The sequence below is a fragment of the Salvia splendens genome, chromosome 5 (assembly GCF_004379255.2).
Source record: "Salvia splendens isolate huo1 chromosome 5, SspV2, whole genome shotgun sequence".
Taxonomy (NCBI): domain Eukaryota; kingdom Viridiplantae; phylum Streptophyta; class Magnoliopsida; order Lamiales; family Lamiaceae; genus Salvia; species Salvia splendens.
This window is the reverse complement of record NC_056036.1, coordinates 31,237,793-31,309,881: the sequence shown is the minus strand read 5'-3', so window position 1 is coordinate 31,309,881 and position 72,089 is coordinate 31,237,793. Positions and strand designations below refer to the sequence as shown.

The window sequence follows — 72,089 nt, the reverse complement described above, 5'->3', positions numbered from 1 at the left end:
TATTAATAAAATTTAAAAAGTACATTAATTAAAAAAATTACATAATTAAAAAAAACTAACGGCGGTCAATCCTCCGCGCCCATAACTCTTCAATTAAATCCTTTTGGAGTCGAATATGAGCCGTCGTTTGGCGCATGTCGGCATGTGCTTGTAGGAGGCCGGCTTCATCGTGAGGTACCCCACTCCGTACGTTGGGGGCGGCCACGCCGTGGCTTGGACCGGCTTCATTATCGTCGTTGACCCAATTGGTCAGTTCGCCACCTTCATCTTCGACAATCATGTTGTGCATGATAATACAGGCGTACATTATATCAGCAATGCATTGGACATTCCACAAACGCGTTGGACCCTTAATTGCCACCCATCGAGACTGGAGCACACCAAATGCGCGCTCCACGTCCTTGCGCGCCGACTCCTGCCGTGCCGCAAAGTAGGCCTTCTTCTCATCTCCTGGGCATCGGATCGTCTTCACAAAGACGGGCCACCTAGGGTATATCCCATCCGCCAAATAGTAGCCCATATCATGTTGGTTGCCGTTGGCGACAAAACTGATGGCCGGACCGACGCCCTGGCACTGCTCGTTGAAAAGTGGCGACGAGTTGAGGACGTTGAGGTCGTTGTTCGAACCAGCTATCCCAAAATACGCGTGCCAAATCCAAAGCCGGTAATCAGCTACGGCCTCCAGGATCATTGTGGGATTCTTTCCCTTGTAGCCGGACGTGTAGAACCCCTTCCAGGCACCGGGACAGTTCTTCCACTCCCAATGCATACAATCTATGCTGCGTAACATACCCGGGAACCCATGCTGACTCCCGTGCATCCGCAACAGATCTTGGCAGTCTTCGGGGGTAGGCGTTCGGAGATACTGATCACCGAATACTTCTATCACTCCCAGACAGAAATTCTTCAGACATTGCAGGGCAGTCGTCTCACCGATGTGGAGATACTCGTCCCACATGTCTGCCGCGCCTCCGTAGGCCAACTGCCGGATTGCCGCAGTGCACTTTTGAATAGGTGTGTGGCCGGGTCTGCCAGCCGCATCGTGCCTGAAGCGGAAATACAGATATCGAGACTCCAATGCGTTGACAATACGCATAAACAGGTCCTTGCTCATCCTAAAACGACGCCTGAAAAGGTTGGCGTTGAACCGAGGCTCCTGTGCGAAGTAGTCTTCGTATAGGCGTTGATGTGCAGCTACGTGATCCCGATCAATCACACTGCGGCGGTGGACGACTGGGGGAGGTCGAGGTATCGCCGGCTGCAAGGCCCTTTCCATCCATTGGTTTATCGCGTTGGTCGTATAGGCGTCCAACGCTTCGGCCATTCGACGTTCGTACTCCTCAGCATCCCCTCCGCTACCACCACTACCACCACCAGCGTTACTCATTTCGCGTTGTTGCTCTTGTACATAAATTAAGATAGAGAGAGTACTCGTTAAAACAAGTGGTGCGAATGAAAATGACGAGCAAAGCGCGTATATAGAGTGTTTCGGAGAAAAATACAATTATTATTCTATGAAATTTTCGTCCCCCTCTCTAATTAGTAGAGGAGCTCGAAAATTCTCCAGCTCTCCTCCGTGAGGAATTTTTGTCTTCTTTATTCGAGTCCTAGTATTTTGATAAGATCAGCTCACTCTGATATCGATATACAGTTCGGGAACCGGTCAGAAGATCTGTGGTCTAGTATTGAAGATCATCGTGGAGAAGGCGCGAGCAATCGACGATTCTTTAGAGAATCAAATCGATAACTCTAAAACGTAGAATTCATGTTTTAGGATTTACTTTCTTTGAGCATGATTGATTATTGATGATTGTTATTCATGATTGATGATTGGAATGAGCCGTGGGAATCTTTCATAGATTGATGATTGTTGAATTGGAATGAGAAGAGAAATAGCCCAAAACTGTTCTAAGTCATTGACATCAGTGAAGGATGGAAGCTATTGACAGAAGAAGAGTATATTTTGAATATAGAAGAGTAGAGTTTGAATGGAATTAGACCATCCACAATGCCGCCCAGCCGACCGCCCAGCGCACTGCCCAGCGCCTCGCGACCGCCCAGCGCTGCGCGGTTTCTCTCTCCATTCGCCCGCTGGGCGACTGCAATAGACCGACCAGCGGACCGCCCAGCGCCGGCGCTCGGCTGGGCGGTCAGCTGGGCGGCATTGTGGATGGTCTAATTCCATTCAAACTCTACTCTTCTATATTCAAAATATACTCTTCTTCTTTCAATAGCTTCCATCCTTCACTGATGTCAATGACTTAGAACAGTTTTGGGCTATTTCTCTTCTCATTCCAATTCAACAATCATCAATCTATGAAAGATTCCCACGGCTCATTCCAATCATCAATCATGAATAACAATCATCAATAATCAATCATGCTCAAAGAAAGTAAATCCTAAAACATGAATTCTACGTTTTAGAGTTATCGATTTGATTCTCTAAAGAATCGTCGATTGCTCGCGCCTTCTCCACGATGATCTTCAATACTAGACCACAGATCTTCTGACCGGTTCCCGAACTGTATATCGATATCAGAGTGAGCTGATCTTATCAAAATACTAGGACTCGAATAAAGAAGATAAAAATTCCTCACGGAGGAGAGCTGGAGAATTTTCGAGCTCCTCTACTAATTAGAGAGGGGGACGAAAATTTCATAGAATAATAATTGTATTTTCTGTCTCATTTATTTTCATATTTATATTAAGTTCTTATTGGCCCCAGTCAGGGATCTATGGAAGGTTTTGGATATGGCCTCACCCAATTAGCTTTTTACTAATTAAATTGAACCAACAATTTAATATAAGCTTATATTGGAATATTATGAGCAACCACTACAGAAGTAATATTGCACTGCCCATCCAAATCCAAAATTACAAGTAATCCGGGATTTCGTTATGTTTATTGTTTATTTCTCGCGCTTAAGATATAAATGTCCATTAATTAATTAATGTCTGCTATGGACTTAATTAATTAACATCTTATTAATTCCAAGAGTGGACTTAGCAAGAAACACATATCTATTATTCATAGAATAATTAAATTCCAACTGGCCAGTTTCCAAATAATAAAACCTTGTTCAAGCTCCTCTTGAGGACATTATCAAACGAGACTCACCTCGCGCACGATTCAACATAATAGCAATCCTAGCACTGCTAGATATTAATCACCATTACCCAATATATCAGGATTATTGGGTTGCGAAAAACCCACACCATTTGATAAGTCAAAGTAGTGCATAACCAATACCGTATGCTCAATGCTAACGTATGTAGATTAAGAAATAGTTATTTATCAAGACCTAATCTTTCAGTAGATAGCATAAAGACACGTCTTGCTGTTAGATCCATTCAGTGTTATACCACACCAACGTCATCTTATTTCAGAAAGGCTTAGAAATAATCGGACTGACATTGCAACCTTTCACGATAGGTAGTCTAAGCCTATCTGGGTTGTGAAATTCTTCTTTCTCTTTTGCAAAGCATTGCATAGAACCGACTGTGTTACCTTAAAGTGGACGACGCCCATAACCAGTCTACTAAGCAAAAGACTTAGACTTTGTTTGCTTCTTATACATTTAAATGTTTATAAAACATCTTATAAATGCACAAGCAAACACAATGTAATAATATACTAATCGTATTCGTGCGATACTGCTCGAATAATACTGAATCGGGTTAAAAGTGTATTGTAGAGTTTTTCGTATACAAGCAAGATTCTATTCGCGCGAACTTGCTCGAAACATGCTTTTCAGTATACCAAACCTAACATCCCATCCCTTTGTCACTTTTCCCATTCTTCCCTGCTTATTTTATCCTCCTTCGATCGCGATCAACAGTACTTTCTATCTTTAGGAAGTGTGGGCGGTGACTGTTTTGAATCATACAATTACTACTGCTTTCACTTTGTCGTGTAACTAGATTGTTGATAATTTTTACAAAACCGTTGGTTGTCCCATTTCTTAAAATTTTGTATCATGCTGATGATCAATATATATGCTCTAATTTGAAGGGAAGTGTATAACTATTCCAAAATGCTTAGGGTATGTTTGGTTAGCCATTTACCATTCCACTAGAAAAGAGATGGCCTTAGTTTAGAATTTCCATTTCATGGTTTGTCATAATTGTAACAGTTGTTTGGTTCGGTTCTTCAGTGAACATGTTAACATTTCATATGTTTGGCTTGTGAGTAATGCATCATGAGTATAACAAAATTTTCATTTAGAGCATCCACAATGGCGGCGAGCGGACCGGCTAGCTGATTCCCGGCGCTGGCCGGTCTGCTCGCCGAACCATTGCAGCAGGCGAGCGCCAAATCGGTGAGAAAAACGGCGAGCGCACGCCGATTCCCGGGCGCTGTCCGATGCGCTCGCCGATCGGCTGGCCGCCATTGCAGGCTCCCGATCGGCCAGCCGATTTTTTTTATTATTTAATTTTTGAAACACTATATATACGCGATTTGCACGTTATTTTCATTCGCACTACTTGTTTTAACGAGTTTTCTCTCTATCTTAATTTATGTACAAGATCAACAACGCGAAATGAGTAACGCGGGTGGTAGTAGTGGTGGTAGTGGTGGGGATGCTGAGGAGTACGAACGACGAATGAACGAAGAGTTGGAGGCCTATACGTCCCATGAGATAAACCGGCTGATACAAAGGGCCTTGCAGCCGACGATACCTCGACCTTGACCAGTTGTCCACCGCCGAGCAGTGATTGAGCGGGATCACGTAGCTGCACATCAGCGGCTATATGAAGACTACTTCGCACTGGAGCCGCAGTTTAACGCCAACCTTTTCAGGCGGCGTTTTAGGATGAGCAGGGCCCTGTTTATGCGTATTGTTGACGCTTTGGAGCGTCGATATATGTGTATCCGCTTCAGGCACAATGCAGCTGGCAGACCCGGCCACACACCTATTCAAAAGTGAACTGCGGCAATCAGGCAGTTAGCCTACGGAGGCGCGGCAGACATGTGGGAGGAGTACCTCCACATCGGTGAGACGACTTCCCTTGAATGTATGAAGTATTTCTGTCATGGCGTGGTTGAAATATTCCGTGAACAATACCTTCGAAGCCCTACCCCCGAAGACTGCCAGGAACTGATGCAGATGCACGGGGAGAAGCATGGGTTCCCGGGTATGTTAGGCAGCATAGATTGTATGCATTGGGAGTGGAAAAACTACCCCGCTGCCTGGAAAGGGTTCTACACGACCGGCTACAAGGGAAAGAATCCCACGATGATCCTCGAGGTCGTAGCGGATTACTGACTGTGGATTTGACATGCATATTTTGGGGTAGCCAGGTCGAACAACAACCTCAACGTCCTCAACTTGTCACCCCTTTTCAACGAGCAGTGCCACGACGTCGGTCCGGTCATCAGTTTTATCGCCAACGGGAACCAGCATGATATGGGCTACTACTTGGTGGATGAGATATACCCTAGGTGGCCCGTCTTTGTGAAGACGATCAGATGCGCATCAGATGAGAGGAAGACCTACTTTGCGGAATGGCAGGAGACGTCGCTCAAGGACGTGGAACGCACATTTGGTGTGTTCCAGTCTCGATGGGCGGCAATTAGGGGTCCAACGCGTTTGTGGCACGTCGACTGCATTGCTGATATAATGTACGCCTGTATTATCATGCACAACATGATTGTCGAAGATGAAGGTGTACAACTGACTAGTTGGGCCAACGATGATAATGAAGCTGGTCCAAGCCACGGCGTGGCCGCCCCCAACGTACAAAGTGGGGTACCTCACGATGAAGTCGGCCGCCTCCAAGCACATGCCGACATGCGCCAAGTGGAAGCTCATATTCGACTCCAAAAGGATTTAATTGAAGAGTTGTGGGCGTGGAGGACTGCACAACGTTAGTTTTTTTTAATTATTTAATTTTTTGTAATGTACCTTTTTTTAATTTAAATAAAATTATTGCATTTTCCCGTATCTGTGTCGTAAGCTGAATTCCGTATTTTGTGTGATTGTTATTTTTATAATTTTGTTTATTGTGGCTAGCCTATTGCTTGTCCAGTTGCTTGTCCTGATGATGTGGCAGGAGAAGTTTTTAGTGCTAATGATGTGTCAGGAAGAGTTTGTGGCTAGGCTATGGCTAGCATATTGCCATCGTGGATGCTCTTATACACTTAATAAGTTTTGGTATTTCCAGCTTTGTCCTCACTTAACCCTAACACATATACACCGCCATTCCATTCACAAATTCTCACAACTTTGCACCTCCTACTTCTACTCCCTTCGGATTTAAACGCTTGTGGTCCGATTTCAGAAGGAATGGCAAATGCTCGGTGCCGGTAAGTAGCCTCCAGCTAAATGCTGTTAACATTTCGAGCTGCTTCGCGGTTTATTTTTTCTCATTCTCTCGCTATGTCGCCAATTTAATTACAACAAGAATCTAAGTTGTTTCACATTTTATAGTTCGTATTATCAAGTAGCAATATTGTTTTGCATTAACGTTGTGCTTAAAATTGGTTATGTTATTGATCTATTGAGGTGTTTTTGTATTGGAACGTCGATATTTATTTCCTCTATTCGTGTTTCTGTTTGAAGCCAATGTCAATGAAAACGAAGAGATCCCAATTCAGTTTGGAGGATTCCTGAGAGTCAACATATGTATTCATTTTTGCACTGTTATTTTAGCTTTAATTCGACTTCTCAAATATATATATATATATATAAGGATGTATTATTTCCTTTTTGTATCTTTTGTTCTTTGTTCTTTTTAATCTCAGCCCCACGATTTTGTCATCTGACGGTTAGATTGATGTCACGTGTCATTTAATAATGCAAATTTTCAGTTGAATAATGCACACCGACTAATAATGCACCATTATAGTGTAATAATGCAGATTTTTAATTGAATAATGGTGCACCGACTAATAATGCACCATTATAGTGTAATAATGCAGACCATCTGGACCGTTGATGAATGAGATCTAACGGCCCATATTAAGAAGAATAAAGGATCTAAGGGATGAATAGGAGAATAACGCTCCCATATATATATATATATATATATAGGATTGTATTCGATGTCGAACCAATTTTAATGACCGAACTAGAGAACAAATCATGTCCACCCATTTTTATAATCTGATGGTCATAATTAATTCCCTCAAATATAATTAAATATTGTCTACATGTATTATAATATTATGCAAGTAACGTGTGGGGGCTTATTTTGTAATTGTAACTTTGGCAGTTATTTTGTTTTCCTTGATTTCAGACAAGTTAATATGGCAATGATTTTCACACGATTTTACTACACTCTTCATTTGCAATTCAAGCTAGAAATATATTCAGACACGTTAATATGATAATGATATTCACACGATTCTAATCCACTCTTCATTCTCCATTGAATCTGCTAATTGCACAGTTTAATCTCTCTATATAAACTAATCCCAATTCCATTCATTCGCAATCTTCAACTATCATCTCTCTACTTCTTCGTCTTATTTGGTTGTATGGATTCGTCAAACAGCTTTACGCCTAGAACGGACTTTACTATCATGACTCCAACACGACCTGCAATTACATCTCGACTGACCTCGAGTCGGTTACCGCCCATAACTCGGCTCCCAACACCTCGCCTCGGCCCTCCCTACTCGCGGTTCAACGTTGTTGTTCGGGCACCGTCTCGAGGTCAGTCCCGGGTTGAAATTCACCCGCAACTTGGCCCCAATGTATTGTGCCACCGCCGCCGCTGCTACAATATCGTCGTTCAATCACTTCATCTTATAATTACTGTATTTCATCTTATAATGAAATATCTTCATCCGAGAAATGGAAACATGTCGGTTAAATGAACCAAATTTTAACAGTCCAAAACAAATAACTTCATCTTATGATATAATTTCTTCATCTGTTTACGAAATGACTTCATCTTATACTGTAATTAATTCACGGTATATAGTTAAAATGAACCATCAAATAAATCGAAACTCAAATCTTGAAAATCAACTCACCACAAAATACACTAAAAATGAATCGAAATTAGAAATTAAGGTATGCAATCACTTTATCTTATAATCATATTATTTCATCTTATAATGAAATAACTTCACCTGAGAAATAGAAACATTTCAGTTAAAATGAAACAAATTTCAACAATCCAAAATAAATAACTTCATCTTATTAGAAAATCATCTTATATTATAATCAATTCACCTTATACGGTTAAAATGAATCAGACTTGAACCATCGAAACAAATCAAAACTCATATATTGAAGATCACTAAGAAATCCCGAGTTGAGAATTAGTTCCACAATACTAGCAATTTGATTCACCATAACACCTAAACAATTCAAACCAATTGAAGTTTAGTAGAACCAAATTGATAATCAGTGTGAGCCGAATAAGATTTCAAATACATACAAAAAATCTTATTCGATTCAGTTAATATACAATGAAAATGGATAGTGTGTGCTTGAATTAATCTTCTTGTTTTGATTTTCGCCAACAATGCATCCGTTTTTTCCCTGCATATGCGGCTGTGCGCTTGGCCTTGACATTCCTCTTCGCAACAAGCTTCTTGGCATCACACTTCTGATTTAATACAATTGAAAATACACATATTAATCAAATATTCAAAAATTGAACCACACCAAAAATAATATAATAACTTCATACTCTAATTTAAACCTTCCAAAAAATAACTTCATAACGTAACTATAATTTCATCTTATACTTTTTATTACTTCATCTTATTATTTAATAACTTCATATTTTAATTTTAAATTTCTAAAAATTTAAAAATTCGAACCAAATTTCCACACCTGTTAAATTTTTTGGAGAAATCCTATTGACAAAACTTAATCAAACGGATAAATTAATCCATATTGTCCAGAAATCCCTTCATGTTATACACCAATCAATTCACATTATGAACTCATCAAACAGAAAAAATAATTCAAACTATCTAAGAATCCCTTCATGTTATGCAGGAATCAATTCACGTTACAAACTTAGGATGAAGCATATTTACCAACTCATAGTTTCTAAGCAAAAAAAGTTGCAGAACACTCAGAAAATCAAAAATTGACAACTTACACAGTACAATTTTTTTTAAATGAACACCACCACTGATTTGAATGAAAATATTTCTGTACCTCATAAGTTCCAGAATTCCAGAATGAATCACTGAAAAAATAAACTAAATTAAAATCAGAACTGAACTAATTGGAAGAAAAAAGAGAAATAAAAAACATGAAGCCTACTAGGGATAAGAAAACATAAAGGATGAACTAAATTACCATACGCGCTGAACTTATTTGAAGAACTACGAGAATTTGAAAACACAAAATCTAAACAAAATTAACAAATTTCAAGGTTAGATTGTAAGGTTTTCGTAGATTGTGAAAAATGCTGAAGAAAACACATACCGTTCAGTTTTCCAGATCTTGTCTCCACCATGTTGAAATTCCACAGATAAGTTGTGGTGGAGAATGCCGACACACAGAATTACTCGATGAATGAGTGAAGAGAATGGGAGTAAGACACACCGCGTTGGGGGAGAAGAGAGTGGGAGGAAGATGAAACGTTGAGCGGGAAGACTGAAAGGCGACTGTTGATTTTACCCTAATACAGTCCCCCTTGATTTACGCTAGATTCATTTTTACCCAATTACACTCATTTACAGAATGCCTAAGATGCCCTTTGGCTGAACAATTTAATTCACAGGATGAATTACGAATTTAAGAAGTATGAGCTCTAATCTCAGCCACTAAATTAAAATCCATTGGCTAATATTTAGTCTCTAGTTCTATACTAAGAAGGTGTTATGGGAATAAGGGGACCATATATATATATATATATATATATATATATAGGTTAGTGATCAAAATATAACTAATCTTAAGTGTATAACTAGAGAACAAATCTCAGCCACACAAATAAATGGAACAAATATTATTTATTTTAATAATATAAAATAGGTTAAGGGTATTTTTGGAAATTATATTATGGAAAGTAACATAATTAAGGCGGCAATTGATATCCGAAATGGGCGGATACGAAATCGCCGGGGATTCTGCATCCTGGATTTTCCGGCGCTGATGTTGAGCTCGGTGACGCCGGCCATCAACGAGGAGGACAGGGCGATCGTGGACAAGAAATTCTACTTCCATCCGTCGCCGCGGACCGCGCCGCAGCTGCTGCCGCTGTTTCCGGTGACCTCGCCGTGGGCGTCTACTTCGTGATCGGTCGTCTCTCCTCTTGTGCAATTCATTTTTAATCTTCCGTATTTAGCCATAAATGGATTAATTAACGAAAAATTTGGGGAGAAAGCGAATGATTTTTTAACATTTTTTGTTTCGTTTTGCTTCTTGTTTGGCTTAATATATGATGGCCGGGTGCAGTGGCCAGACTCCCTAGGCCCGAAGCCGCCAAAATACTTCAACGCAGGAATGTTCGTGTTCGAGCTGAGCCTGCCGACGTACCACGATCTGCTGCAGACGCTGAAGGTGACGGAGGCGACGCCCTTCGCAGAGCAGGACTTCCTGAACATGTTCTTCCGCGACATGTACCACCCCATCCCCAACAACTACAACCTGGTGCTGGCGATGCTGTGGCGCCACCCGGAGAACGTGCGGCTAGAGGAGGTCAAGGTGGTGCACCTCACTGTTGAGGTGGAATCCCGAGATAGTGGAATGGGGTGGAGTTGAGGTCACAGACGTATGTATTTGTTTGTGAAGTTGGTATTTGTAGAGGTGTTGGTGGAATTTAGGTCTGGAGTGATGTGATACGTAGTGTTTGTTAACATTGCATCTCCAAAACATATGCAATTATGTCGACTTAGGTGGATTGGAAATTTGGAATAGGCAAGGATGCCCTCCCTGTATTGGTTGATCCTTTTTAAAAGAGCTAAATCCCATCATCATGATTAAAGATGGAATAATCAATTAGGTTTCATGCATAAACTAACTAACAAAATTGATTAAAGGTGAGAGAAAATTTAGAGACATGGAAAAGATGATAAAATAAAACATGTAAGATCCTTTTAATTTATTTCATAGTTTCTACTTTCGAGGTACTTAACCATTTACATGTGGAGCATGATCTTACTTCACTCTTAGCATGATCTTACTTCACTGTTGTTAACAAAACACATCACTCTTAGCATTATCTTACTTCACTATTGTTTACAAAACACATCACTCTTAGCATTATCTTACTTCACTCTTGTTTAGAAAACGCATCACTCTTAGCATGATTTTACTTCACTCTTATTTACAAAACGCATCACTCTTAGCATGATTTTACTTCACTCTTGTTTACAAAACGCATCACTCTTAGCATGATTTTACTTCACTCTTGTTTAGAAAACGCATCACTCTTAGCATGATTTTACTTCACTCTTGTTTAGAAAACATATCACTCTTAGCATGATTTTACTTCACTCTTGTTTAGAAAATGCATCACTCTTAGCATGATTTTACTTCACTCTTGTTTACAAAACGCATCACTCTTAGCATGATTTTACTTCACTCTTATTTACAAAACGCATCACTCTTAGCATGATTTTACTTCACTCTTGTTTACAAAACGCATCACTCTTAGCATGATTTTACTTCACTCTTGTTTAGAAAACATATCACTCTTAGCATGATTTTACTTCACTCTTGTTTAGAAAATGCATCACTCTTAGCATGATTTTACTTCACTCTTGTTTAGAAAACGCATCACTCTTAGCATGATTTTACTTCACTCTTGTTTAGAAAACGCATCACTCTTAGCATGATTTTACTTCACTCTTGTTTAGAAAATGCATCACTCTTAGCATGATTTTACTTCACTCTTGTTTAGAAAACACATCACTCTTAGCATGATTTTACTCCACTCTTGTTTAGAAAACGCATCACTCTTAGCATGATTTTACTTCACTCTTGTTTACAAAACGCATCACTCTTAGCATGATTTTACTTCACTCTTGTTTATAAAACGCATCACTCTTAGCATGATTTTACTTCACTCTTGTTTAGAAAACGCATCACTCTTAGCATGATTTTACTTCACTCTTGTTTAGAAAACACATCACTCTTAGCATGATTTTACTCCACTCTTGTTTAGAAAACACATCACTCTTAGCATGATTTTACTTCACTCTTGTTTACAAAACGCATCACTCTTAGCATGATTTTAAAATATCACTTAGCATACTTGTATTTTTCCACATGTTAAGACGTTTCCTCGAATCTTCCAATATCAAAACATTTAAAATAAAAAACTATTCCATCTGTGATTAATATATTAATAATTATTCCTAATTAATCAAATTAACAAAGTAATAAACCGTATGCTAATCACCCTTCGTTGGTCGTCTCTCTCTCACACACACACAACACGCTATTCGTCTCCATTTTCAGCTCTATTCAATGTGTAGCATTTCCATTTTCAGCAATTCAACATTCGTTTAAGGTATAAGCTTGAAGAGTTTCTGAGATTTTGATTTTTTTTTCTGCGTGTTGACGATTTGGTGCTGCAACACACATATCCCTACCTCCGTCGACTCCATCGCGGAGCCCCCCTCCGCCGCGATGTTGTAGCTATTTGTTCCACAAAGCAGTGGATGTTGCGACTGGATACCGACGGCGACGACGGTGGCGATGGCTTGAATGCGGTTTAATCGGTGATGACAATGGCAAGCAGAGAAGAGGAGAAAAGAGAAGAAGACGTTGTTTTCAAATGAATTTAATTTTTCACACCTAACCTGATTTTGGAGTTAATTCAATTGGCTATGCAATGGCCATAATACCCCTATATTGTTATTATAGAGTAAATTTGTGATTGAGGGAATTAATATCTTATTAAATTCGAAAATTAATACTAGCCCTTGATTTTTTTGATCTTGTGGCTATGATTTGTTCTCTAGTTATTTGGTTAAGTGGCATTTGCCATAGATCACTACTATATATATATATATATATATATATATATATATATAGAGTAGTGATCAAGATATAACTAATTTTAAGTGTATAACTAGAGAACAAATTTCAGCCACACATCTTAATACTCCAAATTAATCTTATGGCTAAGCTATTTTTACATGTTTTAAGTAAAAAATAATTAACAAGGGCATTTTTGGAAACCATATTCAACTCCAACCGTCTCCTTCAAATTTCCAACTCTAATTTTAGAAAAAATGAGGCTTTTGTTCACACTCCTTTTCCTCTCCCCTCTCTTCCTCCTCTCCCCAGCCTTCGCCGCCGAGCTCAACATCACCCACCGCGCCGGCGCCGCCAATTGCAACCTGTTTTAATCCTGTTTTAATCCTGCAATTAAATTAATTGCTTTAGTTGCTGATTTAGTTTTGAGTTCCGATTGATTTGTAATGGTATACTTGTGTGAGAACAACAATCGAAAGGGAAGGGAGTGCAAACAGGGAATTGGCTTCTCTGTTATAAATTCCTTTGAATTTGGTTTATTTTGTATCTTGCAGAAGGATCCCTCCAATTATATTCCAAACAAACATAAGTACCTGCTTTTCTGTTTCAGCTGTGATTATATTATATTGGATGCATTGATTAGAGATAATGATTTATAATTAAAGACGACAAACTTAATTAAGAATGCTTTCGTGTGAGATCGGCCTTCTTCCCAATCATTTTAAATTTTATTTTAAATAATTATTAAATTTGATTCGAAACTTAATAAACTCTAGCTAATTGAGGAAATTATAAATCTAAATTAAAACTTAAAAATTTAATCAAACTTAATTGAGTTTTACAATTGGATTTATTGGGATCAATTTTGTCACTATTAGCATTATTTTACTTCACTCTTGTTTACAAAACACATCACTCTTAGTATGATTTTACTTCACTCTTGTTTACAAAACACATCACTCTTATTATGATTTTACTTCACTGTTGTTAACAAAACACATCACTCTTATTATGATTTTACTTCACTGTTGTTTACAAAACACATCACTCTTATTATGATTTTACTTCACTGTTGTTTACAAAACACATCACTCTTAGCATGATTTTTACTTCACTCTTGTTTACAAAACACATCACTCTTAGCATGATTTTACTTCACACTTGTTTACAAAACACATCACTCTTAGCATGATTTTACTTCACTCTTGTTTACAAAACACATCACTCTTATTATGATTTTACTTCACTCTTGTTTACAAAACGCATCACTCTTATTATGATTTTACTTCACTGTTGTTTACAAAACACATCACTCTTATCATGATTTTACTTCACTCTTGTTTACAAAACACATCACTCTTATCATGATTTTACTTCACTCTTGTTTACAAAACACATCACTCTTATTATGATTTTACTTCACTGTTGTTTACAAAACACATCACTCTTAGCATGATTTTACTTCACTCTTGTTTACAAAACATATCACTATTAGCATGATTTTACTTCACTCTTGTTAACAAAACACATCACTATTAGTATAATTTTACTTCACTGTTGTTAACAAAACACATCACTGTTAGCATGGCTATAGTGATATGAAGTAAAAATATGGTGCTTTAATTACAATGTTTTTAAAATTAAGAGTCTAGTTAATTAAGCCCCACGCCAGCTGCCACATCATCTATGGATGCTTCACATCCATATATTCGCACGCAATTAAAGCTCAATTCTGCGTATAAGCAATATCAGAGGGGTTAGAGCTGCAGAGAGGAGATGCTTTCTGTCGATTTTGCTGCTCTATGACTGCGGGCGAGGAGGCGGAGGAAGACGGACGAGGAGAAGCGGCGCGTTTTATGACCAATCTCTTCCCCTTTGTCTTCAGCAACAACTCGAAGCGCACGCGGTGGGACTGCTCCTTCGCCGTCCGTAGCCGCGGTCGATGGGGCAAATGCGGCTGAATTTGTGAGTTTGAATGCTGATTGAGTTTTATCTATTCAATTGGGGATTTTTGTAGCTGTTGCTGCTGCTGAGAATTCTAATTTGGGGGAAGATTTGAGTGTTTTTTTTTTTCTGGCAATGCAGCCTGATCAACGGAAGAAAGTGAGCTCTTTTTTTAGTAACGTGAAATATGGTTTCCAAAAATACCCTTTTTTAATTACTTTTATTTAAAACATGTAAAAATAGCTAAGCCATAAGATTAATTTGGAGTATTAAGATGTGTGGATGAGATTTGTTCTCTAGTTATTTGGTTAAGGGGTGTTTGCCATAGATCACTACCCTATATATATATATATATATATATATATATATATTTATATATATTATATGCTTCTGTTTTAGCATGAAATTGACCTGCCTGCATATATATATTTGTACTAGCCTTTGCTGTTTTAGCTTCAAGTCGACCCCCCACATATATATTAATATTAGCTACTGCTGTTTAAGCTTCAAATAGACCTTTGTATTAGCTAGGCAATTATTTCATATGAGAATGTGGTTATTGTTATATGATACTACTATTTTTAGTGATCAATGCTCACTTGGGACGGACCCGGAAGAGGAAAGAAGACTGCACGAGGAGAAGGTGGATTGATTGAAAGGAGGAGACACTTGTTATCGTCTTGAAGGACATCATTGCCCGTGGCTGGCAATCCGACAATGGGTTTTGAGGTGGATACCTTGCTTGTATTTTAAGAAATGTAAAGGAAAGTAGATAGAAAAAAGAGAAATTTCGGAATAAGGGGTTAAATTCGCTGACCTTTCGTAATTAGGGATTCAATTCGCTGACATTTTGTAATTTGGGATCGAGGCATGCGTATTCTTCAGAATAAGGGATTTGTGATATTTTATCTTATTTATGTTCTTTTTTAATATTATTTCTCTCTAACCATTTATCAATTGCCTAAATTACCCCCTTCAATTTTTTTTACCTAAATTCTACTTCATAATTAGAGATTCAGCCTTCTCTTTCTAAATAGGATTTGTCCAACTTTTTTTTCTTCTTTTCTATATATTTACGTGAACAATTCCTTAATTACTTTAACTAATAATTGTGTTCAAGAGCATTTAGCAATCACTTTTAACTAACAAGCTATGCTATTAAGTGAAAAAGTGACTAGTTTTTAATCATATGCAATCAAGAAACATTGATTTATTCATGAGTATTTTTTTCTAAGAAATCCAAAAACAAACATGTTCATATAGAAGAGCAACTACCAAAACTCTTCTTTCACAATTTCTTCCAAAAAAGTAATGAAATCAAAAAATCATAGTTTCACAAAATACTTCAAAAAAATCATAGTTTCAGAAAATACTTCCACAAAATTATAGTACTTCCACAAAAGCATAGATCATCCATGAACATGTCCTTCAAAAGCATAATTCCTCAAAAAACATGATCACTAAATTGGCTTCCTTGGAGTGAGCTTCTTCTTCGCACATATTTTTACTGTATTTTCTTCTAGGTTTATGCTTTCCACTACCTCTATGCTGCAATCTACTAGGCTGAGAATTTTTTATACTAATGTCAGTATATAAAAAAAACAGTTGGCCCCATTCTACAAATTATACACAGTTAAATTCTTTGTACCTCATTGGTTCTTCAACTGCCTCCTGCCTTTGGCATGCACTGGCATGCATCCCACCTAAAGGTCGTCCCTTTGCACGACTCTTCCTGCAACTCAAGTAAATAAAACAAAAATAAGATTGAGATAATAAAATAAAGAGTAAGATGCAACTCCAAGTAATTACCTTTTCTTTGTTCCATTAAAAACACAGTTAGCTGATGATTCCATATGACCAAATTCTTTGCATTGCATACATTGGACCTGCCACATTCCTTTTATCCTAGATTTGTTTCCCTTACCTTCCAAGCATCCTGGTATTCTATTTTTCCTCGGTCTCCCCGGAGCTCGTTTATGCAAAGGAGGTAACACCTTGAAGCAAGGTTCATGCTAGGCCATTGAGACTTGTCAGTAAATGGGCTAATTACCCTTGCATATGCTAGCGTAAATAAACTCACTGAAAAATAAGGATGTAGGTAATCTTCCATTTTAGGATTTCTACGTGAAGTTATCACTACTAATGCATGTGGGCATCGACCTACATGAGCAAGTGTGTTGCTCAAGATCCACCACATGTCTAATTACCTTGTGTCTATCTGTGATCTCAGTCACCTCTGCCTCACCCATGCCACCTACTTTAACTTTCAATTGGCCCAACTTTCTACTAAGAACATTGAGATGACGAACAACAATTGGAAGCATAGTGTGGCCTTCCAATCTTTCACCTATATTTCTCCTCCTTGCATAGAGTTCCATGAACTTCGATCTCAGACTGTCAACTAGCTCGGCTATTGGAAGGTCCTTAAGGTCCTTCACCCACCTGTTCCATACTTCTGCAATATTGTTTGTAATATAATCACATTTGATCTCTTCAGAAAATTTGCTCCTCATCCAGAGTAGTCTGTGATATGTCTCTAAGAAGGGTTGCACTCTGTCATGTGCTTCGTACATCTTGCGCATTAGGTGTTCATGATAAATTGGACAAAATGTCCTAGCTGCAGGATACATGTGTCCAAAAATTTGACCTTGAAACCTCTTAGAAAAATTCTTCATCAAGTGGAAAAAACACTCTCTATGCTCTGCCAATGGAAACACTGCCTTCACAGCATTCTCCAACCCCTTGCATGCATCTGAACAAATAGCTAAATGAGGTGGACTTCCAATTGCCCTCTTTAGCTGCTCCATAAACCAAATCCATTCTTCATTGGTCTCGCTTTCAAACAACCCAAAAGCAACTGGAAATATCCAGTTGTGGCCATCTAATGTTGTTGCTGAAGCTAGTTGTCCATTCCATCTACCATTAAGAGCCGTTGCATCTACACTTAAATATGGCCTACACCCATTTAGGAAGCCATTGATACTAGGCTTGAAGCAACAAAAAAATCTTTGAAAGTACACCCCATCTTCGGTCTCTTTCAACCCTATCTCAACCACGCTCCCTGGCATTTTAAGCTCAACCATTGCCTTAAAGTTAAACAAATTTCCAAAACTGTCTTCCCATGTTCCATACAATTTTTCACGTGCAATCTGCATACCAGCATATATAGTTGAATAATTAATTGTGGTTACTTACTTCTCCTGTAACTCATTTTGCAACTTCTTTGCTCCCATGTTTGGATCTTTCTCTAAAAAAAAAGATTGCCTTTTCTCCAACCTAATAATACGATGCCATCTTAGTACTCACACTACCAGTGGATGAACAAAAATGCTCACCTTTATTCAAAGTAACCTATTTCAGGGAAACAAATATATTTGTTAGAAATGCACACATAATTAAAATGAGCAAATATATTAACTACATTAACAGTACACATTATTAACAAGTTAGCAAATATACATTGACATGTTTTTCTTCTTTCATCAACCTAGCAACAATTGACTATGGACAACTCTTTGCTTTGCAGAAGCCTCTGAACAAATTTGGATTGGATTTCTCCGTTCCTAGTTCAAATTGAGTCTTTATAACATGTTGCTTCACTGCTCTCCTGAAATCATTCATATTTGCATATACGGTTCCAACATCCATCGGAGGGTCTTCCATATCATAAAATATAGTCTCTTCATTAGGAATATGATCATCAACTGTTATGTCCATTATCTCATCAACAATTGGATCAGAATTCATTTTCTCTACTGCATCACTAGGTTTCTCTAAGGTTAGACCAACAAAAGCAAACATTGTTTCTTCACCCATCAAGCTCTCGGGAGCACCAATTTGTGATTCTTCAAGTGGAATAATTTCTATATTATCCCAATCAATAGTATCAATTGTAGGGGTTGGCAACGGAAGCGTGCGTACAAACGGATCATATAAAATTCTGATCTATTTAGCAGATTATTTAGACAAATTCTATTCGCATAATTTTAACATGTATCATGCTCATAACTTGAATTCAAACATGCTTTAGCACAAATAATCCCTAAAACACGCTTGCTACGGAGTTAGCCAATTTACCTCGTTAATTCACTGAAGAATCGGAGATGGCTCGCGTCTTCTCCATGTGAAGATCTTGAGTACTAAACCACGGATCTTCTGACTGGTTCCCAGACTGCAATATGGTATCAGTGTGGGCTGATCTCACCAGAATACTAGGACTTGAATAAAGAAGACGGAAACTGCTCACGGAGAGAGCAAAAATCGTCCCCTATGATGGATAGGAGCTGGACGAAAATTTTGTAATAAAATACAAGTGTATTTTCTGTCTCCTTTATTCTCCTATTTATATTTAGTCACATATTGGGCCCAGTCAGGGATCTATCAAAGAATTTGGATATGACCTCCCCCAGTTAGCTTTTTACTAATTAAATTGAACCCACAATTTAATATAAGCTTATATTGGAATATTACGAGCAGCCACTACAGAAGTAATATTGCACTGCCCATCCAATTTCGAAATTACAAGTATTCCGGGTTTCTATTTGTTTGTCATCTATTTCCCGTGCTTAAGATAGAAATATCCATTAATTAATTAATGTCTGCTATGGACTTAATTAATTAACATAATATTATCTCCAATAGTGGACTTGGTAAGAAACGCTTATTTATTATTCATAGAGTAATCAAACTCCAACTACCTAGGTTCCGAATAATAAAACCTTGTTTCGAACTCCTCTTGTGGACGTTATCAAACGAGACTCACCTCGCGCATGATTCAATATAATAGCAATCCTAGCACTGCTAGATATTAATCACCACTACCCAATATACCTGGATTCTTGGGTTGCGAAAAACCTGCACCTTTTGGTAGCAAAGTAGTGCATAATCAACACTGTATGCTCAATTCTAACGTACATTGATTAAGAAATTAATTATCAAGACCTCGTCTTTCGGTAGATAGCATAAAAACTCGTCTTGCTGTTAGATCCAATTCAGTGCTATACCACACTAATCTCATCTTATTTCAGTAAGGCTTAGAAATATGCGGACTGACATTGCAACCTTTCACGATAGGTAGTCTAAGCCTATCTAGGTTGTGAAATTCTTATTTTTCTTTGTTCATAACTGACCGTGTTACCTTAAAGTGGACGACGCCCACAACCGGTCTACTAAAACAAAGACTTAGACTTTGTTACGTTGCTTATACATTTAAACATGCAATAAACATCCATTAAATGTAAAACATAACAACATTATGACAAAAATAATCTGTTGCATTCATTGGAAAATAAAATATAGAGTTTTACAGTATTCAATCACTCGAAAGGTGATTTCTAGTATACAAACCCTAACATCAATTTCATCTATGTGATCCATCCTACCAAATAACAAAAGAACTAAACATATAAAAATTTTCAACATAATTATACAAAATGTCAAACAAATATATATATATATATATAGTCCCATTATTCACAAATCCAATCTTAAAGACCGAACTAGAGACCAAATTTAAGCCCTTAGATCTAATTTTTAATGGCTGAGATTAGATCATGCTTTATTAATTTCACTCCTTCATTAGGTAGACAATTTACTTCAATCAAGGGGTATTTTGGTCAAAATCCATTTAGGGTAAAAATTTCGCACACCTCTTTCGCCTTCAAAATTTCGCGCACCTCTTTCGCCTTCAAAATTTCACACACTGCGTTTCTCTTTCGCCTTTATTCAATTCACTGTGTTTCTATTTTGCCTTCATTCAATTCACGCGTTTTCTTCATTCTCATTTCTCCCTCTTTCTTCGCCGTTTCTCTTTCGTTTCATTTAATTCACGTCGTTTCTCTTCATTGTCATTTCTCTCTCTATCTTCTTCTTCTTCTTCTTCTTCTTCAAATCGACGGATTCCACAGTTTCTCTTCTGCAAATCGACGAGATAATCATCGACCGGGACTAAAATCGTCAACATTTCCAGGAAGTCGATTAATCGTCGATTAATCAAACATTCGAAATGGTTGACACAAGGAAGTCGTCGACCAACAGTGGACGCCAGTTACGTTCTGGCAGAACATCCGGTGGAGGTAATAGACCGTGAACCTTTCCAGAGTTCTTATTCTTAATTTACTTCATCTAATTCTTAAATTTGTTTCTGATTTTAGAGAATGCAGAACTCAAATATTATCGAAAGAAGACAACAGTTATTGGAAGAAAAATTGATGAGGAAAAAGGTATAAAAACTATTTGTTATGAAGTAGTAATTTGATAAAATGAAGTTAAAGCCCTAATGTATAATCCTATGAAGCAGTAAATTGGTAAAATGAGGTAATAAAACATAATAATGAAGTAATAGACACTATATATGAACAATCTATTTACCATGTTGTATGGATTTAGGGGTTTTGGATTAACTTAAATGTTGTGTTGTTTGCACATTAAATGAACTACATATTCTATTAGATGAAGTAGTAAATTGGTAAGATGAAGTAGTAAATTGGTAAGATGAAGTAATAAATTATGATAATGAAGTAATATAAATGACATGTTTATACAGTAGGATTTATTACTAAAATGAAGTAATAAATTAAGATAATGAAGTATCAAACTCTAAATAATAATATTATGTTTTTCTGTGTTGAATGGGTTTAGCGTTTTAGGATTGAACTTAATTGTATTATTGTTTGCATATTCAAATGAACTGCATATTCTATTTTATTATATAATAATCTTATATGATGGAGGTAACACAACTGACCTGTTTTCCTATTATCTTTAACTTAGTTGTTGTGAAGTATTGAATTGATATCATGAAGTTATCTATGTGCTAAATGAAGTAATATACACTAACTCGATGTATGTAAATGCTTAGAAGTAATTATGTGCCAGAAGGTAAAAAGTGAAGTCTAATCTTTTTTTTTTGAAATATTGTACATATAATGAAGTAAATTGAGCATATAGTGTACTATATTGATTTTTATGAAGTATAGATTTAATATCTGTTTTGAAGTATTGAATTGATATTTAATGAAGTTAATCGTGTATTTAAAGAAGTAACATAGCATTCCAATTGAACTATCTATAATTGTGGATGATATGTTGTATATTAATTCTGTGTTTCTTATGTATAGGTAAAACTTCCCAAAAGAAGAAAGCAAGTATTTCTTCTGAAATCCCTCACACAGAAGGTAAAAAATGAATTTAAAGCATAGATGCATGAAATATTGTATTCATATGATTAAGTTAACTACATATTAACTGAATATACTATTTGGTTATGTGATATACTATTGTTGTGTTGTTTGCATATTCAAATGAACTACATATTATGTTTGATGAAGTAGTCAATTTGTAAGATGAAGTAGTAAAACGTTATAATGAATTAACACACTCTAAATATGAACTATCTATTTACTGTATTGTATGGGTTTAGGGTTTTTGGATTAAACATGATAATGAAGAAACAGACTCTAATTATGAACTACCTATTTACTGTGTTGTATGGGTTTAGTGTTTTAGGATTAAACTTAACTGCTGCGTTGTTTACACATTTAAATGAACTACATATTCTTTTTAATGAAGTAGTAAATTGTTAAGATGAAGTAATAAGTTATGATATTGAAGTAAAATAAATTTGTAAAATGAAGTAATAAAACATGATAATGAAGTAACAGACTCTAATTATGAATTACCTATTTACTGTGTTGTGTGGGTTTAGGGTATTAGGATTGAACTTGACTTCTGTGTTGTTTGCACATACAAATGAACTACATATTCTTTTCGATGAAGTAGTAAACTGATAAAATGAAGTAATAAATTATGATGATGAAGTAATATAAATGCTCTATTTAAACAGTAGGGTTTATGACTGAAATGAAGTAATAAAACATTATATTGAAGTAACAGACTCTAAAAATGAAGTAATAACACTTAATAATGAAGTAACATAGTATTCCAAGTGACATATCTATAATTGTGGATGATATGTTGTATATTAATTATGTGGTTGTTATGTATAGGTAAAACTTCCTCTCCAACTAGGAAGAATGCAAGTAAATCTGAAATGTAGTATCTATAACTATAGCTCATATAAATGCATATAACTGTGCACACAACTAAAATGTGAAGTTAACTAGTATGTAAATATATAGTAATGAAGTTTCATGCCCTACTGTGAAAACCTATGAAGTAGTAAATTGATAAAATGAAGTAATAAAACATGATAATGAAGTAACAGACTCTAATTATGAACTACCTATTTACTGTGTTGTATGAGTTTAGTGTTTTAGGATTAAACTTAATTGCTGCGCTGTTTGCACATTTAAATGAACTGCATATTCTTTTTAATGAAGTAGTAAATTGTTAAGATGAAGTAATGGAAATAACCTGTTTGCATATAACCTAGTTACTGTGCTTAGACCTTGATCGTTGTCTAATTTTTAATGTGTTGTATGTTTTATATAGCCAAAGGTTCATCTCTATTGATATTGGATGCAGCTAAATGCCCCAAATATTCTATTATTTTTGTTCTAAAATATTGATGATGATAACAGAATGTAGTAGTATTAATTGTATTTTTTTGTTGATGATGATGATGATGTTGATGCAGCCGACAAGAAATTGGAGGCTATGCAGAAAACCATTACCCTAATTAATGAACTGCAAGGTTAAATTCCAAAACTGCCATTATGGTTTGATTTAATACAACATGTCATTTCATTCATTGACTAAAATAATCCTATTTTTTTTCAGATATGATAAATCTGAAGCAAAAATCTGGTGGTGATTTTTGTAATGATGAAAGAAGGACAAAATATAAGCATGATAAGCAGCAACATACAGCGAACAAAGGTTCGTTTTAAAATAAATTTTAGTTGCAATGACCTAAATAAACTTATGAAGTAGTAAATTGATAAAATGAAGTAATAAAACATAATAATGAAGTAACATACTCTAATTATGAACTACATATTTACTGTGTTGTATGGGTTTAGGGTTTTAGGATTGAACTTTACTGCTGTGCTGTTTGCACATACAAATGAACTACATATTCTTTTTAATGAAGTAGTAAATTGATAAGATGAAGTAATGGAAATAACATGTTTTCATATAACCTAGTTACTGTGCTTAGACCTTGACTGTTGTCTAATTTTTAATGTGTTGTATGTTTTATATAGCCAAAGGTTTATCTATATCAATATTGGATGCAGCTCTGGAAGGTAAAACGTGAATTCTGAGCTTTTTTTGTAATAAAATATTGATGATGATAACAGAATGTAGTTAACTAGTATTAATTGTATTTTTCATTGATGATGATGATGTTGATGCAACCAACAACAAATTGAGGGCTATACAGGAAACCGTTACCCCAATTAATGAATTGAAAGGTTAAATTCCAAAACTGCCATTATGGTTTGATTTAATACAACTTGCCATTTCATTCATTGACTAAAATAGTTCTTTTTTTTCAGAAATGATGAATTTGAATCAAACAACTGGTGGTAATGATGAAAGCCGGGCAAAAAAGAGAATGAGGGAAACAAAAAGTTCTTTACCTAGTGGGGTACAAGGGAATAATGCTAGAAAAGAACAAGGGAAAGCTAAAAAGTTTGCCCGTAAAAATGCTAAAGGTGATGCCAGTAGACCTTCTGCCCAGAGAGTTCTCTGTCTTAAGAGAGGACCAAGGAAATTTGTTGAAGCGATTGAATCGCTTAATGTTGATCAGAGAGATGTTGTAGAGGATATGGGGTTTTGCAGCCTTTTGCATTTCAAGTTAAACTATATACCAGCGAAGCTCGCATTTGAGATTCTTGATCATTTTGATCAAGATACATGCGGTGTAGTATACCAACGTGGTATACTACACATTGGGCATGATGATGTGCGGGCTACCTTAGGGTTGCCAAATGGTGGTTTGAGGTTAGAGGATAATGGACATCAAAAGAAAAACAAATTCATAAACGAGCTTGCTGAATCTGTTGGTCGAAAGAGGTCTAACATGGGTGCAAAGATGCTTACAGATATGATGTTAAGTGATATCTGTGGAGGGGAGAAGTTCAGGAAGATATTCCTGATTTTGGTTGATACAATCTTGATCAATCCTTCGGGAGATGGGTACTTGCACACGCAGATTGAAGATGTCATCCATGACATTGATAATGTCAAGGAATATAACTGGTGTGGGTATGTCATTGACAGCCTACTCGATGCCCATAAGACTTGGGCTCAAAACAAGGACAAACCGTTCACTGGCCCAATTTCATTTCTGGTGGTAAGTTTTAAATTCAATAATTTATTAACCTTGAATAAATATATTTTAAATATGAACTTTACTAATGATAGCTTTCATTTTGCTGCCATGCTATGTTGATAGGATTGTGCTTCGATCGAGGCCTATTACCAGAACATTCCCAACCATAAAAGGCTGGACAAGCACGTTAATCCATGAACGTGAGAAATTGGAGCTTGAGCCTGGGCCATTTGGAAGAGGCATTGAGGAGCCCATCTTTGACCCCAGAAGAAACTACAAGTCTAAAGAACCTGCCAAGGAGAATACTGTGTCCTCCTCTAGGGCAAAGACCAAAGATATCTCTCTGACAGCCCAACGTAGAAGTACTGTTGTCAACCTTATGGGAAAGGCTGCTGACGTCCTAGGGGAGCTGATGAAGGAGCTCGAAGATGGGGCAGACGATCTAAAGAATGATGGCTGCTCTAAAGTTGCAGCCAAATGCTCAATGAAGATGATGGGGTTACATGAGATGGAGCTAGAAGAAGAGGGGAATGATGTCCAATCAATGTCTCAAGCAATGGAAGAAGATGATCTCGACAATCCAGAGTTCATTGCTGCTGTAGAGAAGGTGATGAGGGTAGTAGAACAAAGGAAGAAATGGCAAACAGAAGGGCCTTCCTTTGATCTAGGATTTGAGTTTCATGAAAGAAACGTAAGTTGACGATGGGCTGCATCGTGATGTTGTGTTGGAGTGATTTGTTATTGGGTTGTAATTTATAAAACACATTAGTGGTTTTTGTTGTATTTGGGATGAACTAAACTTTTTTGTTGTATTATATGGTTTTTATAACCAACTGACTTTTTCCATTTTGGGTTTTTAAAATGAAGATTACTTGTTCATTGGGTTTTGTTTGTATTGTTGTTTATTATATACAGGTTGATACTACACCGACAAGGGATATAGATCCCGGAAACTACATCTTTGATGTTGTGCAGTTCATGCCTATCCAAGATTTGGACAAGGTAAGAAGCTGTACTTGCCTCTTATTCATTCTGGATGAAGTAATATTAAGTTGTGATGAAGTAAATGTCTCACTGAATGAACCATATGATTATATAACACTACTGGCAGGATATTCCACCATCAACCATTAATGTTGATGCTGGAATTAGGGAAAACTTAGAAGTTAATCTAGTGGCAGAGGTAATATGACAATACCTAGAAGTATACCTCTTATATCATGAAGTAATTTGTCCTTGAAATGAATCATCTTTTGAATGGATGTATTGCCACTACCAGGATTTCAATACATCGTGTGTATTTCAACATGGAGCAAATATGAGATCGCATACAGATAATGAGCCAAAAGATGATGGAGCAAAGGTATAAATTTATTCTGGATGAAGTAATATATAGTTGTGATGAAGTAAATGTCTCACTGAATGAACCATATAATCTAGTGACAGAGGTAATATGACAATAGCTAGAAGTATAACTCCTATATCATGAAGTAATAATTAATTATAATGAAGTAATCGTCTGTCTGAATGAACTATCTGTTTATATAATACTACTGGCAGGAAAATAATATACCAATGGCAGACGTTACTCGATCAGCAAACTTCAGTGTTGATGTTGTACTTAGGGGAAACTTAGAAGTTAATTTAGTTGCAGAGGTAATATGACAATAGCTAGAAGTTTGCATTCTTTATGATGAAGTAAATCTTCCTTGAAACGAATCATTTTTTGAATGGATGTATTGCCACTACCAGGATTTTAATACGTCGTGTGTAGTTCAACATGGAACAAATGTGAGATGGCATACAGATAATGGGCCAAAGGATGATGGAGTAAAGGTATAAATCTAAATTCCACAAACAAAATTCTTCATCCTCCAAAAACACACAACATACAACCATGTGACATAATTCCTTTTCTTTTTCAATCCATGTTTACAATTGTCAACCCAGCATGCTATGCATAATTATTCATTTTGGATGAAGTAATATTTAATTGTAATGAAGTAATCGTCTGTCTGAATGAACTATCTAATTATATGATACTTATATCTATATTTTGTTGAACAGAATGCTAATGTGGTTGCTGAAATACAGTCAGTCATTGATGCTTACAAGGAAATAGACATGGATGATGATGATTTCATGGATAGTGGTCCAGTTGGTAAGCCGGTAGGGACTGAGGTCATTGTTTACAATGCTAACAAGGTAATCCTGTGCAAATTAAGAATATGATAATATATAATCTACTTCATGTTGTTTATATAAAAGTGATTTATTTATCGCAAACAATAGATCAAAACTTTGAAGGGTCTAATGGAGGTACGTACTAGAACAGAGAAAATTGTTTCTCATGCATTGCGATCTCCATTCGCTGACAGACCGGTTAAGATTACAAACAAGCTCAGTAAAGATGAGAAGGAATCATATTACTGGATTCTTGTAACACATGAAAGAGACAGGTATGATTTCTAATATTGTCTCTTGTTTTCTAAGATTATATCAAACAATTAACATATCCAATAATAGAATGTCAAATACCAACATGTATTATATAATGTGCAGATTAGTACTTGTTTATGACGACGATGTTGTGAAAGTTACAAAGATGGAAATGTGTTTTTTGATACCTCGGCAATTGATTGTGGTTGGCGTTATAGATGCATGGGCTTCCTACCTCAACAACATGGAGGAATTTCGATCATCGTACTCAGCAAGGCGGCTATTTTTCACCACGTACCCATGTGTAAGTACAAATTATTGAAATATAATAAGATTGTATGTTATGAGGATCCTAACTACATTAATATTAATATGCAGTTGTACACCATTGTGACAAAGCCTCAATCCATGGATGTCAACACAATTATTGCAAACTTCTGTAACAACTTGGACAGAGAGTTGAAGGAAATACAATATTTCAAATGGGAAGATGTAAACACGGTACAAGCATCATTAGTATTACTTCAAGTCTGATTTATGTCTTCATTATGTTGCCTGTTACTTCATTTTTCAGATTGTTCATAGTACTTCATTCGTAAAGTTTATTACTTCATTCATAATGCATGTTACTTCATTCGTACACTATATTACTTCAATCATGTTTCCTGTTACTTCATTTTTCAGATTGTTCATAGTACTTCATTCGTAAAATTTATTACTTCATTCATAATGCATGTTACTCCATTCGTACACTATATTACTTCAATCATGTTACCTGTTACTTCAATTTTCAGATTGTTCATAGTACTTCATTTGTATACTTTATTACTTCATTCATGTTGCTTTTTATTTCATTCAATAGGTGTTGTTCCCCATATGTGCAAATCAGCATTATTATGCTGTTTGTTTTTGCTTCAAGAGAAATGCTATTGCTGTAATAGACAATTCTGCAAACGGGGATGACAATGACCTAACAATAAATTATGGTCACATTCCAGAAACATTGGTTCGTATTCTTCTCTTATGTTTGAATTTTATAATACATACATATGAATGCACACAACTATAAATGACATGTATTTGTTTTGTACTTTTGTCACTTCCTCACCAAGAATGGTCTCCACACATATTGTAAGATAGTGTCCAACTCCAAAATGCAGAGATTGAAAATGCCATGGAGGACAGTTGATAACGTTGAAGATTGTGGAGTATTTCTAATGCGGCATATGGAAACGTACAAGGGTGAGCGAGAAGGTTGCTGGAATTGTGGCTTGAAGAAATCAAGTTGGGGTGTCCTTCAGAGCTTGAGGGCTAAATATTGTTCGGCGCTGATGTTAGCCGAAAATAGCCATGAAACCTTCAACAATAAAATTGTTACAGCAGCGTATTACAAAGAGGAAAGCAAACACATTGAAATTGATGTCGAGAAAATGATTGCGGCATATTTAAAGAAGAAATGATCATTTTAGCAGATCAAATTTTGTATTCGACATACATCTGTTATGAGCATTGAATAAAGTACCACGCGTTTTAATGTTGTTCATTATTAGTCTATACTACTGCATTGGGTAACAGATTTAGTTCATTTCAGAAATCTTAGTTTATTTCAATGATATATTGACAAATGGAAAATATTTCATATAAAGTTAGACTAATAATCTATTCCTACAATATATCTTGTTTATTCTATTTAAGCTTGCAAAAAGTCTAAACAAATTCAAAATGTAAATGAAGTAAGAAACAACATGATTGAAGTACAGAAGTAAGGGAATGAAGAACATAATTATCCGACTGAAGTAAATTATCCAAATCCAGATATTTAGCCTCAACATCGGATTTTCCTCTTTATATGTTGTTCAATATTAGCCTGTAATGCTGCATTGGGCACCATATTTCGTTCATTTCAGAGATCTTAGTTCATTTTTGAGATCTATTGATTATTGATAAGTGAATCACAAATGGAAAATATATCAAAGTAAGACTGAGAAAAACATTATAATAAAGAAAAAATAAGCCATTATAACAATACTTCGGTCTATTCTCTTTATGCTCGCAAAAAGTTTTAACAAATTCAAATTCAAAATGTAAATGAAGTAAGAAACTACAAGACTAAAGTACAGAACTAATAAAATGAAGAACAAAAATATCTGAATGAAGTAATAAAACAACCAGCTTCAACATTGGTTTCTCCTCTTTTTCTTGTTATTCTCGTCCTGTATCTTATCACAATTTCTTGAATCATGCCGACCAACCTCGCCGCATTTTCCACATTTCCGACCAGGCTTGGACATCTCTCTCATTTCCTTCTCAAGCCGAGAAAGACGTCGACCACAACCTTTGGTTTTGACGACATCTGGCGGATGAACATCTATTTGACTAGGGACATGTGATCCATAAAAATTCTCAATCATTAATCTCTTTTCACTAATTGACAACACATTTCCCTCACCAAGTACTTCTTTTCTTCCTTCAGCCATAATTTGTCTAAATGCTCGAATTTTATCCCTATACTCCTGCTTCGTCTCATCCACAACAATAAATGTTTCAATATCATCATCAAACCCACAATGCACAGCCTTGACAAATTTAGACTTCAACCAGCGTCCTCCATGTAACTCATTAGGGATTAATTTCATTTTTTTGTTTCTCAAGACCCAAAAAATGTGACTGCATACAAGCCCAATCCTCCCAAACATCTTACAACTACATGCATATGAATCAAAAGATGTGGAGTAGGACACAGTCCAGTTCTTCGAGAACTTGTCGTTGACTACATAAATCTCATTCTCACCAATGTTTGACACTCTCACCATAGTGACATTATCAACTGCTTCCTCAATCTCACTTTGAATTAGTTTGAAACCACTATCACTATATATTGTCGAAGCATGCTTCTCGAGGGCTGAATTTGTTTTCAAAGTTGGAATTGTGTTAAAATCCAAGTATTCTAGCCTATTGTTGTTGCTCCTTTGGCCATCCAATGCATTGTTGTAATTCATAAGAAATTCAACAAGATTCGAACGAGACTTGGAGTACCTCTTGAAGAATATGTTCTGAGATTCAGATATTGATGTGGTCTTTATTGGTGAACTCATTGGAAAATCCCTAAGAATGCAGGCACCTGCAGTTCATTAGTTAACAAATATACTTCAGAATAATGACAGAAATACTTCAGCATATAGAAAATATGTTTCCAAAGAAGGATACATACCCAAAATTTTCGTGAGGCAAACATCGAGGAAAACCACTCATTGTCCTTAAGCCCATATTTTTCCATTACTTTATTCCATTCTTCATCAAATTCTTCAGGCTCTATCAACTCAGACCACACACTATTGTTTAACTCCTTTTTCAAGTCTTCATTGCCAAGTAGATTCTTTGGTAACTTTTCCACAACCTTGAACATGATGTGCCACATGCACCATCGATGTCTTGTATCAACAAGGACTCTTTCCACAGCAACCTTCATTCCCAAATCCTGATCAGTAATGATCAATTTTGGTGCAGAACCCATACATTTGACAAAACGTTCAAACAACCATGTGAAGGAATCAGCATTTTCTTTAGATAATAAGCCTGCACCAAATGCTACAGGTCTCCCATGGTTGTCTTTTCCTGTGAACGGTGCAAATATCATGCAGTACCTGTATTACATCAATTCATCAAAAAGGATGTTATAAATAGTTCATTCTGTAAGGTATAATACTTCAGACATTAAGAGTTTTACTCTCCTAGTAAGACTTCTAAATACTTCTGCACTCACATCATTCCAGGGGACTATTAATTCATTATTGACTATTACTAGTACATTCTGTTGAGTTATTGCATTAATTCAGTAAATGTTTCATGCATATGCAGGTTGATCACATCAATAATCATATCATTATAAACAACTTATTGTTCGTACCTATTAGTTGAATAGGTTGTGTCAAACGATACTATATCACCGTAGAGATGGAAATTCTTCTTAGCAATGGGGTCACACTAGAAAAGACGAGTGAGCATATCCTTAGAGTTCACCTCAAAATCATAGGTGAATGCTGGACGATTCTCTTTCTTCCGGCTCATCTCATTAAGTACCATTTGTGCATCTGCCCCACTAGTATATGCTCTCAAGTCGCGCCTATAGTTTCTAACTTCTACAACCGTGCAACCAACATAATCCAGCCCGCCAAGAACCTCATTCAGTAACTTAAAAGTCAGTGTAGGGCCTATGTTTGCACTTGCACAATCTAGTATAATTTTCTGATGCAATAGGTCAATGTTGCAATTCAGCCTCATGAATCGCTTATGGCGTAACTCCACCATATCATGATTATGTATTTCATCAAATTGATTGACAACATAACCAATTCCTTTACAAAACTTAAAAGCAATTTTAGCCTTGCAAAAACACTTCCTAGAAGAACGTCTACGTTTTGACTCATGCCCTTGCATTTTCATTTTCCTCTGACCTTCTCTACTGCACACAACATACAACCATGTGACATGATCTCCCTTCTTTTTTGATCCATGTTTACGAGTGTCAAACCCAACATGTCGTGCATACTTATTATAGAACTCAGTAGCATCATCAAGTCTAAGAAAAATCTGTCCAATGTAAGGCTTTAGCTGGGATGGACAATCAGGTAAGTATGACACTGTTATAAAACATACAAACTACTGTTAGTGGAAAATTTAAACAAAACAAAACATATTCATTCAAACAAGAACAGAAGTTCAGTTTTAATATTTATTACTTCATAGTAACAACAATTTAGTTCATTATGAGTACAGATCGCATATACACTACAATAATATCAACATTTAATATTCACCAAGAACAGAAGTTCATTTTAACTTGTTATTACTTCAGGATAAATAAAATTTAGTTCACTATGAGTACAGATCGCATATACACTACAAACATGAAAAAAAATCTGTTTTACTTCATTATTTTTAAGCACATGGATCAACTTTCCAACGTTCCAACGTAGTTTTAAGCTCATTTTTTCGACATTTACTTCATTATTGATCTTTTTACACTATAAACATGAAAAAAAATCGAAGAAAACACATTGCTCAATTAGAAAAAGTCATCAACCTTCAACTGCGGTATTATTTGATTCTGGCTCTGAATCCGAATTTGAATCCGTATAAAAAAGATAGCCTCCTGGATTTCTAAGATCATTCATAATCGATCCATCATTGATCGATGTAGATCCTGTTGATGTAGATCCTAATCCGTCTTCAACCGCAGAATTTGTTGAAGTAGATCCCAATCTATCGATATTCTCCATGAGAATCAGAATATTGAGAAATTGAAGCAGAATTTGTGAATTAAGGTCCAGCAGCTTTTGATGAGCCCGAAACGAATGAAACACTGCAGCGTGAATTGAACGTGAATATTGCGAAATTGAATTGAACGTGGAATGAAGAAGATCCACGCAGATCGTGGATGGCAGGTTGAAGAAGATCGACGCAGAGCAGATCGTGAATTGCGAGAGAATTGAAGAAAATTGCGTGAAAATTCAAAGAGATTAAGATAAAGAGAACCACGTTATGTAGGTTAAGAATTGATTTCCTAAAATACCCCTCAGCAAGTGTTTATTGAATAAAATATTAAGTTAGTTGCTATTTAATCCTAACCACAAGATCAAAAAAATGAAGGGCCCTAATTTGGTCTCTAGTTCGGTCTTTAAAATTGGTTCGACATTGATCACTTCCCTATATATACATATATATATATATATATATATATAGGGAGATGATCAAAATAAGTATGTGTTTAAATCCAGAAATGCAGACCAAATCTTGGCCCTAGGATTAGATGATCTAATGGTCAATAATTAACAAAAACACGGAAGGTCATAATTAAGCAATTTTAGGTCATATTATAATATTTAGGTTTAATGTCATGCTAAGATCGTTTTAGGTCATGCTTTGTTAGCATGACCTAAAAATTACCTAATTATGACCTAAAAGTGACCTAATTATGATATTGTTCTGCGTTTCTGTATTTAAATCTAGTTTTGCATAGATCAAAACCCTATATATATATATATATATATATATGTATATATAGAGTTCCATTATTCACAAATCCACTCTTAAAGACCGAACCACCGAACCATACCAAATTAGGGTTTTTAGATCTAGTTTTTTATGGATGAGAGACACAAATTTATCAATTATTTTCGCCTTCATTACGAGCCTATTTTAATTCATCCGAAGGTAAATAAGTTATACTAACATGTTACGAAGATTTAACTCCATTCCAGTAGGTTTTTACTTCATTCTAGTAGGTTTTTACTTCATTCCAGTATGATTATTACTTCATTCCAGTACGTAAATGCGGTTTCGCCGTCGCGTGCCGTTCTTTCTCTCTACAGTATCTATCACCACCGCCACAACGCTGATATGATGTAATAAACACATGGAATGATGTAATAAATTATTAGAATGAAGTATGTGTAGAAGCATTTGAAGTCCTACTGGAATGAAGTATAAACCTTATCCAATGAAGTAATAACGTTTCTGAATGAAGTAATAAACGCACTTGAATAAATTGCATTTTTTAATGTAAATAAAGTAAAAATTCAGGTCAATGAATTCAAATGAAACATATGTTGAATCATTTCAAAACTTACTGGAAGAAAGTAAAAACATGTTGTAGTTTCAAGGTATTACGTACGGAATGAAGTAATAAACCTATACAATGAAGTAAAATGGGCTTGTAATGAAGACCGAAAAATTTACATTGCAGCACATCTCATCAAATAAACTTGATCTAATGGCCCAGATTTGGTCTCTAGTTCGGACTTTAAAATTGGTTCGACATTGATCACAACTCTATATATATATATATATATATATATATATATATATATATATATATATATAAACAAAGGATTGTGATCAAGGTAGAACCATTCTTAAACGTAGAACCATTCTTAAACGTAGAACAAATGTCAAACGGAGGTCGTTAGATCTTTTAATCCAATGGTGTTGATTTGCACAACAACTTCCCATTACAACCAAAACTATTATTAATGGGTGAATGCAGAGAAGTGAAAAAATAAAGCATGCATGGACTCTTCTTCGTTTCATTCATTCTTCCATCAACATGTTAGTTTTTTCACATGTTGAGTCCGGAATGTCGTGAAAACATAGTCTAATATGTATGATTTTTAATCTTGACCGTCATTTTTTCCTCATCCAATGAATAAAATATGTAGAGTTCTATGTTCTACACTTAAGAATGGTTCTGTCTTTAACGCAACCCTATAAACAAATGTGTACATATATATGTATTCTGCAGCATAAAATTTCAAACAATTGCATGTCAAAATTTCCAATTACGTAAGCAAATTAATAGCAACACACTAATGTACTATCAATATCTATACTTTTGAGACATGTATATATGACATGCAAAACAAAAACCATGTACATATACATATTACATATACAGAAACAGAAATATGTATATGTGTAGTTTGAATTCCTTACAGAATCATAACTATTTTGTGTTAAAGAGACGGAAGAGAAAGGTAGAGGCGGAGGCGGCAAACAGTGGAGACACCGGTGAAAGAGGATGGAAACTGGTCTGGAGCGAGGAAAAAAGGCGATGAAGGCAGTGAAGAGTGGAGGTAGGTTTGGAATAAAAAAGGCGGGTGATTTGGGACAGAAACGGCGCTGAATTTATTGTGAAGTAGAATTTAGGTAGCTGAATTTTTTATGAAGTAGAATTTAGGTAAAAATTTGAAGGGGTAATTTAGGCAATTGATAAATGGTTAGAGGGAAATAATATTAAAAAAGAACATAAATAAGATAAAATATCACAAATCCCTTATTCTGAAGAATACGCATGTCTCGATCCCAAATTACGAAAGGTCAGCTAATCGAATCCCTAATTACGAAAGATCAGCGAATTTAACCCATTATTCCGAAATTTCTCATAGAAAAAATTGGTGAAATGTGAGTGCTACTTTTATATATTAATTTTATAATAAAATGTGACCGGGATAGAGTTAGTAGAATGTGAGGTCCGTATGTTAGTTACCAATTGTAGTAAAAAGTAAGTGTGACAAGTATTGATGGATGGACCGAAAAGGATACTACAAATAATAACAGATGGATGGAGTAGTCTGTCATCTAAAGCGAAATATCCCAGCAAAGAAAATGTGTCACTTAGGGACAAAGAGATAACTACTTTTATCTGTTACTATTACTCTCTCCGTCTCATAAAAATATGAGTTCTTTCATTTTTTTGTTAGTCTCATAAAAGTAGTTCATTTACATTTATGGAAAGTTATCTCTCTTTACCCATATAAATCAATTTTATATATAATTTATATCATTATTGCCCACCATTACAATTCATTAAACACTAATAATGATGAGAGTCTCACTGTTCACTAACACTATTTTAATTATCCTTCTCCTTTTCTCTCTTACTTTACGAATTGTGTATTAATTCCCGTGTCATTTCAAATATACATAAATTTTTTTTATTTTTTCACATATTTCTATGTTTTATTACTCCCTCCATCCTATAAAAATAAAAACATTTTTCTGCTTTGTAAAAATAACCCAATATTAAACATTAATAATAATATAGTTCATATTATACGCTTACTTTATTTTAACTACCCTTCTCTTTTCTCTTATTTTAAAAATTATGCATTACCATTCTAAATGCCTGTGTTTTACGACTAAAATACTTGTATTTTGAAAATAAACAAAGAAGAAACAAACCAAAAGTGGAATACGAGTTAAGTAGGCTTATATATTCATCACCAATTTATGTCTCATCAAATTTAGGGATTCTAGGGTTCATCTCCAAAATCGATTTTTGATCGGACTGAATACTGAATCAGACGTCATGTGGCACGAGGCACGGAGGTCAGAGAAGAAGGTCCACGACATGATGGACGCAGCTCGCAAGCGTGCTCAGCGCCGCGCCATTTACCTTGCTAAGAGGCGCGGCGATCCCCAGCAGTCAATCCAGGCCGTTGGATCCCGCTGCCGCATCCTCCGCGACGACGCCCTCTACCACGCCACCCAAGATCAGCAGGGCATGTACGATTTCCGCATTTCCCCTAATTTTATTGTAATTTTTATTTTTATTTTATTATCATCTGCCCCTTTCTCTCGGTTTATATACGCAAATGTGTTCAATCCAGTAATTACTGTTTTAATTCACATTATTATTAGCTTTGTTTTTTTTTTCAAATCATTGTTATCTCTCTTTGTGAAGCTTTAATTAGGTGCTTTTGTTGTATAGACCTGTTTTTGCTTGTGTCATTGCTAATGATGGATATTATATTTTTCATCCTCTCATTTAGCTTGTAAATTCATGGACCTAACTCGTTGGAATCTAAATAGGATACCTTGGAACGGCAAGCAGGATGTTTTGATTGACAGGTAATGCAACTAGTTTCCAACCTATGCAAAAACATTAGCTGTCTTGATGAACGGAAGAATAACTATATCTCATTATCTTTTCAGATTTGATGGCCGGGCTCTTCTTGACTTTATTCGTGATAGTGGTTCCAGACGAGCTCGGGCTCCAGAGAAAACTGAAGAAGAGGAAGAGTTAGAAGAGTTTGTTAATTTTGAGCGATATCGGGACTTAATTAAACATCGGCGTAGAGGATGTCGGTACTTTTTTGTTTTATAGTACAAATCAACTTTTTATTTTACTTTAAGTTGTGTTTCATCTTTAGGTAAACAACTTTTTCTTAGAAAAAATATGTCTCCTTTTATGTTGCGTGATAAGTCGAAACTACTTTCTTGAATACTAACAGGAAATTTTTGCAGTTGCCGATGAGGAGGGTTTACAACATATTAACCAAGAGATGGAGGCGAAGCTCACTGCAACTTTTGGATCTGACAGGTGCAGTTGTACCCATAATATATGTGTGTGAAGCTTCATGGCATATATGGTTTAAGAGTTAAGACTCTATGTCACATTTAGTTGCAATATCGATTTCATATGTTAACAAAATGTCAGTATGGTTATTTTGTTTTGGGAGATTGGTAAGTTTTACCTTCTTACTTTATCTCAGTGTTGTCAAAATGTCGTTCGGGTCGCTCGGATCGCCCGGGTCGCCTGGGTCGAGACCATCACCGCCCTAACATGGGTGGGCCGATCGAGATACAGGGTCGCCGCTGGGTTGGCTGGGTATAGTGGGTCGAGTGAGTCGCCTGGGTCGCCCTAAACACATGCTATCTCTGATTTTCTCAAATCTCTCACATGTTTTCTGACTCTCTCAATCACAATTCTCTATATATATGCATGCACCACATCAAACTTTTCAAACCTACTTTCTACACTTTAGAATTCGGCCTCTTCACTTCTAAACAAATAAACAATTCAAAGATCTATTTCTACCACCCTTCATATATTCCTTTGTTTTGATATTTTCAGACAATGGTTTCAATTATTTATTGTGTTATGACTTATGAATTGTTTTGATATTTTGATCATTTCTATTTTCCATTTTATCTCTATTCACATGAATTGCGTCTACATTTATATTATTTGATATATTATAAACATTAGAGCAATATATTTATTTTATTTAATATTAAAAGGCAAAAAAATTAACCTAGCTTTGTGGGTCTCTCGACCCCGTCGACCCGCGACCCGAATTTTCACCCCATCGACCCGGTGCGCCCCGCGACCCTAACAACACTGCTTTATCTAGGACTTTGATTTTAATATATAATTGCCATATCCATGTTTTCGGCTCTTTGCTGGATATTACCTGTTATATTAACTTGGTTTTGTATTTGCGTGTCTATCTGTGACATGTTCTTTTGGGTTTTTGACCAATGTCTGACAACTGCAATGGAAATAGACCTCATGTGGCTCAGCCTCCAGCAAATAAAGGATCATATTCTCAAGTTGGCTTTTCATATGATGGAGATGGACAAGAAGATCTTCAGTCTTCGGATGGTGACGAAGATGATGACGAAGATGAGGAGGAAGATTTCAATAGTGATGATAGTAATGATGAAGCAATGGAGTCAATTGCTAAGGAATTTGGAGTAAAGAGGTATGGATGGCTTTTATATATGGATAAAAAGGCTAAAGAGGAGGCAAGAAGGCAGAAAGAAGTTATCAAAGGGGATCCTTCAATTGTAAGTTCTTATGATAATTGGATGAAAGCTGGGCAATAACTAAGTCAGGCATTTAAATATATATCCCGTGTTATGGTGTATATGCAGAGGAAGCTGAGCCGCAAGGAGAGAAGGAGAGCCTCCCAGACTGATAGAGAGAGGGAAAGAGAAGCTGCTCGTGTTACTGGAACTAGAGTTCTTCATAATGATCCCTACAGGTAACTGCTAAAAGTTTCTTTTGCCACTTAGATTGCAGCGATGCACGCTCTTGTATTATTATGTGAAAAATCTTTGCTTAACTTAAAGTATCGTCTTCCTTATTTTAGGGACTCTAGGCGCAGTCCTACTTATGAAGCTTACTCACGTTCTAGGAGGTAAGTATAGCCAATTTAACCTTGAAATTAACCATTATGGATAACTATTTAATTACCTTATTTTTATTGGTAGGTCAAGATCAAGATCTCGATCATACTCTCCTTCACAGTCTAGGCGCTATGCACATGGAATGCACCCTGATGATACTCACCGAAGTAAAGATAGTGGTCCAAAAATAGAGTATATTACTGAATTTGGGGGCTCGGGTGATGGGAAGGAGCAAAAGCTGGAAGGATATTCTCCACCACCATCTCCTCCATCTCAAATCAATGCATTGAACCGGTCGGAGCACTTGACCTTTAATTCTTGACAGACTTTACTCTGCTGCTGCTTAGCCTACATTTTTGTTACCTGGAACAAACTGTTTGTGGCTTATAGTAGATCATTGTTAAGTTGCAAGCTCCTTGCCTGGGAGATGAGGAAGGGAGCTTCCTTTTGAAGCTCTGTTTCCCTGAATGGACATTATATGACTGCGTTGGAGATGTCACAGGAAAATGTGTTTCTAATACTTCTCTTTTGCTGCAGGCCACCATCTGGTCATATACTTGAGGCTCTGCACGTGGACCCTGCTTCAGGTGTATCCCTTGACAAAGATAGAAAAGAAAAACTACTGAAAACCACACAAAGGTATTATGTTCTGCGTACCCCCCCCCCCCCCCCCCCAAAAAAAAAAGGGTTCTCTTGTATTGAATGCATACTAGTTCAAGATTCAATGGCTGAATCTGTCACAACTATTAGCAGCCTATCCTCTGCACCAGCAAAGTTGAACAAAGCAACTACTAGTGGAAGTCTCTCTAAGCAACTAGGGGAGAAGAAGGAAACACCTCAGGAACGACTTAAAAGGATCATGGACAAACAACTAAACAAACAAAGTATAATTTTCTTGATGCTGATTCTTGAAGTGAAGCCCTCACTCCACTACCATCCGGTGGTGTTGTCAAAAACAGAGAGAGCATATGAAATCTCCCCTTAGTTTGTTCTGCATGTTTAAACAATTTAAATGTTGCATCACTACCTTTTGCAGTTAAAAAAGACACTGCAGTTGAGATGGCTAAAAAAAGAGAACAAGAGCAGCAGAGGCTTAAAAAACTTGCAGAAACTACTCGATTGAGCAGATATCAGCACCGGAGTCGAAGTAGAAGCAATAGCCGCTCTCCCAGGTTACATTTTTCCAGATTCAAGTTAATTTTTGTGGCTGTTGCCTTTTGATGTCTGAGCACTTGCTTTTAATTTTTTCTTTTTGGTCCATGAAATTGTATTTTCCTTAGTGTTTGATACGCTTCTGATATAATATCCTGCGTTGGCTATTCCGTGTGAGAGGTTGGAGTTGGGCTACTGAATTACACATGCAAATTAATAGGAAATATGTGTGATATAATCATTCTATCAATCTTACTCTCTCCCAAGTTTTGTTGTGATTTGTTGTCTTCTGCTTTTTATGTGAAACGAACATGGCTGAGAGTTTCCAGTTGTGTGTCTTCTGTTCCAGAAGGTACAGGCGAAGCCGGAGTCCAAGCAAGGGAAGGTATATGCAGAGACACCATTCACGCTCTCGCTCTCGCTCTCATTCACACTCACCTTCTCGTTCTCCCCGAAGATCCCGTTCTCCTTGTCGCTCCTACTCAAGTTTCCGTTCCTACTCCCGCTCTAAATCTCCACGGTACAATGATAGCTGGACTGAGTTAAATTAATATCTCAACTATCCGATTTCGGTGCCTCATCAGTCTAGTCTAACATTGCAGGGGAATAAGGCGGACAAGGTATTGAAAGTAAATCAGCTTTGAGAATGCATCAAGGATTCTGTCATCTGCATTTTGGTTTGTCAAATTTTATTGCAGTGATTTAGGTAGCATGTTAAAATATGAATCTGTACCTGTGATCATCTGCTTTTCTATATCGGCTGAACACACATAATTATGTAAAACATTAAGTATTTTGTTTATTATCTAAAATTATTAGTGCTAGTATTTTGTTTATTTTGGTGGATTGTATTTTTAGGAACTGCTTTTTCAATTATTCATGATTGAACTATGCAGCTTTTTTGCAAATTTCTAACTGTTCTTTTGTTTCTATAAAAGCAAATTTTAATGTCTCCGAAATTATTAAATTTTAATGGGATTTAACAAATAAATATTTTTTTTGACAAATTCTGTGTCGAGCTTTTAAAATAAACAAACTTTGTTAGCATTTTTTTTATATTGGACTTATTATTTTTAAATACATTACGTTTTCTAAACGTCAATAATTGATCATATATTAAGAAATAGTACTCCCTTCGTTTTACATTAGTAGATGTGTTTATCTTCGGCAAGCAATTTAAGAAAAATTGTGTTAAATGAGTCAAGTAAAGAAAAAATAAACTAGGAAATGAAAAAAGTAAAGAGATGAAGAGAGTAAAGGACGTTAGAGGAAATATGTTAACTTTTATTAAGAAAGAAATGAATCTACTATTATGCAACGTACCAAAATAGCAAAATTATTCCACTACTATGGAACGGAGGGAGTATGAGACATAGCCACCATTAAATTATTTGCCTAACATTCTTATTCTTATTATGTAAAAATCAATGAAAAATAGTTGAATATCGAAAAGTTGTGCAACAAAAATATAACGAATGCACGTTGAGACAAAACTAAAAATGTTTAACATAGTAGTAACATTTTCTAGTGATTAACATTAAGCGCTTATATTATGATATTACATCTTACCATTAAAACTTGTTTAATAATTTTAAATGAAAAAAATCTCAACTATTGAACAAACAATTTAACGACCTTGTATAAACTCAAAACATAAAACAAAATTAAAAGTTGGAACGCAAGGAATTTTATGTTTTAAAGGATTCAAATCGTTATTTTCCTTATCGGCAATAAAATCAACTTATAATCCAAATGTTTTAACCAGGAGTGGCATTAATATTTTTGAAACTTGAAAATTTGTGTGAGAAGGTCAAAATATTTTATAATTGAAAGTGGGGAGTTAACATACATATCTACTTTTTTCTTAATTTTTTCAAAAGGCTAAGAATGAAGTGAGAGTCCAGGAGAAAAATAAATTAAATTGCTCGTAATATTATAATTAAAGGTGAAATTTTACGGTCTCTTCCTCCTAGGTTAATAATATTGGTGTACATACATTTGATAGCTAGCTCGGTACAAATTTAAATTATGAATTTTGGAATATATGTATTATCATACTCCCTCCATCCTACAAGAATATGCACTTTCTAATTTTGGAAAATCTATTCTCTCTAATGAGGTGAGATTTATTCTCCACTAACAATACTTTACTTACTTTTTTTTTCTCTACATCTCTCTTACTTTACAAATTTTACATTAAAACACGTGCCGTCCCCAAAGTGCATATTCTTTGAGGACGAAGGGAGTACAAGGCAATAAATGAATCGAGCTACTCTCAACAAAAACTAGTTCGAGTTCAATTAGTATAAACCATTATCAAAAAAATAGAATAAATAAGTATGTGGAACATACATTCAGGCAAATTTTCCATCCATATTTTTACAAAGGAAATAAATTGATTAAAAAAACTGGAACATACATCCAAATAATTATCCAATAAAACTAATAATTGTGGACATACCAATTTATTGAAAAAAGAGTAGAAAGTAGTTGAATCTTTCGGCAAGCAAATGTGAATAATTTTATTTTGTTAGCTTTTCATGTTTCGAGAATCCGGTGTACTACACGGGTTTTCAATGTCACCAACATTTCCAGTTTTTCTTTTTCTTTTTTTTTTAAAAATAGTTAATCATATTTAGTGTCCATAATTTAGAAAAAATATACCCAACTTATATTTTATGTTAAAAAATCTCGAAAGTTGATTTATGTCTCGCCTCTTATAATTCGACAATGAAATCATAAGTCAATTGATCAGATTCTTATGTGAATTATAGTTTAGTTTAATGTCATTTTCCGCATTTTTCATAAAGCAACAAACGATACATAAACTGAATTTTTTGCCAAGGGTTTTCGAAGTGAAAGGTTAAGGACACAAATACAATTAATAAAAGAAATCCAACTCAACATAAATTATATTCCGTATGTCACTTCAACAAATTTTTTTTGTAAAGAACGTTTTTTAATGCATTTAAGAATGCTAATTTATGTTTCTAAATATACCACCAACGCTTCAAAAATTGTCTTTATTGTTAGTGTCTCAACTAAAATTAGAGGACGCAAATAAAAGTCTCTTAAAAAAGCAAAAGAGTAAGTTAATTTATCATTAATTTAAGAACGCTTTCTTTTGCTTTCTTAATTTTTGTTATTGTTAAAAATTTTCCATTGGAAGTAATAGCGTCTCAATTTTTGTATGCATAAAAAATACTCCTTCCGTCCCACTTAAGATGACATGTTTTCCTTTTTAGTTTGCCCCAAATAAGATGACACATTTCATTTTTTGGAAATTTTCTATCTCCAATTAATATACCCAATCCAACCATTTTTTCTCACTCCTATTAAAATATTCATTTTCTTAATCTCTCTATTTTAATATTTACACCTACTTTTTCTCTCTCCAGTTAAACACATTAACCAATAACTTTTAAATCCCGTGCCAGTCAAGAAGTGTGTCATCTTAGTAGGGACAGAGGGAGCGACTTTTTTGTAGCGTAAACATGACATAAATCAATTTTTTCGCAAAGTCAAGTGTTTTCAAAGAGAAAAGTAGGATGAGCTCATTATTTTCTTTCTAAAAATGATAAAATTTGAACACAATACCAAAATAAACACAACAGACACACTTTGTTCAATTTTTTCTTGAAATTATTGAGCAAAATTATACCTAAATGACCCTTTTAACTTTATCCTATCTTATACCCCTTTCATTTCAATTCCCACCTCTTTTATTTATTCATCTTTCAACTTTAGCTTAAAGCAAGCTACACATATCATAGGTGTCTATTTAAATCCAAGAAAAATTTAAAAATATACATGATGTTATTACCAATATTTACTAAACTCCGATACACTTACCTTTTGTCGACGTGATCAAGATTTTAATTAATCACTTCCATCATTATTAAGGTTTATGATTAAGAGACGATGGCACCAATCTTACCTTTTTGTATCCACTTTCGACTGAAATTTCGTTTAGTGAATACTTTTGAAATAACTTTTTTTTGATGAACTATACTATCTTATTTATGGGGCATTCAGTTGTCATGATTACTTATAATTAAATGCCATTATTCATTCCTTAGACAATTTGAATTTACTCAATCCAATATGTTTAATAAACACTTTTATCAAAATGATCAAATGATAAAAAAAATCAACTAATATCTCCTTACATTTTTCTATTAGGTAGTATGTGAAAGTGGTTAAAGAATAATCGATTAGTCAAAGGCTAAGCTAGTATGTATGACAAGTTTTGGTCCATTGATATTGCCTACATGACCTTCGAATTATCACTTAATTTGTTATATTTGATGCCTATTATAATGCATAACAATTATTGGAAAATTCTCCTTTATCTTCTCAGATAATTTCAAACGGCCTTTTCAATTATTTATAGTAGGTATACCTATGCATATAATGCATATATCCAGCTAGTACAAAGTCCCAATATGGTTGTAATATGCATGCATGTCTTTTAATCAAACAAGACTTTAATCAATTTTCTTGTTCTTTCTTGTAATGCTATAGTGATTATTAGAGATCATTATGATTTATGTACGTACCAATATTAAAATAATGGACTTTAATTCCTAATATTAGTTAGTATAGCAAAAGTTGGACTAGGCTTTTTAATTTTATAAAGTGAAGATAAGATTAGAAACTGTGATTAGGCTTTGTAACGACCCATTATTGATGGTTCCTACTAAGCTAGGGGCTAGTTAACATATACTATATTTTAATTATTAGAAGATCGATGGAGAAGATGCTCTGGTGGATCTCTTAGGATTAAATTAATCTCACAACTAATTATTAATTTAATCAACTAATTAAAAAACACACACACATGCACGGAAAGTAACATAATTAAAGGAGCCTCCATCCAACTTAGGATAGTGTAAGCCTGTCATGTTCTACGATGGATGATGTACTTCACTTTCACTTCTCTATCTTGGTTTTTATTTTTCATAAATGCAACTCATACATAGCAACTAAGAGTTCGAATAAAATAAAGACAAATTGTACTAGTATATTTTATTTCATTTAATTCTTTACAATTTTTTGTTTTATTCAAATTTTGTATTTATGCATTTTGTTTTATTAGGTTTTTTTAATAGTTTTTTTATTAAAGTAATACTTATAAAAATGCATTTTAATTTAAGAGATTCTTTTAATGGATCTTTATTTAGTTAATTTGAAAATTTCACTAACCTTTCTTGTGGTAATTAAATTTAAATATTTTTATTTTTTATACTCCTCTCGTCCCATAAAAATATGGGCAACGGGTATTGCACGAGAATTAAGACAAAATTGGTAAAGTAAGAGAGATGAGGAGAATGGTATGGTAAAACAGGAGAGAGGAAGAGAATGATAGTTAAAGTAGCGTTAGTGGATAGTGGGACCTACATTAGTAAATTGATATAACTTTTCAAAAATAAAATGCACATATTTTTGTGGGACTAGCGAAAATTGAAAGTGCACATATTTTATGGGACGGAGGGAGTATATTTTGAAAGTAATTCAGTTGTAATATCTATGTAAGATTATTGAAAAAAATAAAAAACTTTATAAGTTGATAACGGGCAATATCTATAAATTTTTAAATGATTCTTGAGTCAGAATTGCAACTAGATTAATTTCAAAATAAATATTAGAGAAAGAAAAATAAATAAATTTAATTAAATTCAGAAGTTCGTTAAAAAAAAGTATAAGAACCTCTTAAATCAAAATGCGTTAATATAAGGACCTAATGAGATAAAAACTTGTGCCATGATCTAATAAAACAAATTACATTGGTACAAGGACTTGATGAAATAAAAATTTGTAAAAGGGACACAATGAAACAAAATGTATATATGTAAGACTATTTTTTATGCAAAAGTTATGAATTTCTTAGAACGGATATAACATCAATTAATTATTAATTAAATAATTGAATTATAAAAATTCCATTCGTCCCATAAAAAAATAGATATTATTTCACTTTGCTACTCTCATCAAAATAGTCATTTTCTATTTTGATGCCTAATTGTGTATTTAAACCCATGCCATCTCAAAAGTGTCTATTTTTAAGGGATAAATGGTGTATTAAATTTTGATTCACTAAACCATCGTGTCTATCTAATGGTGTATAATGTTTTTCCCTCAACACAGCCATTTACTGCTATATAATTCACCTAAATATACTGTACGGGTTACTAAAATTAGCAATCTAGCTTTATGGTGGCTCTATATAAAGCATTTATAAATGAAAATGTCGAAGCCCGCTGTATTGGATGGATTAAGTTGGACATTCTGGTGGACAAACCACTTTTTTTTTCCACAGTCATAAAAATTTATCCACTCCAATAGTAGACAACCGACAACCACAAATCACATTATTCAATTGTTGGCACAGATCACATTAATTTATCACAAGTAACATTATTTTATCACAAATCAGAATATTTTATCACCAAAAAAACCAAAAAAAAATTAGTTTTCTAGAAATAGGGAGCTGCGGGCAGAGCCGTGACCCTATCCCCAGCCCCGTCCAAGCCGACTACTCGGCTGAGGGCTGTCCGCCCCTCCCCGCCCCGGCGCATCCGTCCCACACAATAGGGTGTTAAATTCTCTAAAATTCTGTCCCACATCGACTTGGTGAAGATCTCATCTAATCTATATAAGTGTGGATAACCCTCCCCCTTATGAGGCCTTTTAAGGGGTGAGTGGCTTATTTCTAATATAGGGAGTCGGCGTCCGCCGGGGCTCCCCTATTGTGGACACTCTTAGAGTGAAAACAAGGCTGTTGGATCCACGAATGTACCAGAGACGAAAGAAAAAGTTTGATTAATACGAAATCGGTGGAAAGAAGTATTGGATAGACGTAAAGAGAAACAATATTAAATACTGTGTCGGTGATACAGTTTTTCCTTTCTCTTTAACAACTTTGAGAGAGTTAAGTGATCATTTGTTGTGTTACAGGGAAAAAAATTATTTACCTTCATAGATACGCATGTTTTAATCACTTATTTAATTTTAATTAAATCGAATAAGAGATGTTACATGTTTTAGTAACAAAACTTAGATTCATACGATTGCAGGCTTTATAAATTATATTCTCTCTGTCATTAGGAGTCCCGTTGACCATTTTAGTCAGTCACCCATTATGAGTCTCGGTTCACTTTTAACATAAATGATAGGTTGACCCCACTTTTCACTAACTCATTATCCTCACATTTTAATAATATATAAAATAGCTTTCACATTCCACTATATTTTTTTACCTACTTTTTAACTTATTTCTTAAAACCAGTGTCGAACTCAAAAAAGACTTCTATTGGCGGACGGAGGGAGTACTATTTCGTATAGAGACATGCCACATTGGGTTTGTTTGTTACTTGACACAATTGGCATTTTTAATCAGATATAAGATGTCAAAGAGAAATCTTTTAGTCAAGAAAGAGCCTCACTAATATGACGAGAATCCCTTAACCTCAGTTGATGTCCCTATTTTGAGTATGAGAGAATTTGAAGTACTTTGGCAACTACGATGCTATAAAGAAACCAACGAACGTATCTCTGGTTGGGAACCAAGTGAGGGAAAGCATAGCAAGCTTGAAACGCGATTTAAATGTGAAATTAAACTCGAAACTGCTAGATCTACGCTAACCGACAAACCAGAAAGCGAAATAAAACTTAACTAAGCTAACGTGCATTTTTCTCTTACACTAAACAATCATATCTGCGAAATCAAACACTAAATAAGCTAGATATACAACATTAAACACCAAGTAAACACGAAAACGAGCTAGATCTAACAGTCTAAACTATCAATTGCAAAAAGCATTCAACAAAGCATAAATAAAAGACAACATCAACAAATCTAACTAAAACTTCCATAATGCGTGAAATAAAACAAGATTCCAAAGGTGAAATCGCGAGATCCAACATTGAAACCACAAGATCCAACAAAAGCAACAGATTGCGAAAGAGATTCTACAACTAAGATGTTCAAACACTTCAAAACACTTGAGCAATTAAACTACATGCGCAAAAACAGTAAAGGAACGATAGGAAATGAGATAAACTAAGGCAAACTTGGATACTGAAGCGAAAACGAGAGTTATCTAAACTAAGACTAAAGTAGGCAGTGTAGGTAGACATGCCCATGGTTTCCGGTTCCGGCAGTTAACCGCCGAACCGGAACCGTGGCGATTTTTTCAAACCGGAACCGTCGCATTTGGAACCGCGGTCCGGTTCCGGTTCAAGATTTTTCGAACCGAAACTGTCACCGAACCGCCGGTTAACCGGCGGTTCCACGGTTCCGGCATGGTCACCGAGGCGTCAGCGGTGCGCAGCTTTTTCAAGCGGTTCTGTCGGCCGAAACCGGCGGTTTCCGGTGCCGGTGCGGAACACGAGGCTGACACGTTGCAGGTTGGCAGCGGTTTTGCAGGCGGTTTGTTGATCAAACCGGCGGTTCCGACGGTTTTACACCAAAACCGCCGGTTTCGGCGAAAATTCAAATTTTTTTTAATTCTGATTTTGAATTCAAATTCATCCATCCCCCCCCCAATCTTTATCTTTAAATACCCCCTTCTATCCTTACTTACATTCACCCCATTCTTGTGTTAACAAGAGTTTCTCTCTTCAATCTCCTAATTCTCTCTCTTTGCCTCTCATTTCTCATTTGTCCTATTGTGCTTACATTTGAATTATTCAAGTGCTACTCTTATTATGCATTGTTATACACTTATACTTGTTTTCGTAGTTTTATAAGTTGTCTTTCTCAATTGCTAAAACAAAAAAAATATATATTATTCCATATTTCTAGTTTTCTACTATAAGGAACATGGATGCGTGGTAGGTTATTAATTATTATCTACTAATATTATTAATTATGAATTACATTACATTATTGTTCATAATTCTACTATTTGATATTTACAATACAAATATTATTTTGTAGATTCGACAAGAGCAAGATATGACCAATGCTATTGCTCTCTCTCGCTCTCAATCTCAAGGCGATGCTTATGTTGGTACCGGTAGTGGTGCTCCCGGTCGCGGTGCCTATTCTCAACAAATTCCAACCCCTGTGAATCTTGATGACGAAGATGATGATGATGAGAAGGAGGAGGAGGAAGAGGCGGAAGAGGTTCAAGAAATGCCACCCCCACCACCACCAAGGAGTCGTCGTGGTGGTCGTGGTCGTGGACACCCTCCTCAAACATCATGGTGAAACATTTCAAGAAGGTACGAGATAATACCCATCCGGACACTTATAATGTGTATTGCAACTATTGCGGAAACGTATACACATTCCGAAAGGGTGGATGATATGGTACATTTACCCGTCACATGGAGAAAGGGCATCCGGTTGAGTTTGGTATCGCTCCAACCCAAACTCAACTCAACTTTCAACATGGAGTCGGGACCGGGAGTGGGACGGGTTCATCCCAAACATCAGGTATGTGTAGCAATACTCTTTTAAAATATGATCACAAAAATGCTTTTAATGTGATGTCTAGATTTGTCGTGATGAAACATTTTCCGTTCAATGCTTTTGATAACGATGCGTTTGAGTTGAGTATGCGACAAGTTTATAATGCCGCTGCAAGAAAATTGATTCGAACTTCTATGACTCGAGCTGTTGTTAGACAATGCATGGAAAAGAAGGCGCAATTAGGTACGTTTATTGTTAACTTGGGTCATAAAGTTTCAATTTGCTCGGATGTGTGGACTGATTGTTTTTGCAAAAATTCGTATATGAGCATCACTGTGCATTTCGTTGATCACAGTTGGACTTTAAACAAACGTTTGATTACATTTCGGGAATTTCCCGCACCACACACTGCACAAGCAATTGCTCAATTGATCATTCAAGTTTTGAATGAATTTCAATTGATCAACAAAATTTTTTCCGTTGGTTTTGATAATACAAGCGCTAACACTGCCAGTATAGATGAACTCATCAGTGCATGTTCTCCTGTTATTGATGGCAAATATTTTCATGTGCGATGTATTGCTCATATTTTGAATTTGTGTGTTCAAGATGCGATCCATTTGTGGTAAAAGTATGTTGATCCTATTAGAACCGCTGTTAAGTTGATTCATAACAAAGCCCCTATTGGTAGAGCTTGGAAGAAATATTGTCATGGCAAGCAGTGCAGGTACACCAATTTTCGTTTGGATGTTTCAACTCGTTGGAACTCGACGTACGATATGTTGGAGTCGACCTTGAACCACATTGAATATTTATGTGATTTTTTTAGAACTTGCCCGCATGTTCCTTGTAATTTGCTTTTGATACCCTCTTGTTGGGACCACAACATGGATTTGTTTCGATTATTCCAAGCTTTCAAAAATGCCACTGTTGAGTTATCTGGTGTTTATTATCCTACTTCTGTGCGCGTTTTGGAGCATTGCATGTATGTGGCAATTGGTTTTAAGACATGTGTGAAAAATACTCAATTCATAGAGTTGAAGGCTATTTTGTTTTATATGATTGAAAAATGGTTAAAATATTTTGCGCGTATTCCAAATGTGTTTTTGATTGGAAAATGCTTGGATCCAAAGTGGAAGTTGCATGATGTTCATAAAATTTTAGATATGTACTATGGTTGTTTGCACGATTTGGATTTTTCTCAACTTCGCGAAATGGGCTTGACAAGAGGAGAATGCTTCGAACTAAGTCTTCCGAATGTTGATGAAATCAAACTAAGGTTAGATAGTGCACTTCGTGCTCTCTACGCGGAATATGAAATGCGATATAACACCGCTCACTAGGTACGTGCTCCTCCTAGTCCTTCTACATTTGATTTTGGTGGCGGGAACTATAGCAATGTCATGATTGATCCAGACGTAGTATCACAATTGCAAGATCTATACGGTGTTACAACTAATAGGACTAGAGCTACTAGTGAGTTAGATATATATTTGGAATCGCGCTCTATTTTTAAAGATGCAGGACCTCCTACTCAACAAATTGACGTCCTTAATTGGTGGGGAACACGTGACAAAGAGTTTCCGATACTCTCGATAATGGCTAAGGAGATTTTCGCCGTTCCCGCTTCCACCGTCACCGTTGAGCAAGCTTTTAGTGTTGGCGGTTGTGTCCTGGACGACAAAAGGAGCAATCTCTCTGCCAAAAATATGGAAGCCACTATGTTACTTGATGATTGGGCAAAGGCGGACATGAGAGCACAAGAGCTGGATTTCGACTTCCGTGTAGAGAGTGATGGTGAAGACTTTTCCACCGATGACTTTTCCACCGATGGTGATGACGAGATCGGAAGCGAGGGCTCTCAACAATATCAATGACGGGGGGGGTGAATGGCGAGCACGGCCGACCTAAAAGGTAAGCAGAGTAAGAGAACTACGTGGGCTTTGATTCCTCAATAAAATTGTGGATACGTAGGCAACTCAACTAAAATTTGAAAAGTTTAACTTTGAAAGTTTAAGTTTAACTTACGTAGGCAGCCCAAGCCCTTTTCAATTTTTTTCCTTTTCCCCCCCATTTCATGTTTTTTTAATTACATTCCGACGACACTTGTAAATTATATTACATTGTTGTATGTTGTATATGTATTGTAAATTGTAATGTATCGTTGTCTGTTACAAACTTAGAACTCAAATTCAATAAAATTGATATGATTTTCACCTTATTCGTCTTATTTCAATTTAAATTATCCATTGTCTTGTTCCAATTTATTGTATAAGTCCAAATTTCAAATTACATAGCAAAAAAAAACCGAACCGCGAAACCGCCGGTTTTCAAACCAGAACCGTGAAAACCGTCCAAAAACCGGTGGTTCGGAACCGTGAAATAGCCTCGTGCTCCGGTTCCGATTTTGTTTTCATACAAACCGGAATCGGCGGTTCCGAATCAGAACCGCCGATTTTCGAACCGTGGGCATCACTAGGTGTAGGGCTGTCAAATCATGTTGGATGGGTGGTTATCGGATCAACCCATTATCGATCCAACCCCCCGAAATCCGGATGATCGTGTCATCCAAAAAAAGTCAGCCCTATGTTAATGACAATAAGTTACTATGATATAGCTTGGCACAACACCATAACGGCTAAATCATGATATTATACGATTTAACATGATAATACACGATAAAATAAGATATAACAAAATTGAAAAATTATTTTCTTAAATCAAAATAACAAAATTAAAGTATAATATTAAAGTATAGTAATATTAAATCTAAATAATTAAATTAAATATTTGAAATAATTATTTATTAATAAAATAAAATATGACATTTTTTAAATTTTTTTAAAAATTAATTAATCCCACTGTCCCGCAAAAATATGCACTCTTTCCTTTTTAGTCCGTCTCACAAGAATATACACTTTCTAATTTTAGAAACTCTTTTATCTCAAATGAAGTTAGACTCATTCTCCACTAACAATACTATAATTATTTTTCATTTCTATCTCTCTCTTACTTTACCAATTGTGCATTAAAACCCGTATCGAACCCAAAGTGCATATTCTTTTGAGACGGAGGAAGTACTATTTTTTAATTAATAAAATTAAAGTATAATATTTTTTAATTAATTAAAATTAAAGTATAATATTTTTTTAAATAATAAAAATAACTAATATTAAAGTTTAATATTTTTAATTAATAAAAATATTTTTTTTCTTAATGGATAACCCAAACCTGACCCTAACCCAACTCGTTATCTTCGGGTTCTTATTGGGTCGACCCTATAAGGACCCAAATCCTAAACGTGCGTGTTCTTATCAGGTTAACTTCGTACGGATTCGTGTAGGATTATCACGTCAGATAAAAAATTGTCAGCCTTAAGGCCACCGGTGGCGTTAAGCACAATTTCTTCTTGTAAGCAGGCTCTCAAATATAAGTTTTGGAATCTGTGGCACAAAGCCATGGAAGATGAAATGCTATCTTTTAAAGTGAATTGTACCTAGTTATTTGTTCCCCTCTCTGCTGGTGCCTCCATTGTTGACTGCAGGTGGCTCTATAAGATTAAAAATGAGGTGGATGGTTTAAGGTACAAGGCCAGACTTGTGGACAAAGGGTTTACTCAACAAGAGGGGGTAGATTATACTGAAATATTTGCTCTTGTTGTTAAATTTACTGTTGTTAGACTTATGCTTGTTCTATGTGCTCACTTTGATTGGATGTTGAAACAAATGGATGTCAAAACTGCTTTCTTGCATGGTGACTTAGATAAACCTATCTATATGAATCAACCAGAGGGTTTTGTGGATACTAAGTACCCCAATCATGTTTGCTTGCTCAAAAAGGCTTTGTATGGTTTAAAGCAATCCCCTACACAATGGAATATCAAGTTTAATTCTTGTATGCAAAAACTTATGTTTGCGAGAAGTACCTTTGATGTTTGCCTATATGTGAAAAACCTTGATAAAGTTCATGTGTTCTTGTTGCTATATGTTGATGATATGCTGATTATGGGACACTGCTTTAAATCTATCAAGCATGTGCAGGCTGCTCTGTGTGACAACTTTGATATGAAGGATCTTGGTGATGCTCAAACGATTTTGGGTATCAATATCTTTAGGAACAGAAGGGAGTCTGTCCTTGTGCTTCACCAAGAACCATATGTGCTTAAGATCTTGCAAAAGTTTAACATGTCTGCTGCTAAAACTGCTAATGTGCCTTTAGCTGCTCATTTTTTGTTGAGTACGGATTTGTGTCCAAAGTCTGATACTGATATTGCTGCTGTGAAAAAGGTACCTAATGCCAATACTATAGGTTCTTTTATGTACTTGATGGTCAGTACTAAGCCAGATATTGCTTATGTTGTTTCTTGCTTGAGTAGATATATGTCTAACCCTGGACCTGTACACTGGGAGGCCCTGAAATGACTTCTTAGATATCTGAAACAAACTGCAAAGTATGGTCTGTGCTTTTCTAAGTGTGATGATGGTGTTGATCTATGTGGTTTTGTTGATTCTAATTATGCTAATGACAAGGATAAGAGAAAGTCCACTACTTCCTATGTGTTTACTGTGTAGGTCTTGCATAAGTTGGAAATCACAACTGCAACACATAGTTTCCCTCTCCACTACTGAGTCAGAATATATAGTCATCACGGAGGCTATGAAGGAGGCTATATGGTTGAAGGGAGTTCTCTCTGAACTTAAATTCTTAAAAGCTACTCCTGCTGTGTATTCTGATAGTCAGTCTGCTATTCAATTATGCAAAAACCATGTGTTTCATGATTGGACCAAGCATATAGATGTTAGGTTCCATTTCATTAGAGATGTTGTTGAAAAATGTGAGGTTTTGTTGCATAAGGTGCATACTGATAAAAATCCTGCTGACATGGGTAACAAATGTTTGTCTGTTGATAAACTGCTCACTTGAATTAGAAGTTTGCATTTTGATTGTGGCTAGCATGTGCATGTCCCGGGGGAAAGACCTTATTGATTCTTTAAGCCTTGGCTTATTGAAATCACAAGGCAATTAAAAGTCCTACAAGACTAATTGGCTTACCATTTGGTGTCTTGTTAGGCAACCTGGTTATTTTCTTGACTAATGAGCTTCTAACTCTTTGGTGTCAGGAATTAACCTTGTAGGCTATGATGAAGCAATGTGAAGGACCAAGCTCTCCTCTTTCTATCTAATAAGGTCCAAGGTGGAGCATGTGAGACTTAATGGACCATATATGTTTTATTGGTGTCTTGGGCTTCTTTATGTTCAGCCCAAATGACTTATTAATTAGGGGCCCAAGTTGTTGGCCCGGTTGGTTAGCGCTTACCTGTGAGAGTCGCTGGATGGCTTCCACGTTTCCACTCCATGCGGATCACCTCGCTGCACCGTTGGATGTTATGTGTGTTTGTTGAGTGAGAGATAACTAGAGCGTCTCTCTAATTTCCTCACTCATTCTACACTCGATACTCTCTCTCTCTGGCGATTCTCTGGGTTCTTCCTTCTTCGTCCTTGATCTTCTCTTCGATTGTTTCTCTGATATATCCAGAGAGTTCTAATCAGTGAAATCACTAACACAGGCAACCTCTTCGATTTCCTTACGAAGTCCAGTGCTAGATCTAACGTTTCAGTTAGATCTGCAAAGCTGGAGGCAATTTTATCATGTTATTGTGAGGATCAGTGAGTTCGTGCGATTTGGAGAGATTCTTACGGTGTGAAGGTGTTCGTGCATGTTGAGACGGCAACGTTCGTAGTAATCGGTGAGGTCTTGAGAGATCTCTGATTCAGACGGTCTCACGGTGCACTTTGGACAAATCAGTGTGATTGAGGAGGTCCTTGGCCTGGAGCATAGTCACATTGTGACCTGAGCCAATTCCTCTATCTTCTGACCTTTCACCATGTTTGATTCTTTCATTAGAGATCCACTAGGATATGTTCTTGGTGTTTCTAATGAGTTTACTTAGTGTGCAGGTTCCCTACTAGACGAGAGCTTGGATTCCAGACTGGTTGAAGATCTGTAATTAGCTAGGGTTCTACTTAGGGTTTGCTTTCTGTAATAGATTAGGTAGAGTGTACTTAGGGTTTTCTCTAAGTGTAATCTTGTAATCTTGTATTAGTCTTTGTACTTGACTAGTTCCTACTGAGATTAGCTATCTCAGTGTTGACCTAATACAAAGAGGTCCCGGTAATTAGTGAATCCCCAGTGATCTGATCCCTACAGTATTGTAAGGGCAAACAATTCTCACATTGGAGAATGAACAAGAGTTGCAAACATATAAATGAGCTACCCCAACTCCATTAGTATGAGGCATTTTGGGGAGTACCCCAAGAGCAAAACCGTGACGGCTTTGCCCAAAGCGGACAATATCATATTAATGTGGAGTTCGGGTGTGCGCCATTGATCCCCAACAGTGGTATCAGTGCCCTGATTCAGGGTTGGGCCTGTGTGGCTCGGGGTTCGGGGATTGCGCTTGCAAGTTCTCCAATGTCTTTGCGTGAGCTCGACCAAGACATGTGGTGACCTGTAACATGGGGTAGACATGTGGTCTTGGTCAGGTGGTCTTGGTTTGAGGGGAGGATTGTGAGGGCAAACAATTCCCACATTGGAGAATGAACAAGAGTAGCAAGCATATAAATGAGCTACCCCAACTCCATTAGTATGAGGCATTTTGGGAAGTACCCCAAGAGCAAAACGGTGAGGGCTTTGCCCAAAGCGGACAATATCATACTAATGTGGAGTTCGGGTATGCGCAACCGATCCCCAACAAGATCGATTTCATGATAATGAATTACAGCTAAAAAAAAGAATTAATTGCCCACATACTTTAGTTGTCACACGCGGTTCACGAATATATTTTTTCATGCACCCAAAACAATCTATATAAACGTGTTCTTGTGTTGTGTGTATTCTTTGACGCATCATCCTTATTTGTACTTACATTAAATTTTTAGTAGTGTATATAGATAGAGGGAACATGGATGGTAGGGCATAGAAAGACAAAGAATGTGATACTGGCATCTCCGTATATGGTGGCTGGCTGCCAATATTTTGTGGTGTTTCACTTTGTAGCAAACAATGTGTCCATTGATATCCTCTCACCCCAACACAAATCTTATTTCTTGTCCTACTTTGTTCACTACATCCTTTTTCATGAAATAGTATAATATTATGTTAAATTAAATTTATTGGACTTTGTTACTTACATCATGGACAAGCTTTGTTTTCCAGCCTTATATGCTTTGGATGTAGTTTGTGATGATGATGATTAATTGGTTTGGATTGTGCACATTATAATCCCCACAACTATTTTTAGAAAATGCCTACTTGAATATTTTCTCTTTGCATGTCCCAATTTTCTTAACTTCCAACAAACAATGCCCTTGAAGTCCCTCTTCTTCATTTTCTAATAGTCACCGTTGCTTAATTTTCAGTTGAAGTTTGCCCTTTATTTATCAGTCTTCTTTCAACTTAAATCGTAAGATGAAAGATGGGGCTATCAAGAGTTAATTGAGTGATATGAATTTTTTTAACTATTATTAGAGTTTTAAGTATACTGCGAAGCATCTTTCGAGTGTACATGTAAAAACTCTTTATTCATTCTATTTTGTTAAAATATGTTTTTCTTATTCATTTATAGCATGTTTTATTTGCATTTAAATCTATAAGAAAGAAAATAATTCATCTCTTTAGTAGACCGGCCGTGGACATATTCATACAGTAGGAGATATAATTGGTTCTTTACGGTAGAGAAATTATGTTTCACAACCTAGATAAGCTATAATTACCTATAGTGAAAGGTTACAGTTCAGTCCATAAATTTTGTATACCTTAGAAAATAAACGACACTGGTGTGGTATAGCACTGAACAACTCGAACAGTGAGAAAAGTTTTTCTTGGCTATTAACTGAAAGAGGAGGTCTCGGTGATTGTTGTTTATTAATTATTATTGATATAAATATTGGGCATACGATATCTATTAATTCACTGTCTTGACATATTAAAAGGCGTGGGTCTTTCGTAACTCGAGAATCCTGATATCTTGTGTGATGATAATTATATTAATGTCCAAGTGGAGATAGTATTTTATTGCAATGAATTGAGTGTCGGGAAATCCGATTTGATAATGTCCTCAAGAGGTGTTCGGAATAAGTTTTGTTATTCAGAAAACTGGTCAGTTGAAATTTAATGAATAACAAATATGGAGTAAAATTTATGAACTAGACCACTCTAAGAAAAAAAAATAATTAATTAAAAAGTCAAATAGCTGACTTGGAATTGATTAATGAACATTCATATCTTAAACACGAAAAATAAATAAATTAAGAAAGAAGCCTCGAGTTACTCGTAATTTCGGATTGGACGGACAATGAATATTAATTTTCTGTGGTTGCTGATAATAATATTTAATTTGAGCTTACACTAAATTGAATTTCTATTTAATTAGTGAAAACTTGAATAGTAACCCCAGTATATCCTCTATAGATCCTGATTGGGCTCAATATTAACTCTATATAAAGAAGATTAGACAAGAGAGATAGTAGACATGTCCTAACAATTCTTGGCCCCCCGATGTGTTGGTTATTTTAGTGTAATTGGATTAACTTGATAGATCAATATTGTTATAATGAGACATCACACAAGTTTGGGAAGTGCGGAGTGCACGCTTGTTTGAATTCATTATGATTAGATGAGAGTTCGGGGGCAGCGCCCCCGAGTAGTGGGGTCCAAGTGTGGCAGCCCCTGGCTGGGGTTAAGCTGTATAGAAAATTTTTATTTCCATTAAAGTTGCTGTATAGAAAATTCATCCAGAAATATAATTTCTGATAGTCGAATGACTAATTTGCAAATTTTGAAACCCTTTGGAAAAACAGTTAAAATCGGTTAAGAAACGAAGAGACGCGACGTTTTGTTTCAGGCCTCTTCTTATTGATCATTTTCGGTTCAAAGTGTTTGATTGCAGAATCAACATATGAAACTTCTAAACCTGAATTGTATCCGATCAAATATTGGGAGAACCACCAAATTGATTTGATCTGAAAGTGTTTTACGCCTTTCAGGATATCCAATTATTCACATTTGAGTAATTATTCCTAACACGATGAGCAGGAAATCGTTTCTGATAAAGAAGATTACTCAAAACTGCAGTCATATACTAGTATAGTTAGAATATCAAAACCAACTGTGGTAGTGGACAAATGGAGTAATAATAAGAATGTAAACAACAATCAACAAGACAAGAATCAATATTAGAAAACTCTAAATCTGAAAAAACAAAGTACAATCTAAAAAAGAAATATCCATTCTGGTAAATCTATATATTTACCTAGTAGGCTCATCATCAATTGAGAACAAAATTACACAAATATTTGAGAACTTATCAATTTGCTCATTAATATTAGTTGATATCACAAAACATATCGATTTTAAATTCTATATCAGTTTGTTGTTTATGAATATTATTCAAATTTTATGATATGAAAATCAACAACTTATACACTAATGATTAAGATGAGTTCTCAAATTTTTTATTTTAATTTAAATATGATCACATCTATATATATTCTCAAACCTCAATACCAATTTCAAAATTGGAACATTTAGCACATCATAAGGAAATGAGTGACAAGTTCAAAAGGTAGAAACCTAAGCTCAAATTTGGAAAATATACCTAATAGCGTTGACGCATACCGACCTAATGATTAAATGAAAATAAATTAATAACGATTGTTAACGAATTTCAATATTTATTAAGGGGCCGAAATGAATGTTGACATCCACATGTGAGAGTACAATCTCATAGATAATCAATGTCAATTTGCTCACACATCTTTACATACATTTAATGCCTCTTTCGATTAAATAACTTTTAATATTACTAAATGTCAACAATTAGGAGTGAGTCAGTGTTTGCATCACGTGCTAGGTTTGAATAAATCGGTTCTGTGTATAAACTGAGTTAAACGGTCCAGGGCTATTTGATTTGTAGTGGATTTAAAAGTCTACTAAATAATTGAGTTCAAAATCTATAACTTAGTTGGGTAGGTTGTAGTAATATTTAACAAGATAAAAATTGGAAGCATGTACATTCGACTTAAATTTCGTAGCAATCCCCTTTTCAAATGGTGGTTTAATAGATTCCAAGATAATGTTTGTTTTCGAATATCGAGCTTTTGGGTTTATTTATGTGCTCCTTTTTTCAAGAGCTTCGTTACAATTTTTTTTTTATTTTTTCTCATCTTTCTTATTTGATGTACATTTAATATTTTTTTATCTTTTTATATATATTTGGTTTAATAAATACATTAAAAATTTATTAATATTTTAATTTTATAAAATTCATAAAAATTAAATCTCGATTGGTTCAGTTTCTCTATAACTTCAAATAAATAAATAAAATACACAAACACATAACATCAAACGTGCATCAAACAATAATAGTGTTAGTATAAGGTGCTTACATAAGATATGCAGCATATCATGTCTCATTTTCTGATTAACTTTCTTATTTTATCAAGAAAATAATTCTTATAACTTCAAAACATAATTATAATTTCATGTCAAATAAACTAAACAATCTTAATAATATGTCACACTTTAGGGTAATTTTAGATACAAAATACATTACTCCCTCTATTCCACAGTAATAGAGACATTTCATTTTCTGCACTCGTTTTGAAAAAATGATATTAATTAAATAATTAAAGTGGAGAGAGCGTTAAGTAAGAGAGAGAATAATGTAGAGAAAATACTCACTTTTAGTTTAAAAAATAAAAATAAAAATAAAAAATTTATTCGGTCTGAATTTGTTGTGCCATCCTTTTTTTTTCTGTTTTAGAAAGCAAACCCAAGTGTGATATGGAAGGTATATGACTGCAATAAATGATTTCCTTGTTTTACCTTCCGGCCGGTGGAGTTAAAGCAAACATCAATTGCATTTCACAACCTATTATGACACTTTATTGCGAAATACATATTCTGTCATGTCACATGTCACCTATTTAAATATTACATCTATTGCATGTCATTATCTTTTCATTCATTACTCATGCCCTTCGAAAATAATTTTTTACTTTATTTCTTGCATAAAAAATTTTCCACAACTCACAATTTTTTTCTTATTATCCTCTATTCATATTTAATATATTTATATTAAATTATAGTAAAACCAAAAATGATATTATCAAAAACTGAAAATGTACATAATTAAAGATAAAAATAACATAAACAATTGTAGAGTTAGTTGCAATATGTATTTGATTTCAGTGCACAATGGTTTTTCCAAAATCTTAAAGTTGATATTTCTAACCAGGTATTGCAATTCTCTTCGCGGTCGACTCTTCGTTCCAGTTGAATATTGGTCCTCTTCAGTGTGCTTTGTGCGCTTCGTCCCTAAGCTCATTATCGAATGTATGAACACTGAATCTGTCGTCGAAAGTTGAATTTTGTCCAACAATTAGGATTATAGACACTTTGGGATGCATAAGGGTAGTAGGGAGTTGAAGATCTAAGAGAATCGGGAGTGCATGCATAATGACCTGTTGCCATTCGTCTTCGCGGACATAATGTAATTAAGATATACATTTACAAAGAAAGTTCTAATATAAAGAGCACAACGAAAGTTATAGACAAATTTCGTTGGAAGTAAATATTTTTAAAGGAAAACTCAATTTATTTGAATATAAACAGTCCAAAATGACCTGGCGAGTGGTGCAAATGCATGTTGATGTTGTGGCCGAGAGGCGAAGAGCGCATGGCTAAACGGTGTCTCACCCTTTATTTCTAATTGTGAAGACCGTCACACCACCCCCTCTTACACATCCTCATGATCGCATTATTCTTCTGACCACCTGAACAAAACCGGGCATTGTGCATGCTCTTAGTTACTTCCTCCGTTTCCTAAAATAGAAACCATTTTTATTTTGGTCTTCTTCTTAAAATTAGAAACTTTCCATTTTAGAAAATTTCTTTCTTTTCATGAATTGTGTCATCTTCTATTAATATATTTTTTTCTTTTATCTCTTTTACTTTATCATTTTTAAATTAAAATCCATAATGTTTTAAAAGTTTTTATTTTTATGAAATGGAGGTAAGTATTATCTAAGAGCATCCACAGTGGTGCGGACGGATTTCTCAAAAACACCTCCTGCCACGTCATAAGGACATCCCACTACACAAAAGGCGGACATCCCCAAGGACAACCCGACGGCCATCCACAATAATAAAAATTCACAAATTCACCAAATTAAACAATTTACGGAATTAAAATTTCGACACGAATACGGACGGAGAAAATGCAATGATAATTTCATTAAATAAAAAAATAAAAAAGGTACATTTCAACAAAAAAAAGTCTACACAAATTACTTTCTAAATATCAACGACGACCCATCCGCGTCCATAGCTCTTCAATTATATCGTTCTGAAGTTGAATATGGGCTTGTCGTTGGCGCATGTCGGCAAATGCACGGACTCGATCGACCTCTTCATGGGGTATCCCCATACGTACATTGGCAGTGGCCACGCCGTGGCTTGGACCGACAGTATCAACATCATCATTGACCCAATCAGTCAGTGCTGGACCTTCATCTTCGACAATCATATTGTGCATGATAATACATGCGTACATGATATCAGCGATGTTGTCAATATACCACAGCCGTGATGGACCCTTCACTACCGCCCATCGAGCCTAGAGCACACCAAATGCCCGCTCCACAACCTTGCGCACTGCCTCCTGACGACCCGCAATATAGATCTTCATTTCTTCTGCTGGGCATCTGATCGTCTTCACAAAGACGGGTCATATAGGGTATATCCCATCCGCCAAATAATAGCCCATATTGTGCTGGTTGCCGTTGGCAACGAAACTGACGGCCGGACCAACACTCATGCATTGGTCGTTGAAAAGGGGCGATGACTGGAGAACATTGATGTCGTTGTTCGACACGGCTACTCCAAAATACGCATGCCAAATCCACAGCCGGTAGTCAGCTACCGCTTCAAGGATCATCGTGGGATTCTTGCCCTTGAAACCGGTAGTGTACACCCCTTTCCAGGCGGCGGGGTAGTTTTTCCACTCCCAATGCATACAATCTATGCTGCCCAATATTCCCGGAAACCCGTGCTGACTCCCGTGCATATCCATCAGAGCCTGGCAATCTTCGGGGGTAGGCTTCCGAAGATACCTATCCCCGAATATCTCCCTAACGCCCTCACAAAAATACTTCAGACAATCGCGGGCAGTCGCCTCGCCGATGTGGAGATACACATCGAACATGTCGGCCGCACCTCCGTATGCCACCTGCCTGATTGCGGCAGTGCACTTTTGTTATGGCGTGTGGCCGGGTTTACCAACCGCATCCTCCCTCATCCTGAAATACTCGTATCGACGCTCTAAAGCGCCCACGATACGCAGAAATAGCGGACGATGCATCCTAAAACGTCGTCGGAACATGTTCTCCCCAAACCGCGGCTCCGGAGCGAAGTAGTCCTCATACAACCAACGGTGTGCAGTGATGTGGTCCTGGGGTACTACAGTTCAACGATGGATGGGTCGAGGTACCGCTGGCTGCTGCTGCTGCAAGGCCGCTTGTATCGCGCGATTTATCTCCCTAGACGTACCGGCCCACAACTGTTCTCTAATTCGCCGACGTACGTCATCAGAAATTCCACCACTACCACTACCACTACTACTAGCAATTCTGGATATATAAAAAAACGTAGAGAGAGAGAGAGAAACTCGTTAAAACAAGTGGTGCGAATGAAACGAAGTTCAACAAGCCGTATATATAAAGTTTTTTTTTTAAATGAAAAATCGGGACGTCCGTCGGGAACCCGCAATGGCAGACGTCACGACGGACGTTATCGGAAAGCCGCGGATCTGCGGTGTCCGCAGCTGACGTCCGCATCCGTCCCTCCCACGCCTAATGGCGGACGACCGCCGGAACGGTATTGTGGATGCTCTAAATATGCGGTTCAACTTGGTGATGGATATTTCCAAATTTACTGACAAAACAAACTGTTCATATACATTGCTTTCGTCATCTCAAATCATTGGGATTCTAAATACTTTATCACAAAAATAGCAAAAAATAATAAATTGAATGAAATAGAGTTCCATTGCTCATCAGCCACTTGTATATTACTCACCTATCTCAATTAAGTTTGATTCAAATTTTTAAATTTTGTACACAAAAAATAAAAATTAGGAGTATTAAATAAATTAAATAAAGATAAATAAAATAAAATAAAAGAGAATATAGTAATAGAGATATATTAATGTGCTAACTAATTTTAAAGCGTTAATTTACATACAATCTCATGCTACTACGTGACATGAAACATACAATATTGTAATCACTGAAATGCAATATACACTTGTAGAAGTGATAGATGGATTTCGGCATATTGCATTTTAGTTATAGGCATATTGCATTCTTTATTATTGAGTTTTGCTTTTTAGATATAGACTGTTTAATTTGCATTTTACATGTAGACGGATTGCATTTATATATAGTTTATTTTGCATTGTAGATAATTTATGTTAAAATACAAAACTCAACAGTATAAAATGCAATTTGCCTATAACTAAAATGCAATCTGTGGAAATGCATATACAGTTTCACTAATGTATATTGCATTTTATTGTTTAAAATATTGCATTTTTGTGCCACGCGGCAGCATGAGATTAAATGTACATTAGCACATTTTGTTTTCATCATACTCTACCCTACTAAATCAACGTGACTTTCTACATGTTTTTTAATATTTGTCACAACCATAAATATGGTTAAAACAAGTTTGAGGAAAATACCATAATTTAACAAAAATTCATGGTTTTAGAGACCAATATCTACTTTTTAAGTAAATATTATCTATCTTCTCTTATGAAAGTGCAAAAACTCTTCATATATGAAAACTGTAAAGTGTAAAGTTTCCGGACTTCCCGTTATTTCAAGGGGCTACAATGTTCGTTAAAATTCTATTTATGTAGTTGACTCTAAAATAAAATGCATAACTAATGAACAACTACGACATAAAATGCATTGCTAAGACCATTTATTCTAAAATAAAATGCATAACTAGTGAATCAACTACATAAAATGCATTGCTAAGACCATGTTCATAAGCGATTTAGTAGATCTGTCGCCTTGATCTTCCATGAATCTTGGGAAAGATAAACCATCTTTGATTTTTTAATTAAAAAAAATACATAAAGAAGAGAGAGAGCGCCGGTCACTAAAAATGGTTGTTAGGCATATCGTCGTGATAGCATAACAATAAACAATATATCTACCGCCAATACATCATACTCTCTCCATCACGGGAAAATAGACACTATGGAACAAATGGAATTACTAAAAGATAAAGAAAAAAGAGAGAAAGGAATCAAAATATGTTAACGAATAATAGAACTCTAATAAAATATTTTCATAAATAGAAGAACTAACTTTGATGGAAAGATCAAAATTAAAAATATGATTATTTTTAGGTGTTGTAATGTGTATTAACTTCTTAAATAATGATCTCAAAATATGCTTCATACTTTATTTGGGCTCCTTACGTGAGCATCACTTCCGTTTGACGCATGTTTAACGTTGTTCATTTTGATTTATATATTTAGTTTGATTATAATTCATTAAAAAATATTATTGATGATTTTAATTTCACAAAATTCATAAACATCAAAGCTTAATTTATTATTTTATTAATTTATTTAAAATTATAGAGAAAACGAGCAAACCAAGCTTTGATTTTTATGAACTTGTGAAATTAAAATTATCAATAACATTTTTAATGTATTAGAATCAAACTATATATATAAATCAAAACGAACAATGTTAAACGTGCGTCAAACGGTAGTGGTGCTCACATAAGGAGCTCACATAAGGTACGTAGCATATCATTCCTCTGTCAAGATAATAATTATCTTTGCTAATATATACTTCCTCCATCTCATGTTATTCGCAATTTTCATTTAGGTCAAAAATTGAGGAATTTTTCTAGTGTAGTTAAATTAGTATTTTATATTTCTTGAGTAATAAAAGTATAATATACTATAATATTCTTTTAAGTTTGAGTTTAGTGTAAATGGTTATTAAAATCACGATTTGACATGACATTAAAATGAGTTTGAGTTTAGCGTAAATTGTTGTAGAAGATCTCAAAAACAAAAAAAAAGATTGATTTTGGAGTATCATTAGAGCCAATTACCTACTCCATTTTAGATTTTAGAGTACCCTTGGGTATGGTCTTACTAAAGTATACTTCACTGTCAATAAAAAATAGTTATATCTTTTCATTTTGTTTCAATTATAAAAAAAATTCCATCAACCAATCACTTTTAATTTGTCCCAAATAAGATTATAGATTTCTACATGAAATGATAAAGTAACTTTTTCTCTACAATTAAAATGTCAACTATTTTTTCTCTCTCCAATTAAAATATTCAAATCTATTTCTTTATTCATTTAATACTTACATTCACATTTTGTCCTTCCAATTAAATACATTAACCACCAAATCCTAAAATCAAGTGTAAATTATAATCTATGTGGGATGGAGGAAGTACTTTATTCTCTCTTCACTAATCTATGTTACTCTCTCTTCACTTAAATTACAAAACATATACTCATTTAATCCAAACTTAATTGAGTCGTATTTAGATTTAGGTTATTCCGACTCAGTTAAGTGAGAAATTCACAAAAAAAAAGAGATAATTTGGAGAGGCATTTATGCTAGTGCTCAGCAGATCAATTATGACACTTCATCCGATATGTGGTAATTGAATTATTTCATTTTATATATTCGTTTTAGAAAAATAATAATAAATAATTAAAATGAAGAAAAAATAACATAAGAGAGAAAATAATTCAGTGGAAAAAAAATAAAATAAAAAATATTTATCTCCTTTAACTATTTATTATTATTTTTAAAAAATGACGGCATAAAATTAAATTAGTCAGAATGGAGGGAGTGAGTATAGTATAAACGTAATTATACGTTGGCAAGCCTTGAAAAAGAAACCCCTCAAAAATTTAATAATCCAACGAAAATCCTTTTGTGGGCCCTTCCCTCCATCCTATAAATCCCTCCATCATCTCCTCTCCCACATTTCCACTTCTACTCCCCTTTCTTCACTCCATTACAAATTTACAATGGTCGACGTCGACTGTCGCATGACCGGCCTCAACCCGGCCCATCTCGCCGGCCTCCGCCGACTCTCCGCCCGCGCCTCCTCCTCCGCCCCCCTCCCCCCGCGCCACAGCCTCTTCTCCTTCCGCTCCCTCGCCGACAAACTCATCTCTCACCTCAAATCCTCCGGTGTCCCCGTCCTCCCGGGCCTCACCGCCGCCGAATTCGCCGTCGCCGAAGCTGAATTCGGCTTCTCCTTCCCGCCCGACCTCCGAGCCGTCCTCTCCGCCGGCCTCCCCGTCGCCCCCGGCTTCCCCGACTGGCGCTCCCCCTCCGCCCGCCCCCACCTCCGCGCCTCCATCGACCTCCCCACCGCCTCCGCCTCCTTCCACGTCGCCCGCAATTCCCTCTGGTCCAAATCGTGGGGCCCGCGCCCGCCCTCCCCCGATAAGGCGCTGAAATTAGCCCGAGGCGCGCTCAAGCGGGCCCCGCTCCTCGTCCCGATCTTCAACCGCTGCTACATCCCCTGCACCCCTTCCCTCGCTGGAAACCCTATCTTCTACGTCGACGAGAATCGGATCTTCTGCTGCGGATTCGACCTCTCCGATTTCTTCGATCGCGAATCGAGTTTATTTCACGATCAAATCTCAATTAACCAATCCGTAGTGATCGAGAAATCCGCTGTGTTTTTAAACAATCGGAGAAGTCTCGACGCCGGTGGGAGGACGGCGCGGTGGGTGGAGTTCTGGAGCGATGCGGCGGCGGATCGGCGGCGGAGGAGCTCGAATTCGTCGTCTTCGTCGCCGGAGAGGTGCATCGAGATGGCGAGATCGGAGGCGCCGGAGTGGGTAGGGGATTACGTGGCTCAGATCGGGGCAGTGCTGAGGGAGGGGGGGTGGGGGGAAGCGGAGGTGGCGGAGATCGTGGAAGTGTCGGCGGCGGGGTTCTTCGAGGAGGGGATGGTGATGCTGGACAATCAGGCGGTGCTGGATGCGTTGCTGGTGAAAGCGGATCGGTTCTCGGATACGCTCCGGAGAGGCGGGTGGAGCTCCAAAGAGGTCTCCGATGCGTTGGGGTTTGATTTTAGAACGGAGAAGGAGCCGAAGCCGCCGGTGAAGCTGTCGCCTGAGCTGGCCCACAAGATTGGGAAGTTTGTTGGCTGATTTCAGATTTTGGTTTAGGAAATCGGGAAAAAACACAATTTCTTTTTTTGTTTTATTTTTAAAATACTCATCAATACTTAATTCAAATGGAGCGATGATATGATGATATACTACTCCCCTTTGTCAATTCTTATTATTTGTACGATTATTAATTTTTTTGGAGGTAAACATCAATTTCCACTCTAGTTTCGCAATAAACCGACGAAAATTCCAAACTTTTATCTTGATTATACAAGAAGTGGTCCTAATTCTGAAGGCGTAGTTTTAATTTAGAGAAAGCTAACTTTTAAATTATCCCTCACCATTATTCTTGAATCAATTAAAGAAAAAAGTTTTGCAAAGGTGATGAATAATTATGGTGTGAAGGCATAATTCATAGTCTCTAAAAAATTAATTGGCGTACAGCTAATTTATGTTTAGTGTGCCTAATAAGTAATTTAGTATATTAATGCATAGATTTTCATTGCATAATGTATTCCTAAACTTATAAAGTAAGGAAGGATTCAAAGAATTTGAGAGGTGCAAGTTGTAGTGGAGTGTAATAATTACTTTGTAGTATATCAAAGCTGTAATGTAACGTTTCTAAAACAGAAAAAAATAATAATTCGAGCCAGGGGGCGCACACGTGTGCGTACTTTGTGTGGGTCCCAATGCGCGGAGGGCACCGTTGGAGGTGGGCCACATTCACACTCACTAGTCATTGCCTATGGGGAAGTGATGGAAACGGCATCGTTTGATATCTGCGGCTTTTACGACGTCGTACTGGGCTGTGTCGCTATGCGTAGAGAATTTAGCGTGTCTTTTATAAGTTGCAAGGAAAGGTGTGGTGTTTTTGGGTAAAATACTATAAATGCTTTTTTCCATATAAAAAAAGTGAGAGGGATGGGATATTAGGATTAGAGGTTGTTTGTTGCTATCTAAGGGATTCTTGGTATTTGGGAATATCTGACACTCCAACCCCAAAGTTTATTCAAGCTAAGCTTTTTAGAGACATAACAACTTGGTGCTCTCACTCGACTTTTTCCTAGTCAATTTGTGTTTGAAAGCGATTTTTCGACTCTCTCTCAAATTATCCAACGTTTTTATATTCTTCAAAAAAAAAAAATATTGTGAGAGTATTAAATACAGGACTGCCTACTAATTACCGAAGATGGCTATTAACCCACTGTCCTATTAGAAGCCCACCTCCCAGGTCTTACACTGAGAGATGTTGCAACTAAATAGGGCTGACAATTTTTAACACGACACGATAACACGACATGAACTGACACGAAATTAATGGGTTTGGATCAGAGCTTATTGAGTTCGTGTCCTTATCGGGTCGACCAATTAAGGACACAAAAATTTCATGTCCTGTTCGTGTTATCCGTTAACAAATAATATTTTAATATTATAAATTCTTATTATTTTCATTTTTCAATACTTATTAAATTGACTCTCACACGGTCATATCTCATTTAAATATTTAATCACTTTCCAATTAGGGTTACACACCCACTACCGATGCGCCGCTCAGCTCTTAACCGTTCTGGTATACGAACTAATTCATCGTCGTCTGCTCTCTATCATCGTTTCTAGTCGTTGGTCGCTGGAGTTTGTTCACCACTTCTCAGATTTCAGTGGCCCCTTTGGTTTCTCCCCAAGGTCAAGAACTTTCTCTCATTTTTCATTTAATTTTATCCTTAAATGATGCTAAATTTTGTCTACGTGTGGTTTTACCTTTCATATGTGAGATTTTTTATATTTTTTCTGGCCAAAAATCAGAAAGCATTATCATATTAGTTTACTGTTTAGTGATGTATTTAATATTGATTGATGATTCAGTTTTACGAAAGAAAGTAGGAGTTACCAGGGTATGATGTGCATCAATTTTGTTGCTATCAGTTAAGAATTATTCATAGTTGACATTCTTTTTGTTCCATTTTGAAGTTTGCTTCTTTGGAAGCTTCAACCTTGCTAAAGTATAAATAATCAAATTAATTGCATTTTATTTCTATTAACATAGTCACACTAATTGTATGCATAACTTTTCTTGCTGTCGATTATGAATAATTCGTAACTGACATTCTTTTTGTCAGCTTTGGTTTTAAATTTGTAATTAATTGCATATAACTTGTGATTAATATAACCACACTAAATGCATGCAACTGTATTAAGCTTTATTAATTAATACTCGGTTTCTTGATTCATTGCAGGTATAAATTGATATTTATGTCAACAAAATTTGGATCTGGGGGCAACTCCAAGGGTTGTGGAGGCTCTCCAACAACGACAAGTCATGCTCCACAAGACTCAGACGATGATGAGGTGGAGACTATGGAAAGCTCTGATTTGAATGTCCCTAAGCCACCAAAGTCAACAAAAAAAAGAAAACAAAGATCAGATGTATGGAATCATTTTAAAGTTGATATGGATGGTTTTGGTACAAACACATGTCAGTGTTTATATTGTGACCATAAATATCGGCGAGTTACATGTAAATTTGGAATAGGAAACTTGCGTCGTCATTTGGATAATTGTCCTAGAAAGAGAACAAATTATGTTGGCGTGATTTTGTCATAGAGAATATCAAAGTTTGACCCTATGCATTTTTGTCAGTTGTGGTGTAATGCCATTATTGTTCATGATTTGTCATTTCGGTTTGTGGAGTATGAACACATCGTTTCTTGTTTTCAGTACCTTAAATGAGATATTAACTTGATTACTAGAAACACGTTGAAGGTTTATGTCTTAATGACGTATGAAAGAGAAAAGGACGTGATTAAGTCTAGATTAAGTGAAATATCCGATAGGCTCTGTTTGACTTCTGATTGTTGGAGTTCTATTACTAGTGATGATTATATTTCTCTAGCATGTCACTTCATTGATGATGATTGGGTCTTACAAAAGTTGGTGTTGAATTTCAGTTTGATGCCATCACCACATACTGGCATAACATTGTGTAACAAGTTATTTTCTATGTTATGTGAATGGGGGATTGAGAGCAAAGTATTTTATTTGACATTGGACAATGCTGCGGCGAATGATTGCTCAATTGACTACTTGATCACTCAAATGAATTTGAATAATTCACTTCTTAGTAAGGGTGAATTCTTTCATATTCGTTGTTGTGCACATATGATCAATTTGGTTGTCCAAGTTGGTTTAGAAGGCATTTCGCAGTCTGTGATTAAGATTCGTGAAAGTGTCAAGTATGTGCGAAGTTCACAAACGAGAAAACAAAAGTTTTTGGAATGTGTAAGCAAACTTGGTTTGGAGAGTAAGAGAGGTTTGAGGCAAGACGTGATTACTAGGTGGAATTCGACATTTTTGATGTTTGATAACGCATTATATTATAGGAAAGCTTTCATGAATCTGGTACTTTGTGATCTTAGCTTCAAGTTTTGTCCTTCTTCAACAGAACGGAATCAAATTGAGAAGATTCGTGGCTTCTTGAGCTTGTTTTATGATGTCTCCAACTTGTTTTCTGGAAGCAAGTATCCTACAACAAATTTATATATTCGCCCGGTTGCCATGTGTTATAATTCGTTTAGGCAGAGTATAAATAGTCCAGATGAGTATATCAGGAAAATGGCAGAAAGATGCTACCAAAATTTGAGAAATATTGGTCGGATTTCAGCATGATCTTGACTATTGTTGTAGTGTTTGATCCACGTTACAAGCTTCAGTTTGTGGATTTCTTTTATAAGAAGTTATATGGACCTGATTCCCCTCAGTTTGAACTAGTGAAATGGAAGTTGTTTGCCTTATTTGATGAATATTCTAATTCTTACGTGGATATCGGTAATCAAGCTAGAAGTTGAAGTGCTACTGGTAACAATGTAAATTGTGACTTCACAAATGCAGACTCATTAGCAATGGTGGAGGTAAGTTATTAACTTCAGATAAAGTTTTATGAATTTGATTATATTTTATGATATATTCATTTTTATTTTATTTGCATCTTAATTGCAAGAGTTTAACTCTTTGGATGTTGAGTTTGGATTGAGCCAACAACAATCACAGTTGGAGTTGTACATGGAGGAAAAAAGATTAGATGTCAAATCCAATCTTGATATTCTTAATTATTGAAAAGGAACTCAATTCAAGTATCCACAAGTTGCTTGCATGGCTCGTGATATTTTGAGCATTCCGATAACTACAGTTGCATCTGAATCTGTGTTGAGTGTTGGTGGAAGAGTTCTTGATCAATACCGTAGTTCACTCAAGCCGGACACATTACAGGCGATTATATGCACCC

The 72,089-nt window shown here is 35.8% G+C and overlaps 6 protein-coding genes across 10 annotated transcripts; 3 read left to right on the top strand and 3 right to left on the bottom strand.

The window, feature by feature from the left end:
* Positions 1–268: 268 nt before the first annotated feature.
* Positions 269–1,114, bottom strand: LOC121804576 (the record flags this gene model as incomplete). Its single annotated transcript, XM_042204181.1, has 1 exon — positions 269–1,114. A coding segment is annotated over exon 1 (846 nt), but the record flags the coding sequence as incomplete, so codon positions are not given.
* Positions 1,115–16,506: 15,392 nt separating this feature from the next.
* On the bottom strand, positions 16,507–18,001 carry LOC121804105. The gene is made up of 2 exons (XM_042203646.1): positions 17,054–18,001; positions 16,507–16,578 (listed from the first exon to the last, which is right to left on the bottom strand). The coding sequence occupies exons 1-2, from the start codon at positions 17,999–18,001 to the stop codon at positions 16,507–16,509; spliced, it is 1,020 nt and encodes a 339-aa protein (XP_042059580.1).
* An 8,520-nt stretch (positions 18,002–26,521) lies between these two features.
* On the top strand, positions 26,522–27,555 carry LOC121804104. The gene is made up of 4 exons (XM_042203645.1): positions 26,522–26,739; positions 26,836–26,919; positions 27,178–27,288; positions 27,376–27,555. Exons 1-4 carry the CDS (start codon positions 26,659–26,661, stop codon positions 27,553–27,555), a joined length of 456 nt encoding a protein of 151 aa, XP_042059579.1. The 5' UTR covers positions 26,522–26,658.
* Positions 27,556–29,696: 2,141 nt separating this feature from the next.
* On the bottom strand, positions 29,697–32,801 carry LOC121804103 (protein FAR1-RELATED SEQUENCE 5-like). Its single transcript, XM_042203644.1, has 5 exons — positions 32,606–32,801; positions 31,603–32,162; positions 31,430–31,506; positions 30,730–31,166; positions 29,697–30,643 (listed from the first exon to the last, which is right to left on the bottom strand). The coding sequence occupies exons 1-5, from the start codon at positions 32,799–32,801 to the stop codon at positions 29,697–29,699; spliced, it is 2,217 nt and encodes a 738-aa protein (XP_042059578.1).
* A 3,442-nt stretch (positions 32,802–36,243) lies between these two features.
* Positions 36,244–40,982, top strand: LOC121805376 (CLK4-associating serine/arginine rich protein-like). Of its 5 annotated transcripts, none has more exons than XM_042205195.1 (13): positions 36,244–36,585; positions 36,892–36,930; positions 37,015–37,163; positions 37,327–37,402; positions 38,370–38,652; positions 38,740–38,849; positions 38,958–39,005; positions 39,079–39,288; positions 39,532–39,633; positions 39,745–39,878; positions 40,031–40,166; positions 40,499–40,666; positions 40,749–40,982. In XM_042205195.1, exons 1-13 carry the CDS (start codon positions 36,389–36,391, stop codon positions 40,771–40,773), a joined length of 1,677 nt encoding a protein of 558 aa, XP_042061129.1. In that variant the 5' UTR covers positions 36,244–36,388; the 3' UTR covers positions 40,774–40,982. The 5 variants fall into 5 exon arrangements, with proteins under 5 accessions (XP_042061129.1, XP_042061131.1, XP_042061130.1 ...); XM_042205193.1 differs by having other exon boundaries at positions 36,247–36,585; positions 40,496–40,666; XM_042205194.1 differs by having other exon boundaries at positions 36,248–36,585; positions 39,748–39,878; positions 40,496–40,666.
* Positions 40,983–66,685: 25,703 nt separating this feature from the next.
* On the top strand, positions 66,686–68,017 carry LOC121802784. Its single transcript, XM_042202483.1, has one exon. It carries the CDS (start codon positions 66,710–66,712, stop codon positions 67,847–67,849), a length of 1,140 nt encoding a protein of 379 aa, XP_042058417.1. The 5' UTR covers positions 66,686–66,709; the 3' UTR covers positions 67,850–68,017.
* The last annotated feature ends 4,072 nt before the right edge of the window (positions 68,018–72,089 follow it).

Excerpts from the sequence above, each read along its gene's own strand:
- LOC121804105 (XM_042203646.1), bottom strand. The coding sequence starts at position 18,001 with ATGCAGATTGCACGTGAAAAATTGTATGGAACATGGGAAGACAGTTTT. Across the intron at positions 16,579-17,053 it reads AGATCACAGATAGACACAAG|GAAGAGTCGTGCAAAGGGAC; the intron begins GTAATTAGACAT and ends CTTGAGTTGCAG.
- LOC121804104 (XM_042203645.1), top strand. The coding sequence starts at position 26,659 with ATGGCAGACGTTACTCGATCAGCAAACTTCAGTGTTGATGTTGTACTT. Across the intron at positions 26,920-27,177 it reads CAAAGGATGATGGAGTAAAG|TCAGTCATTGATGCTTACAA; the intron begins GTATAAATCTAA and ends GCTGAAATACAG. Across the intron at positions 27,289-27,375 it reads TTGTTTACAATGCTAACAAG|ATCAAAACTTTGAAGGGTCT; the intron begins GTAATCCTGTGC and ends CGCAAACAATAG.
- LOC121804103 (XM_042203644.1), bottom strand. The coding sequence starts at position 32,801 with ATGGAGAATATCGATAGATTGGGATCTACTTCAACAAATTCTGCGGTT. Across the intron at positions 31,507-31,602 it reads GTGGGGCAGATGCACAAATG|TGTGACCCCATTGCTAAGAA; the intron begins GTACTTAATGAG and ends CGTCTTTTCTAG. Across the intron at positions 31,167-31,429 it reads ACAACCTATTCAACTAATAG|GTACTGCATGATATTTGCAC; the intron begins GTACGAACAATA and ends GATGTAATACAG.
- LOC121805376 (XM_042205193.1), top strand. The coding sequence starts at position 36,389 with ATGTGGCACGAGGCACGGAGGTCAGAGAAGAAGGTCCACGACATGATG. Across the intron at positions 39,289-39,531 it reads CAAATCAATGCATTGAACCG|GCCACCATCTGGTCATATAC; the intron begins GTCGGAGCACTT and ends CTTTTGCTGCAG. Across the intron at positions 40,167-40,495 it reads AGCAATAGCCGCTCTCCCAG|AAGGTACAGGCGAAGCCGGA; the intron begins GTTACATTTTTC and ends CTTCTGTTCCAG.
- LOC121802784 (XM_042202483.1), top strand. The coding sequence starts at position 66,710 with ATGGTCGACGTCGACTGTCGCATGACCGGCCTCAACCCGGCCCATCTC.